Genomic DNA, 69442 nt, shown 5'->3' on the forward strand with positions numbered 1-69442 from the left:
CTTCTTAAGGACCAGCAATGCAAATCCTGCTGGTTTGGGGCAGTTACCTGGTGGGGTAGTTACAAAAAACTTGGTTTAACTGATGTGTCCATTTTGGACCCTCTAGGCAGCAGTACCACAGATGACTTCCATAGGAAGGGAAGGAAGAGGAATGAATGCTGCTCTTTTTTCTTGAGGATCAAATTGTGCCATATTGATTGAGTCACTTTAACCTGAAATCTCCTTACAGCATTTTCTTTGGGAGCTTCTTCATGGCACAAGGGAATTGAACAGTAGCAGCTCCCCTCCCAGCACGTCCTCCAGAGCAGAGGTGCACGCACAGAGGAGACCCTCATTTCACCTGGGATCTCGTGACAGCTCGATGGACTGCAAAAGGGAAGAGGAGTGGAGGCCAAGCAGAGCAGCTGAAGTACCGACAGCACGGCCCTGGCAGAGCGAGGGAGTGCTGGGGGCTGGAAACGTCAAGCCAAGCAGCTGGCAGCCCTCCTTTGGCTCCTCGTAGACTCAGGAATCAGATTTTCATAAGCAATCACCTGTTTCTCTTTCAGGAGAAGCAGGCTGGCTGGGCAGGCCGGGGAGGACACGCATCACCCTACCTGCCATGGAGGTACCTGCTGTCATCCCCATCACCTCTCAGGGCCCAGGCACCGTCTGGCCTCAGATGTAAACACTGAAGCATGCAGAACCACAGCAGACCAGGAGGCCTTCATCTATCCCACTCTCATCACAGGCATCTGTGATGCTCCAACAACCCCACAGCTCGGCGTGGGGCACGTCCCTCTCAGCTGGTGCAGTGCTCTGTTTCATATCTTCACTGATTTACACCAGCATAGATCTTTGAAATAGCTTAGGTAGACAAAGAAAAACAGAGGGCTGCTGCAGCAAATTCTTCTGCTCCTGATGTTTATATAATAGCTTCAAAAAGATTTTAATAATCATCAAAAAATGAAAATACAACTGGGCCATCGATCCCAATGTTGTTTTGCTGAGCAACAGACCTCCTGCTTGCCGCTGAGCAAAAAGGAAAAAGCAATTATAAGAGATGCCTGGATGAATCCCCTGATCTGTCGATATTTCTGATGGAGATAAATTTGGTTGGTAAAAGCAAAGTTCCAGGCCTGAGAATAAAGGAACCTATAGACATTAATAACAACAGAAATCAAGCTGCCAGACTCATTCAAGGAGTGGGGAAAGATAGGGAGAAGGAGGGGGAAGAGTAGCTCTGTGGCTCTGCAGGGAGAAAGGAAAGGAAAGGAAAGGAAAGGAAAGGAAAGGAAAGGAAAGGAAAGGAAAGGAAAGGAAAGGAAAGGAAAGGAAAGGAAAGGAAAGGAAAGGAAAGGAAAGGAAAGGAAAGGAAAGGAAAGGAAAGGAAAGGAAAGGAAAGGAAAGGAAAGGAAAGGAAAGGAAAGGAAAGGAAAGGAAAGGAAAGGAAAGGAAAGGAAAGGAAAGGAAAGGAAAGGAAAGGAAAGGAAAGGAAAGGAAAGGAAGAAACTGAGCTGGAGGATTTAGTAGGACATTGATCTGGGATTCATCCCCTCATCAGGCACCTGGAAAGGGACTGAGTTAATGAAGAGCAGCTGCAGAGTTTGAAAGTTGGCTCTTCTTTTGGCCCGTAATTTGCATGTAAATGCTAAGTCTTTCCTAATAGCTCCAGGCCAGGTATCTGCCAGTGCAGCAGCATGGGACCAGACTAGAAATCTTCCTGCCCTCTGGGAGAGACAGCAGATAAAGCCAAGTTTTGCAGTCTTGATTCATTCCTAATTTTGTGCAGATCACAACAGCAAGCATGGGAGTTGCCTTCAGGTCTGACTCCTCCGCTATGTCACACCATTGATCTTATGGTGTGATTCCCCGGTCTGAGGATGTTTTGATCTTGTTCTGGGGAATTTTGCCAATTAATACCAAGTGAAAACCTGTCCCATGGCACTCTGTCCTTGTTTATCACAGCTTCTTGGGACATGCCAGAGAGGAACAGGGTTAAACTGTAACAAGAAAGTACTGTTGGGCATTAACAAACATCCTGGTGGTGGGGACAGGGATGTGTTGGTACTGACTGCCTGGGCAGGGTGAAGTCTCCTCGGGGCAGGCTCTGAGACTTACAAAGTTCCTTCGGAAATATGCTGGATCACACCCTGCAAAGGCCACCCCCGCAGCCTGTCCCTGTCCTCTCCTAGCTGCCAGGACAGCAGCTCCTGCCTTGCTGCAGGTGCGCGGACCCTGCGGGGTGCCCGGTGCCACCGTCACTCCCAGCTCAGGTGGTGCAGCAGGACAGGGGGCTTTGCTCTGCTTTCAACTTCTGCAGCTGACGGGGATCCACCTGGATGGCTTCTTTCCGAAGGCTCTTGATAAGAGCTAGGTATCTCTTGGAGATGACCTACGCTGGAGATATCCCCGTGTCTCTGCCCTAGATTTACTCTGTAAAGGCACGAAAGGACACCCAACCCTCCCTGGTTTCCCCGACACATTCTCATGTTTTAGCCTGCAGAGCTGGTGAGGTTTCCTCTGGTCTCTTGACGGTGGGATGGCATCCATGAAGGCTTTTAGAAGAACTGGGCTTTGGCAGGCTATATGCATGGTGCATGCTGCAAACACGCCAAAGATGCTCAATGATTTCACAGCATAAATTGCAAGGAGTTTGTGGAAAGCAGTGGGAGACTGCAGCAAACTTGGGCAAGTTGTGCTTGAAGCTGGGCTGAAGGCTGCATGTACAGGCTGCTTACTGAGGAGCAGCTGAGATGGTTTCCCAGATCTTTTTACCAAGAAGAAGGGGATCCCTTTGCTCTTCTCTCTTTTCCTCCCTCTAGCTCTGCATCCTACCTTGTGAGGCTGACGCTGGATGCAGGCTGGGATGGACACCAGTGCTGCAGCCTCCAAAAGCTGCGTGTGTGATTCAGAAAGAACACATTTATTTTTTTTTTATCTAATATAAAATTAAGGTCAGATCCACTATGAATATTTTTTCTTCCTACACACAGAATACAAGTTGGGAGAGGAAGGCTGATTGCGTATTTTCATGGGAATTAAACTATATCACATTTTTTTAATGAAATAGTATCTGAATTTAACACTGAAACCTCATTTTTAAATGTAACATTGAAAAATTTTACACTGAAAAATGTTAAAATGTAGCAATTTGGCTTAAAAAGAAAAAAAAATGCAGATTTCAATAAATTGTTTTGTTTGACCTAAATTTGACATTTCAAACAACACTGAATTAAAAAAAAAAAAAAATCATGCCTGGTTCTAATTAGCAATGAGTGTTACCATTGGTCAGGTGAAATAATCATGGTTTTGAGCTTCAAGATGATTGCAAAATGCTTCAAGTGAAATAAATGCTGACGCAAACAACTTTAAACAGCCCAGCAGAAGTCTCCTTGCCAGGACAGCTTCATTAATTCTCCACCAGTCTACGCATTTCCCGAGTAAAGGAGAAGGCTGCAACAGAGAGGGAGAACAGGAATTTTTTAAGGCCCCTTCAGACCTGATAAAGAAGCAAGAGGTGACACAATTTCTGGGAGTGTGCTTTTAGCATCTGTGAAAGTGCAGATGGGAGTGGGAAGCCATCGCTGGGCTTTATCGGGGTTATCCAGGAGCAGGGTGCAGGCGGCACGAGGCGCGGAGCCCCAGGCCACCCAGCTCTGCAGTGCTCAGCTGAATGAAGCAGCCACAGCAGCTGGCCTGGATGCTCCCTGCTGCAATTTAATCAGCCTTATGCTGCTTTAGTTTAAGTAAATTAAATTAAACCTCAGCTAAACCCAAGTAAGCCACATGTCTGTTCAAAACGGGGGGAACTCGCTCCACTGCAGCAGCTGGGAATGTCACCGCTGCCAGCCCTGGGGCTGTGGATTTGTTCACAGAGTCTGTAAAGGTGGCTGTGGGGGTTGGTGGAAAAGCTCATGGACAGAAAACAAATGCAAGTTCAGCAGGGACAGGCAGAGTGGGGCATCAAGAGCAAGCAGTATCAGATCCTGGGAGATATCCTATACTGGTCATCCCATGCAGGGCAAGCCCAGGAAGGTCCCGAAGGGCAGGGAGACATCCTCACCAAAGTCGTCCTCTCCAGTGTCCATTTTATTGGGTGCAGATTCATTACGGTAGCCACGCAGGGCTATTATTTCCCATACTTCTTTGCACTGCTGTATCCTGTGCTTGCTCCTGGCTTATAAGAGATGAAGTTATTTTGATCAGACCTGTGCAAGCCCCAAAAGTCCCTCTGTGTTTCTCCCAAGCCATTGCCAAGCCCTCCCATAAGTTGCTCAAAACAAGAAAGAAAGAGGAGCCCCTCCAGTCTCTCCAGGAGGTAGAGTAGATGCAGAGCCAAAGCCAGATCCTTATCGCCAGGATGTCTGGGAACATTTAGGCACTGAACCAGTTTGGATTTCCTCTTGGAAAGTGCCCTAAGGATGGCAGGGAATGAAGGGGGTGAATCGCACACAGCCCTCGAAGCACTTCACTTTCATTCATCAGAAAATCGTTCAGTATTTCATTCTTTGGATGCCAGCAAATGCACGAACCCATCCCATCCACGTTGCCAAGTGCTGAGCTGGTATGTGCAGGCATGAGGAATGAGTTCAGGTGAAATATGCCTGAAATATTGAAATATTGAAATATTGCTCTCAGAGGGTTCTGCTCGCACTGCAGGCACCAGGGCAGCTGCTTGTTGAGGCGCTGTGCTGAGCAGGACACGGTGCCACCCCAGGAAACCCCCAGTGCCCCATGCCAAGCATTGGGAAACAGAGGGGAGCCCAGAGGCTTTTGGTGTTTGCCTCAACTGCCCTTTGGAGAGCTGGGATTTAATTTATTTATTTATAATATAAATATGCAGTATCATGCTTTAGAGGCGGAGGAGGACCTCAGCTAGCTGCTACCTGCTTGTACAAGAATAACTCCTTGGTATTGATAATCAAATTTCCCATGTCATTATCAGCAGTGGTCTTGACAATTGTTGCAGTAAACCAGCATGACAGCAAAGTGGGCAAACACCTTGCACGAACTCTCTTTAAAAAGTATATATATATTTTTCTTTTAATGATCCATTATTTGCTGAGCTGTCCAGTGCCAAAATAATAATAATAATAATAATAATAATAATAATAATAATAATAATAATAATAATAATAATAATAACTGCTGGGGGGGGGGGGAAAAAGAAGTATTTCTGGTTAGATGATCAAAAGAGTCTGGCTCACCACCCTATTCAGACAGTGAAATAAAAGTGTACAAGGAAACCTATGAGCACAGAGCCCAGGCACACCAAATGATGCTGCCAAATGCCTGAGATGCTGAGACCCTGAGAAGATCCACTCCACACCTTGTTCTTGTCCAACCTGGCAAATTAAGCCACCGAGCCTAAAAGTGAAAGACGGCACCCACACTTGTTTCTGTGGGTGAGGAGCGAAAACAAAGCCGTTAACCCTGCCCACCACACAGTGGCTGTAGGAGCTGGCACCGCAGCACCTGCTGCCGTGCGAGAAATGCCCACGTCCTCACCGCAGAGCGAGAAACCGCGGTGCAGAGACCTCGCCGGGCTTCCTGCCGCCACCTCATTCACTGCTGGGGATGGCAGGAGGTGGTGGGACGTGGCCAGGGCCAGGGCTATGAGAAGAAAACTCTGCTCTGTTACCAGAAGAGATGAGAGGATGAAAGCACTGAAAAACCATCTTCAGAAAGGCCAGCAGGACGCTGAAGGGTTGGTGACAGAAAGAGATCCAGTCCCAAAGACCTTCGCTCTGCACAGCACCAGGAGAAACCGTAAGGACTGCAGGGGTATTTTTGTTGTCATTTCTCTGGGGGGCTTTATGGAAGCAGAGCTGGCTCAGCTTTCTATTGTCAAGAACCGAGGCTGGTTTTACACCACTTCATAGCTTCTGGAAGGAACCCATCTGTGCAAAACAAGCATGAGATGGCACCAAATCAGGGCTTCCCACTTCCACTGGTGCAAGTGCTTTGCACACATTTCCCACAGGTTCATGGCAGATGAGCAAAGCACTGAAGTCAGGCTTAGTTTTCCTCCTGGGATCAATAAGTCACCTCTAATAAATTTATTTAATCTCAGCTAGACTGTTCCCATCCGACACTTGCTATTTGTGGGGAGTGGGTGGCTGTGTGAGCTGGTGCTTCTGCTCCCTGGAGGAACGATTGACACCATGTAAAAGAGCTGCACTGAAATAGATGAGAGAAGAGTTGTTTGGGTTGATATTTGTGAAGTATTTCCAATTTGCAAGCACAGTCGGGAGCGGTGCTGCAGGAATCCCTGTGCTTGTAACCAGAAACTGGTGTCACTGCGGGTCAGGCAGGTGCAGGTTGTGCAGGCGGGCAGCTCATCTTCATCTCATGGTCTTTCCAAGCATCAAAAGCAGGCTGGTGCACGGCCTGAGAGATTCTCTGCATGTTCTGATGTGCAGGAAAGTGAATTTCCAGGGAAGATGTTAGCAAACCTTCTTCCCCCACTCCTGTCCTACAGCTTGAGGTTAGCAAAGTGTTAGCTCTTCAGTGTAACTACTTGAAGAGATTGTCTTTGCTTCAGGAAATTGGAAGACGTTTTTATGTGTTCTGGAGAGGCAGAGCACCTAGCAAGTGGAAACAAATACAGCTGTCGTTCCTTTGCAATATAACCCAGTAAGTGGAAACAATAGCCAGGAGCTTTGTGAAAGCAGGGCAACGCAGCCTTGGGCTTAGTAGTTGTATGCTTTGCTTGCACTTCACATTACATTTCCAAATCAATTTCCTCTCAATAGCAAAGATCTCATCTACCCATCTGAGATATTTGGGCCCATTAGGGTTCAGCCTCGATGACTTCCCCCACAGCAGCTGCAGAGGAGGCTCAGCTGGCGCCTGCCACAGTTCCCACAGGAGACATCAGTGAGCACACCAGCATGCATGGAAGCTCTGCCAGTGGCACTAAAAAGAGAAGGAAAAAAAAAAAATTAATGCAGCAGAGAGCAACACCAGCACCATGTGGCTCCCACCATGATCGGGCTGTCCCCATCGCCACAGGACCACAGATGACAGCAGCAAATGGCCTTGGTCTTGTTCTCTGGGCTGGGATCGGCTTCAGCCTCAGCACCTTCTGCCCAGCCTATGCAGAGCTCGGGTAGCAGTGGGGCTTGCAGAAGATAGAGAAGCAGAAATGGTTAAAAAATGGAAAGAAAAAGCAGGTAGGGCTGGTTGGCTGAAGCCAGCAGCACAAAGCTTTATTACTGAAGGGGCAGAGGAGGATGAGAACACCCAAAGTTCAGAGTAATGGAGCCGCATGTTGGGCTGGCAGCTTTGCCCCAGCACAGCCCCGGGTCCCTCTCAGGTGGCCACCACAAAGCACAGGAAGATAAGTGGTGACTTTGGAGATGGAGAGCAAGAAAACAGTGTCATGCCCTGGAGAAGGTCCCTAGTGCATGCAGGAGGGTGCCCCAGGACAGCCTGGCACAGAGGGCAGAGGAGGCTGCTTCTCCTGCAGAGGGGTAGCTGGAGGAGCCTGTGTGTGATGTGGGGAACAAGAGAATCACGGGTTTGAGGCTGATTCCATTGGGATTGGAGTAAATCAGGAGCAGGCCATGGTTCAAGAACAGCAGAAAAGGAACAAGCTCTGAGTCATGGGGAAAATCTCAAAATCAAAATTAAAACAAAATTGAGAACTTGGTAAAAAGTTTTGAGACTCACGAGGATGGGCCTTTTTCTTTGCATCCTACCACGTGGAACCACCAGGGTCGTCACAGCCAAAGAGGCAACTGCTGCCAGATCTATTGCAAACCACCGAAGTCAGCAGAAGACCAAAGCAGTCTTGCTGCAACCTACAAGCAACATCCCTAAAACCCAGCTGACGTTTCACTGCCTACAGCCTCGGGGCACCTCAGCTCCAAAATTAAACCTTCCTTACCGGGTGCTTGCAAAGCAGGGCATGGCGCCTTGGATTAAGAGAGTGCTGAGATAAGTGAATGGTGGGTATGTCTCAAAATGGAAAGGATATTTCTCTAATTGAGAGTGTTTCCTGGCTCTGATGTAACCAGGAGAATTATTTCTCAATGTGTCATCTTTACTGTCGAGCTGCAGCCACGTGCTCAGTATGGGCTCAAAATTGTCTTGCTTGCGCCATCAGCATGGCAGTTATTTATAGGTGGCATTTACACGCCGCTGCTCTGAGCACACCTGTGACCATCCCAATTTGAGGGCACTCCTGTGCACTGGGCTCCATCAGGGACAAAACTGAGGGATGGAAGGACACAGAGGCTCTGTGGCTTCCATGCCAGCCAGCCAAGTCCCAGACTGGTGCCTCGGCCTTTCTTCTCTGCTTGCTGTGGCTCAGGGTGGGCAGAGGTGATGGGAAACCAAGGAGAGGTGCAAAGCTTGGGGCACTCTGCATATTTACCTGAGCTGCAGAATCATCCTGAGTTTGCAAAACAGAGACAGAAATTGCTCAGTGGCAAAATATCTATTGCTTTCTGCTTCCAGTCAGGCTAAAAATAAAATAAAACTTTGTGCCAGGCTTGTTGTTGCTGCAACCACATTCAGCCTCAGCACAGCAAGACAGGGGTGAGCATGGGCTGATACAATGCTGTTTTTTGGCAGCGCAACTCCCAGCCCCAGCCAGAACAAGGAAGGGAAGCTGGGGGTGAGCAGCCAGCCCAGAACCAATTCTCTGCAGCTCTCCATGTCCCCAGTCTCCGTCTCCTCCTCCAAGGTTTCTGCAAACAGCACCCAGCAATGTGTATCTGAAAGGCTGGAGACAAAATCTGCTGCAATCCTGCTCCTGCAACGTCCTGGCTTTGTGTTGGGGCAGGAGATGGTTGCACCCTGGGGTTTCTTCAAGCTGCCTTGTTTTTGCCAGGCTCTGTCACACAGTCTTGCCTTTCCCTGTAAAGGCAAAACTGGTGTTTTACCTTGGTTCTGATTATTCGGAGATGATTGACTTGGAAGTGCCACACAGCATGTGCTGAGATGGGGAGGAAATTGTTGTTTCACCGAGGGTGAAAGCCCACATTAGGGACCTGCCAGACAAATTGCTGGTGTGACAGGGCTGATGTGGCTCAAGGGATGCCTGACTACTGTCTGTGCAGAGCCGTGAGAATTGTGACTGGGGAACAGCAGCCAAACATGGGGTGGCTGGATGCCCTACAGCAGGTTTTCCTCCACCCTGGCACAATCAGCTCCCCAGGGTGACATTTTCTGCTCCCGAGCTGCACACCCCAGCAGAGTTGGAGCAGGGGGGGAAGGACCAAGCCTTTTTGCTGCAGCAGGTCCCACAGACGGCGATGGGAAGGAAACATTCCAGTCTGGCAGTTTCTGCTGGGTTCTGCTGGGAGCCAAACAGGAGCAGCACAAGGCAGGCCTGGCTCTGGGTGGAGGCTGCGTGCATTGCAGTATGTCATGATAAAGGGGAAAAGGGAATAGTGGAGGAAAGGAGCAAGCCAAATACTTTAGAGGAACTGCTCGGGTATGGCAGTGAGCCAGGGCATGACTCCTGCTTCTGAGCACTATGTGAACTCCTTCCTACCTCTGTGCTGCCCCCCTGTCCTCTGGGGACACATCCACACAGATAGCAGAGTGCCACACTCAAACACACACGTACAGACGCACAAAACCTTAGAGAGTCACTTCAAAACAGACCTTGTGAAACCCTCACATTCTTACTGCAGGCAGTAGAAGATGCTCCCGTGGCAAAGCCACTCCTCTCCAGCATGGCAGGAGACGCTCAGCACACCTCCACAGCCCACCGCCACACTGCCAGCCAGGTCTCTGAGCACTGCAAAAGGGAAATCCCTGCCAGCATCGTGCCTCTCTGGGCTGTTTTACACCCAGTCCCCTCCATCCACTGGCTTAGCACAGGAACTTTTTAAAGTAAGGTAAAATCTCTAATATTTTGGTATTGCAGCTCAGAGCTTGGGCCAAGAGATTTGACGGTTTATCTGGTCCCAAAGCCACAGCCAAGCTCAGAAATAAGAGCAGTCCCACCAGACGGTGCGTACCCTGCTTTCTGGTTTGGGTCTGGACTTTCTGCTCCAAGTTCAGAATGAATGAGAGACATGCACCTACCCAGGGCTGGACTCAGTTTGCTGAGCCAGGAGGTTATTGTTCTGCACCGCATGATGGGGGTGAGAACTGAATCAACTAAGCAACTAACAAATTTCGACTAAATAAATGGGGACTCATCTATGCAGGCTGTGTTGTCAGCGCACTGGAAGGAGATAAGGCTCAGCTTCCACTGCAGAGATTTCACGAAAATTGATCATTTTAAACCCTTGCAATATCTAGCAGAAGTAATTATATTTCACACCTCAGATAAACAGAAAACATCCTCCAACACCTCCTGCTATCTCTGGCAGGGTGAGTATGGAGCTGCAGTTTCCACTGGGAAAGGATGTGTGGGTCAGGGGTAGAGAAAGCACCGGATATGGTCAAAGTAACATGCAGATGCTGAAATTACTCCAACTTCTACTCATTTTCTAATCAGTTCTGAGCTGAGAAGTAGATTAAGAAAAAAAAAAAAATCATTTGAAACAATGGGCAGGAAGGCTTCCAGAATGAAAGCTGCTCATGTCAGGCTCCTGCCTCATTTTCCTTTGACCAAGCACTTCATGCAGCCTGGTGGAGCACCCAGCCCCACGGGAAGTGCCTCCGATGGGGGGCTGGCAGCTAGGCCAGGGTCTCCATCCTGGCCTCCCCCAGCCACAGGGCCCTGAGGGCAAGGCTTCAGAGGTGGAACTGGGGTGTTAGTGCAAGGACATGTACTGCACGTGGCCGAAGAGCTAGTGGAGGGACCTTGGAGATGCAGGAGAGTCGCCTAACTGTACGGTTTCCGAGGCTGACGCCTCTTACCCATTTACCGCAAACTACTTCAGCAGCCATTCGTTAAATCATTTCAGAAAAACACATGGAAATATTAAGCAACCAAAAAAAAAATCCACCCCATCTTTCCATTCAGTCAGATATATGTATATAAACATATTTTTGAGCGGATAAAAGCAAACAACAAGGAGTTGAAGTGTCATTTGTACCTTTGCGGTCCCGGTAAAAGTTTCCCGTCCCTTCTCCGGTTGCAGGTTCACAGAGAACAGGTACAGGGGCCAAAGCTGAATCAGGAAATAATAGGTAGAGGGGAAATTCAACAACGCGTGTGCGATGGTGGCTCTGAGGTTAGGCTCATCACCGAGCCTTGGGACTGCTTCCCAGCACCTCATGCCATTGTGACCTTCAAGATAACCGCATGAGAGAGGGCTCGTCGGTGCTCTGAATCCTGAAATGACTGACTGCTTACTCAGGCAACATCCTTCTGGGCAAATTAGTCACTTTTTGTCACTCGTTCTGGTTTCTTTGCTTTCGTATTGGCTCTGTGACGTGGCACTGGCCGGCCCTGCCGTATCTTCATCACCATCTGGTCGCTCTGCTCAAAGGGCACCTTCATCACTCGGGTTAAGCCCAAGGCTCTGCTAGGCAGTTTTGTGCATCCTGGGCTGTGTTTGCTCATAGGGGGATTTCTCCAAAGACACTTTATGTTCCTGGCTGTCCCTTGCGGCTCTTAGCATTCATGCTTTCCCAGAAACCTGCCTGATTGGAGAAACAGCCACACACCTTGCAATAACTGCAAATAAATTTGCCTTTTCCACACCTCTGCAAAGTATGAATCTCACATCACTGACCATGATTACTGCAATAAATGATTCTTATTCCTTCAAAACTGACAGGCCTTAACCTTTTACTTAGGTTTGTGTTTTTCCTTTTTTGTCACTGCTCTGCCAGGAGTGAGCCTTTGGCTGAAAGTGTTTCAGGAAGGCTGGGCTGTGGTTTTGAAGATGCAACCAAAAAGTTTTCTTCTGGCTTCCCACTGGTGACCCACGGTCACCTCTTGGCAAAGTCATGTATAGTCCCTTAATCAATTTCTGCCATCCTTGAGTCGGGCCTTGCAGCTCTCAATTTCCCTCTCAGTCCGTTTTTAAACTCTTAAATGTCCAAATTCAGTGCTGAGCCCAACAGAGACATGTTGCCCCTAGAAAAGCACCCCTGGGAGATGTGTCCCCTGATGAGCCCTGCAGCACCTTCACCAGCCCTCCCTGCCTGCATGGGCCTGCCTGGAGGTGGCCTTGGCCCCCCAGTGGTGGAGGGGGACTTTCTGTGGATTTATATTGTCCTAACAGCTAGTTCCAGGCAATCTCTACTCCACATTCTCAACACGTTGGCAACTTGTGCTTTCTTCCCTCTTTTACAGTAATACAGTTTTGCAAGCAGAAAGGGCTCGTCAGGATGATCTAGTTGACTTACTTCATTAGCCACAAGGCTTTCCTAATTTTGCTGAGATTAGGAACTACCCAAACGGGAGCCAATATTTTCCTTTTCCGTTTGACTCTAGGTGCCAGCTCAGATTCTCCATCAATCACCTACTTTAACGTGAGCCAGAGGTGTCTGAAGGCCTGCACATGAGGTACATGAAAGGCTGGCACACAAATAACTGCTGATCTCAGCTGCAAGCCATAAATCACATGTGTGCTGTGTTACTGCGGAGTGGCAGCTCTATTCCTCAGAAGAACAGTTATGCTAACAAGTCTCATAAATAACTTTCCTCTTTATTGTCACTTGATATTGGTGTGAACGCAGCTTGCCTCACATGCTAATATGCAAGACCATTCACCAGGCATGAATTTGGGCAGAGCTTTTAAATCCGTTTTTTATGCTTTACCTGCTGCAAATGAGGGATAATTCCACAAAATAAAATTTAACTCTTTTTTTTTTTTTTTTTTTCCCATTCATTTACCTTTCATCTGTTGTAATTTTTGAGAAACTTCATGACAACACTTCCTTTCCAGGCCATTCTGGTCTTCTGCCCATCCCCAAATGCTGCCATGCCGTGCGGGGCGCATGGGTGTTAGCCCAGACACCACCTATTTGCCTCTGGGAAACACCGCGTCTGTATCTGGCTGTAGGCCAGGACTGGATTCTGCTTTCGTCACCAATTTCCTCCACGAGCATCAGCCAGTGACTCGTGCTTTGGATGTCTCACTTTACGCAGAGATGTGAAAGGGCAATGATGACATGTTCTTCTTGCTCGTGTGACTCACGTGTGATGAAACCTCTTGGAACAGGGCCCTGCACTTGGGACGGGGCCCCCAGACTCATCCAGCCAACCCCGAGACCTGCGTGGCCATGGCTGGGAGCTCGGCCTTCCCTCAGTCCCTCCCAGCTCCCAGGGGTGGACTCGCCACCTCAGGGCCTTCATGGTGGGGACACAAACAGCCTAAAAGACCTGGAGATGTGGCAGCACCTCCAGGCAAAAAGCCAGTCCTGACCCCAGCAGCTGTGCCTAAGCAACAAGAAGCAACTGCTCTGTTCCCTGGACACCCCCCACTCCCTGTCCTCTCCCAGGGAGGATGATTTTTGTCACCCCTCACTCCAGATGAGGGCTATGGACCTGCACAGTGACAGGATCTTCCCTTTGCCGGCCTCCTGACGGTGCAGCCTTATCGGCACAGCCTCACAGCCGCGCTGGGCCGTGCAGCACACCCGGGCATAGACACATCAGCATTGCTCAGCGCAGGAACGATAAGCCTAATGACAGAGACACCTCACGGGCTAACCACACAGGGATGCATTTATCACCATTTCTTGCAGATAAGGACCTGAACCACAAATAAACCTGGTGCATACTGAATGTCCTGTGTACGTCCAGCCCTGTGCACGTGGCTCGTTCTGCTTGCGCAGCAACTCCTCATGGCAGCTTTTTTTTTTTTTTTTTTTTTTTTTTTAATTTTTTCCTTTTAAAGCATCAGTATTTCTTACAAAAACCATCCCTGAGCATTACACCCAGCAAAGCATCACTGGGCCGTGGAGGTAATTTTCTTTACCGGTTATCCCCCAAGATCAAGTCTTCAGGCCTGAAGAAAAGCCTGTTAAAAAGACTGGCTTCGCACCCTTGGCACCTCGAAATATGGGCTCATGTCAGCTGCAGGGCACACAGCTGGCTGGAGTCCAGAAAATAGGAAAACAAACCTCTGACTGCCATCAGAGCCACACCAGAGGCTCAGCCCCTGCGGCATGTTCTTCTGACACCTCTGCTTGAACAAAGGGGTGCAGGGTGGAGGGAGAAATCTCATCCAAGCAGCCTGCCAGCAACAAGCTGCTACCTGGCCTCTCACCCTGCATACGTGAGCAGCACCGGAGGAACCCTCTGCACCCCTGCACCCTTGTTTTGCCTAAGCCCTGCCTCTGGCTGTGTTGTTAACCTGGGATTTCTGCTAAAGCACTAAGGCTATGTGAAACCCAGCTTGTTTGCTTCTGAACTCAACAATAAACCTCATTTCCCAGACTGCCGTTTTGACTGGCCAAATGGACGCTGCTATTTGAACAGTAAGGTGCTTGTTTGAATACACAAAGCGATTGGCTAAGCTACTCCAGAGTGACGAGCTCAGATCCGATAGCCTGGCTTATTTTTAAGTCTTTGCTTTGTTTATTTCAGCTAAACTCTCAGGCTCGTCCAGGAACTGGATGCTGTATCCAGGACACGAGTGGAAGCGCGTCCAGCAGGCTGTGCAGACAAACTGGCCCAAGCTTCCAGCTCCCCGCCCGCAGCCCCTGAGCCTGGCACCCACACAAGAAGCCGGCCAGGAGGAGGTACCCAACCAGCAGGGAGAAAGGGTGACGGGAGAAGCTGAGATCCGAAAGCTAATGCAAAGCACGGGGAGGGAAACATTTTACAAGCACGGGACTGATGCTGAACTTCATCAGCTTCCCAAAAGGCCCAGCTGTTTCAGCACATGTGGCTGCTCGGAGGAGTTGTTTCCCTTTTCCAAACAGAGTTAACAAGGATGCTGCCAGCTGGCAGGGAGGGAAAGGTCTCCGTGAAGAGACATCCACTCAGCAGCATCCTCCAGAAAGCCATTTGATGTGTGCAGCATGGTCAGCCACCGCATTGCACATGCTTCTGGCACGTCTCACCAGCAGCCACCAAGCACACGCTTTCCCTGAGCTCACAGCCTGCCCTGCAAAGCTGCTTTCAGTGGGTTTGCGTCAGCATTTGGTTGTTCCTTGGTCACATCCTCATGCTACGTCAGGCTTCGGGGGATGACAGCAGCTCTGCTCCCTGTACGCAGCCTCCACTGTTGTTTTTACTCCTTTTGGAACAAACTGCTCGCACCTCGCCAGGACCAGCCCATCCCTGTTCCTTCTCTGAACCAGCATCTCGCAACCCAGCCAAGACCAGCATTTGGCAAGGGGCTACACAGAGAAATGGACAAAAAGTAGGGTCACTGCTTTAGCGGGTTTGCAAGTGGCACGTAGGGGAAGTAGGGGGGGCAGCATGCATGCTCCCTATTTAGAAATAGCAAGCAGAGAAGAAGAAATCACAGTGGCGTTTGCAGAAAAGTTTCATTCCCGTAATCACCATGGGCAGAAAACCAAAGCTACTGGGTCCTAGAGAGGCCCAGAAACACAGGGTGGGCTTCAGAGCACTTGATCCCAGTCACAGAAAAGGCAGAAAGAGACGCAGGATGGAGCTGGCACTGTCCAAGCCCCCTTAGCCACAGGACTCTGCACCCCAACCCCAGCAGCCTCAGAGCTCCAGAGGAAAACCACGCTGACGAGTTTTCTTTGCCTCTCCAGCACGTTGCAGAAGCAAAAGTGTTTTGTAACACAGGTCTTAAATGCTGCCTAGAAGTTAACACAACACTTCCTCTACTGCCAATGGACACATTGCAGCGGAGCTGTTGGAAGGGATTGTGTACAGAGCTTTTGACCAACAGAAATATAGATGAATACAAATTGGGAAGAAAAAAAATGCCAACACTTCTATACTCTTATGAAAGAATATGAACAATAATTATGTATGGTAGACAAGGGAAAATATGAGCTGGTTGGGCTTATTTCTGTGAACAGCAATAGAAATGAGCTTGAACACACTGTGGCAGTAGATGAGGCTGTAATTCTTAATAGGTATATATTTAATAATCCAAAGGCTGAAAGGAGATGATTAATTGCCTTTATACAGCATGCCTCATTAAGATTTATGCCAAGGAGGAAACAGCATTTTCCTGGGATCAATGCAACTTCACCAGTAATGTTAAAATAAATAAATAGATAAGAATGTGATCCGTAACTTTTTGAGCCCTTTCTTTTTACAAAACCTGTACAGCCCAAGCCACGTCAGCTGCTTTAACCCCCCGGTGCTGCTTCTGCCCTGCCCCTTGCTAACACTGGGAGTGGGGCAGGGGCTCGCAGCCAATGTCTCGCACAGCCACACAAGCACAAGTGGAGAGGTGCTGTGGCTTTTATCTCTCCATTTTCCTCCACTGGCAGGGCTTTGGCCAAGCAAAACAAACAGCAACACATACCCAGAAAAACAGCCAGGCTAATCGAACACAAAGGAAAGGGAGAACTGAGGCAGCTTGCTTTGGGAAGCGCAGGGAAAGCAGAGTTGGGAGCAGAGCCAGCATCTTCTCCCCTTCCCCACTGACCCCACCACTGTGCCCCTTCAGGAACCCTCCCGTGGGCTTTGTCACATCCTCTGCTCCCAGCTCTTGTCACACTAAAGGGGACAGTGAGGTAAGGCAACAGGGCTGGCCCCAGTGGGTGCCTCGTGGCAGCGGATGCAGGAGCTGAGCGCGGCAGGCACCAAGGCCCCAGGCTACCTGCCGTGCACTGATCCTGCTCCAACTTGTGCAGGGAGCAGCGGAAGGATGTCTGTAGCCCATGCCAGGTGACAGAGCCTTCTGGCATTTCATCACCTGCTGGAAAACACCAGGAGACGTCACCGGTCCCTTCCACGACTCCTGAAGCTCTTTTAGCCCTGACCCCCTCTTTCCTGTCCAGGGAAGCTGATTCTGGGGAAATCATCTTTGAAATGGGAATTAGTGGGAAAAGGCTGGGCTAAAGGCTTCGCTTTGGACACTGAGGAGGCTGGATGCACATACAGCAAGAGGAATTATCCCCTGGTGACAAGAAAAAGACTCAATAGTTATCAATCCATTTTTCCTAGGAACTCTTTAAAACAGGACACTGGGAATGGACCTCAGGATCGAGTGCTGTGCCCTGAAAAAGCCACTTTTCCTGCCGTATGGCTTGGAGAGCAGCAGGAGGCTTGAGCTAGCTCCCACACCAACAGTTTAAGCTCAGCAGCTGCTCCTCGTGGATCTGCAGCACAGCACCGTGCTGCCTGCTCTTGTAACCAAGCATGATGTGTGCATGCCTTGGGCCCCCCTACTCCCGATTTCCAACCCTGGCTCAGATAAGCAGAGCACAACACTCGCTCACCGTGCTTTTCCCATGTAGCAACAAGAGGCTGTGTTTTCTCAGGCACTGGGGCCAACCTCAAACCACAAATCTCCAGCCGAGAGCAGCACCACCACAAGCCATTTTGATCACCCCTTTAAGACCCATCATCACCTCCGCGCACAGCACCGTGCTCAGACACCGTCTGCACAGGGGCAAGTGACAGCGGCAAGCATCAGGTCTCATCCCCGTTAGTGCTCATCGGGGGTCCATCAGAAATCTCTGCAAAGCTTCCAAGTTCTTTAGTTCTTTGGGGAATTCTCAGCACTTCCTGATTCCAGTCAGGCAACGCTTCTTACAAGAAGCAGCCTGTTGATTTGGGGCACCATGGGCTCCCCGGAGCCCCTCTGTGCTGGAGCCTGTGCCCGCTTGACTCCGGGAGCCACCTCCTGCTGTCACGTCCCCTGGGGAAAGGGCTGCTGATGTAGCCAACCTGATTTAGAAACTGCTTTAATCAGCACAATCCCTTTGTGCTGGGTCCTGTGAGTCACTTGGAGGCCACTGGCCATAGTGGGGTCATTGAGGCCCTTGTCTGGGATTTTCAAAACCTCGCAGCCCGCAGCACCAGTCCCACTGGACGTCTGTGAGGGGTTCTGAAAATCCATCTCGCCACCTGATCTGGGCTCTCTGTGTCACAGCTTTGGCTGGCTTTGCTCTTGGCAGAAATATCAAATTTGGCCTCTAACACGCACAGAAAACTTGCACCTACACTTACAATGCTGTAAATTCAGGCTAAATGTATTAAAGTTAAGGGAGGTGATCTTGGAGGCTTAAAGCTGTCATGGGGAAAAGTCGCATCAGGCCTGTGGAGTCAACAGCCTGGCCTGCTGCCACCCTGGGCTCATTTGTAAAGTAGCCCAGAGGGATTTTTTTATGAATGTCCCATTAATGTTAACAGCTAAATCCCTGCCCTGCTCTAAAAACCTCACTCCTGTCTGTTAGATGCAACATCTTTGTTTAATTTGCTCCCAGAGCTCACCAGCCATATCTTCTGATCATCTTGAAAACCATCCAGCTCCAAACCCCCTGCCGTGGGCCGGGACACCTTCCACCAGGATGTGTCTCGCAATCATCACCCCTTTAAGCATAAATTGTTGGCATGTTGGAGGAATCTTAAGAAAAAAGGCAGTTTTCCAAATGTCTCGTTCATTTTTCAGGGTCCCTCAGCCCTCCACTTAATGCCCTATCAGTGGCTACAGGAGAGGACTGGAAACACCAGGTTAGTGACTATATTTCTCTGAGAGCCTCCTGTTAAGCTCAGCTCAGGAAAAAGCTCTGCCTGTCCAGAACTCGCAGGCACAGTTAGCACCACCTGAACCCCTTTGCAATGTGCTGTTTGCAGCCCAGTTGGTGCTCGTCCCCCCTGTGTCCTAAGGCAAACAAAACAACCCAGGAGCTTGAAATGCTCAGAGCACAGCCACTCATCCATGCTGTCACCGATGGCTCCTGATGCAACTTTCAGATTATTTCAGCCTGAAAAGGAAAAAATAAAAAAATCTGTGGTCCAACCACATAACAACATGCAGCGTTATCAGGGGAGATACTTCCCTTTCCTTGCTGCTGTGGTCTCTCTCTTGTTACTGGAAGCTCTGCTGTGCCTTACGAGCCACAGCTCATCACTGACAACGAATCTGGGTTACACCAAAACCGAGTCAGAATACTTGGAGGCATGAGCCAAGTGTCCTCAGCTCGCTTGGCTGACCTACGGGGCTGCAGCATGACTTAACCGCGGATGGGATTCCTTCCTAATAAATGCACCACAGGCAGCCTATTGCACACAGCGCAGCGGCAGCCAAGAACTGAGGAGGAATACTTTCTGCGTGAGTATTTAAGGAATCCTGATACTACTTTTGGTTTCAGTCGAAAACTATTTCCTCTCATGAAGTCAGGAGTTCTCACTCGTGGCTGTGCGTGAAACCGGATGCCAGCAGGGAGGGAAGAGCAGCATTTGCATCACTGCGCTCCAGGCAGTGCTGCCACCCGGGTGGTGAAGGGTCGGGGACTCCATCTCTTGCCCATCTTGTGTTAAATCCCTGCTTGCAGCGTGGCTGCCGATGCCCAAGCAGAATGAAAAGCACAACCCCAGCTCTTAATGAGAATGCAGATTCATATTTGTAAGCCATTTCAGGTCATGAACTGTCAGCTTTAGTTCATATCAAGAATGTGCTGAGAATCTGAAACTGGAAAGTAATCAAAGAGAAGCAGAAGAGTGGGCAGCTAGTAAAAGACTAATAACGGCACAGCAGCAACCCTCCTCCTGCAGAAAAACAGAAAGTGTTGTGAAGAACCGGCACAGCTGCAGCAAGAAGTCTTTCAGAAAGCCAGAATGAGTGACACAGCTCCCGGAAAGGGGGACACGGCTGAACGTTGCACAGGACAGCAGCACACGTATTTAGTCACAAACTCAAATGCTGAGCTGTAGCAGATATAGAAAGGAAGGGTTAGGAGGAACAGCAAAAAAAAGTTTTCTGCATTCAGCAGAACTAAGAGAAGAAAGGGAGGCCTGCAGGGGTGTTAGTGTGGGGTTACTTTAGAGCTGCCCTACACCAGAGCAGGCTCAAGACAACACATTCAAGTGCTCACAGCTCTGACTTGCATATGATTGCTTATTTATGTGTGTCCACAGAAGACACAGGGAGCAAGGAGCTTTATCCCATGCTCCATGGGCAAATTATCACAAAATGCTGTTCCGCTGGAGGTTGCAGCAATTGCTAGAAACACCCAGCAAAGAATGGTAACTGGAACAGGGCCAGGCGATGGCTCCCCTGCCACTGAGATGAGCAGCAAGCAGCAGGAGATGCCACGCACCCGAGGGACATCCTGTGCCGGCGCTGCTGCCTCTGCTTGCTCCAAGTGTCTGGGGACGAGCCCAGCCAGGCTGGCATCCCTGCCGCTGTGTGAGGTGCTCCACAGGGGTCAACCAACACCACCACCGTCCGGGGGCACCTGCAGCCCTCACCTCCTGGAAGCCTTCCCACCACAGCTGGGCACCTTCCACATCACAGACACGGATTTCTGTGTCCCTCTTCCCTCTCAGCAAGGATGTCACCCTGCCATGGACCGGGAAAGGAGCAGCCAAACAATTATCCGGGTTGTGCCATGCAAGATTTGTGGTCACCTTCTCTGCTTCACTTGCAGGTGCCAGGACCAGTTCTCCAGAAACCTGATGTGTTTTGTTTTGTGTCCCCCAATTCCCCCCTTTTTTTTAAATATGTAGGGTTTTTTTTTGTTTGTTTGTTTGTTTTTGGTTTTTTGGTTTTTTTTTTTGCAATTGCTCTATCCATGCTGGAGTAAAAGAGCTCAGCGGGGCCGGTGACCCTGGCCTGCCTGCAGAATTGAGCACTGTGCTGTGACAAAGAGGTCACCAAGGTTCCAAGAGCCTGTCCCACCTGAGGAATGTTTGATTCAACAGGAATTCCCCACCATTGATGCCAAGAACATAGCATGTGGAAAAACACTTCGCCAACTTTGGCTCCAAAAATACTTCCCGTCTCGTTATCCGTAGAGGCCAATAACTGCTATCTCAAAGAGCCTCTCTGACACACCGAGCCAGCCAGAGCTGGCTCTGACTCACCGAGACCATGCTGGCCCCTCATGGTAACTGGAGCAGGGCCAGGTGATGGCTCCCCTGCCCCTGCGATGAGCAGCAAGCAGCAGGAGATGCCATGCACCCGAGGGACATCCTGTGCTGGCGCTGCTGCCTCTGCTTGCTCCAAGTGGGAAGGAAAGCTTTGTTTGGAGTAGCTGACATTTCGCTTACGTTTCCATTCCTCATGACGACAGTGAGGTTTTTCCGACATGGTGCATGCTCTACCCCTGGCTCATGCTCAGGGCTGAAATAAACAGCAGCAGCCCCGTGCTTGCAGAAGCCTTGCCTCCTCACTGCTGCACGGTGCCCGGCTGGCTTGCTGCAACCCCAGCCCAGGAGCTGAGCACCACCCCCCTACAAAAAGGACCAGAACCCTAAATCCCACTTATCCAGCTTATTTCCTCCAAAGCACACAGGTGTTCATAGAAAGGGGAGGCTAACTGAGCTGCCCCACTTGTTCTGGGAGAAGTGCAGGCATAGCAGCACTGGGGGTAAAACCCACCACTAAACTTGGGAAAAGAGTAGGCATTTAGCCCGTGCTAGTAAGGGCACAGTGCTCCTTGTCAAACTCACTCCTTCTAGCTAGAGATGTCTCCAGGTGTGCCAGCACAGCCCGCAGGGCTGCACAGCAGCGATGCCACGCTTCCAGCTGGAGATGCCATCCCTTGGATGGCTGCTTTGACATCAACCTGCTGCGGGCACGGGCAATGGCAGAGGTTCCGAGGGATGGCTGGGTGCCCGCAGCCCGTGGATTAGTGCGAGGGATGTTTCTCAGAGGTGTTCGCACTTCTGGAGAAGAAAAGATGAGAGAAGGAGGAATCTCTTCTTCAGAAGGGCTCAGGTCTCACGTCAGCACTCGTAGCTGCCTTGTGTTTCCCAAGAGCTCAGAGGCTGGGTGCTGAATTGTACAGCGAGCATTGCAGTTTATGTCGGGATACTCAAGGCAAAGTGCTAAGCCCTTATGACTATAATTTGCTGCTTACAAAGGGGTTGAGCTGTTCTGAAAGCCCAGCCCAGATTATGGGTGTCAAATGCTTGAAAATCTGTCCCAGAACTCTTAATCCCATTTCTGGGCTCTTCATGAATGGAGCCAAGCCATTCTCAGAAGGAAAACTTGGCAAAAGCAGCCCTCCTACACTGTATGAGTAGAAACTGCACTCACAGCTGATACCAGCAGATGCCAGCTGATACCAGCAGAGCAATTAAAGCCTGTGGCAGCCTCTCTCTGCTTGGGGGGAGTGGTGATAAGGGGGCAGCAGCCAGACACAACAGGTCCCACACTGAGACACGCTTCCCTGGCTGCTCACACCTGGGTGGGGAGCTGACTGCTCCCCGGCTCCACTTGAACCAAGCTTGCACGTGCCACAGAGCACGTTCCACGGCTGTCCCGAAAGCTGCAAATCATGCATGGGCAGGATCAGTGTGCACAAACACCTTCACCTCTGCAGAACAGGGAGCTCAGCCCTCCTCTCCCAGCAGCAGGACATCAGCACACTGCTAGCGAGGCTGTTCAATAGGGTTGGTCTTTCCCTGTTTGTACTTGCAAGAACAATACCGGCCTGCATGTAGCTTGCTTTTTTATTTTCTTTTTTTTTTAATAGTGTCTTCTAACAGCCCTCTTTCAACAGCATACATACTGCCCATCCAAAATAAAGTCTGTTCAGCTGCTGACCCAAAAGACTTCCCCTGCACGGCTAATCCCCAAGGTCCTTTGCTCATCTCTGAAGGCCAGGCTGTATGCTCCTGACTGGCCTACCCCAGTAAATTATTGGAAAAATAGCAGGCATATTTAGCCCATGCTCTTATGACCATGCTGCTTCTTGTAACAATGAGTTTCCTTCATGCTAGGGATATCTTCAGGTCTATCTGCAAGGGAAAATTATTTTCTCATATATTATCTATGCTTAAATTTGACAAAGAGTCTGGCTGATGATGCATGAGATGGAGGAGGATTGAGCTGTTATAGTCTTAGCTGTGTTGCTCAGTAAAACTGGTTGAAGTGGCTAAGAGCTAAGATGGATCTTTGCCATTAACAATCAACTTATCTGATTTACTGCTTGGATAGCAGCAGATGAACTGATTAGAAACATGCTGCACTTGTGGCGTCTCACACATCAGTAAGTGAAATATGAAGTGACAGAAGGGCCTGAGAAGTGTTTGCTGCAGGTAGACACAGCGAGTGCTGCAGCAGAGGACTGGTGCGAGTGTACGGGCACGGTGCTGGGAGCACGCAGGGAGCTGCCAAATTCTCCCAGCCCAGGAGACCTCAGCAGCACCAGGTGTGCAGAGGCGTGCGCTGCAGGACAACCTCTGCTCCAAGGCCACCGCCTTTTCTCTTTAGCTTAGCACCATCTAGAGGGATGCCTCTGCAAAGTCGAGGTGCCGGGACGCACCAGCTGATGGCACACGTTGGGCAAATAATGCCCATCTGACCACGCTGCTTTGGGGGCAGGAGAAACAGCTGGAAAGCAAAGCCACAGAAGGGCAGCTCCCTCCTCCAGCTGTCCTTCCCGTCGGGACAAACACGGGGCCATGCTGCAGCCATCCCCCTCATCCTGGGGAGCTCTTCTGTGAATGGGCAAATGTCCTCCAGAGAGGGGTGGAGGCTGTGGGTTTGGGGCAGGATTTGGGGGGGGTTGGCAGGAGGAGGATGCTGGGGGGTATTTTTTTTTTCCCTTTTTTTGACTTTATTTTTTAATTATAAACCACCTACAGATCTTGCATCACCTATTCCTGCAGGCTGCAACTAATCTGGTGACGCAACGGGAGCCTTCTAGGCTTGAGAGCCGGCATCTTCCCTCCTGTCCATTCAAGCCCTCTTCTTTCTTCTTTTTCACAAGCACTGCACAGGAGCACATCGGGATGCCTGCTGAGGTAAAGGTGTCTGTGCAGAATTTCAGTTTGCAGCCCCATGCATCAGAGCTTACTGAAAACTCCTGGCATGAAACACCGGAAACAGACCAAAGGCGAGGTGCAGTGACGTTATCTCCTGTCTATCTCACACCATGATCTTGCACTTTCTTCTGCAGCAGCCCAGGGTGCCGGCTTGCAGCACCTTGACACGCAATACCTGCTCGTCATCAGCCCCATCTCTGACCTTACACAATCCCAAGGCAACGTCATCAAGATCAAAGTCCAGCCAGCCTGATGCTACGAGGAGTGGTTAGTGGGAGATAGGAAGCACATTACCCTGCTCAAAGGGCAAAGCACAGCCTAACAGAACTCACCTGACTTTTGGATTAAGGAAAAAAGTACCGAGAAAGACTAACAGCAAGGTTTGGCTAAGGATGCACAAAACTTGTGTTCCTTTATTAACTGGCTGCAGTGACCCTGGGGACACAGATCACTGCCCTTCCTCCTCGGCAGTGCTTAGGAGGTGTTTGGATGTGGGAAGGATCCCAGAGACACCAAGACCAAGCTGCTGCCTGCATCTGGTCTGCTAGGGATCGCCCTCACCTTCCCTGTGCACAGCGGGGCATGTGCAAAGGGGCTTGGGGAGGAAGGACACTCACATGCCAAGAAGTGCCTGCAGTGCTCAGACAGCAGCAGGAAAGAAACATCCCTTAACCAGATGATCTTTACAGCCCCTTCCAACCCAAACCTTCCTTTGCTGCTGCTCAGTACAACCCAAGCGCACACTGCAGCAATCCTCTGTGGCTCAGCTGGGAGGCTGAAGTACAGGACTGACTTCTCCTGCCTCCAACCCATCTCTGCCAGCCCCCAAGCACCAGCAGCTGCTCCTCCTGCCGGCACCAAGCCCGGTCCGCTCAGCCGATGCTCCCAGAGCTTCCTGCTCCCCTGCCCACGCCCCGCTGCACCCACAGGAGCGCGTCACAGAGCAACAGCCCCATTGCCAGCCTGGCAGCAGGAGGAAGGAGGAAGCCGGGCTGCAGAGACACAAAACCACAGCAGAACTGGCTGCGAGAGTGCCAGACAGGCTGACTGGAAAGCTGACTGACGGCTTTGCTGAGCCCGAGAGAAAATGGTTTGAGTAATTATTAACGGTAAGGAAACCTTTCATTTGAGGCGAGAGGGCTTAAGAGGGATTTCTGCATGGTAATACTCTGCATACTTGGTGCTTATGGGAGGAGAAAGGCTGGTGACTGTGTGGTTTGAAGCACAGCCCAGACACAACCAACTCCCTTCCAGCCTGCTGGATCCACTCCCCCTATTTCCAATCTTACTTTTGGCTGCAACCCATCAGGGGCACACACAACCCCCAGCAGATCCTCCTCAGCAGGACTCCTGTCTCTCTGGGCTCTGGGCTGTCTGGGGGGGCTTTCAGCATAACCTGAGCTTCACACTGCTGCTGTTTGCTGACAGTTGTCCTCCCCTCCCCAGCCTGCCGCTATGTGGCTAGGAAGATGGGGACCCTGTGCTGCCAGCAGCCCCAGGAGCCACCACCCAGCCCGAAGCAGGCAGCCCCACGGACAGGCCACCAAAGTAAGTTATTTTGGGGTTAAAAGCTGGGGTGTGTGGCCACATCCTGATGGAGCACAGTTGTCCCAGAGCAATGTCTCTCTGGGGTGATCTTTGTGGCCTCGAATCACCAGACACCAAAACACACGAGCTGGCAGCCAGAGCTCCCCTTCCATGCTGCCAGCCTTCCCCAGCCCCTCCCTGGCCCATTTCAGCCCCCAAAATCCCAGCGGATCAGCAGATCACTCACACAATGCCCCACAAGCAGCCACACACACCCCCCAGCTGCCCCTGATCCACCACCAGGGCTGCTCCCACATCACCCAGCCACACTGCTCCGGAGTTAAAGCTCACGTTGAAAATGAAATGCTCCCTGAACAGCAGACATAAGAACCTCAGAGCTCACCGGCACCATTTCAGTGGTCCAGCTGAATCATGCCCAGGTCTCCCTTGGGCAAACAAGCCCAGAGCTGCACCCAGGGGTGACCGCCAGGAGCTGAGGCCTGCAGGAGGCCAGGCTCTTCACCCTGCTGCTCCCACACTGCTGCCTAGGGGGCTATAAACCCTCCAGATGTCACCTTGCAGTACCACAACATGCAGATCCTTAAGGGAGGAGGAGGGACATCTCTCACCACTAATGCTTTAATTAAGTGCAAATGAAGGAAAAGCACGACATCAGCCATCTGGCCTGCAGCGGGGACCAGAGCATGGCAGGTGCTTGGGTGTGTTAGTAAGAAGAATCAAACTCCTCCTTTGAGTGTGGTTAAGCTCGTTCCCTGCTGTTAATTGCTGGGTGTTTGTTGCAATCAGGGGAGCTGTGCCAATTAGCACTAACAGAGAGCCCACAGCATCCCCCCCCCCAGGTGCTGTGGATGAGGGAGGCTGTGGATGAGGGAGGCTGCGTCCCTCCCTTGGGGACACTATATCCTTGAGGACACAGCTTACACAGGGGAGATGCTCGGTCAGGGCTTGGCTCAGCTCCATCCACTGAGGCAAGGCCCTTGCTGGGGAATGTTGAAGGCAGAGCACTGCCATTCAATGGGGTGATGTTTTTGTGGTGCTTCCATGCTGACCAAAGCTGTGGGCTTCCCACGTACTGTGAGCAGTACCTCCAGTTGGCTCTGTGCTGCCAGCACAAGCCGTGTGCTTGGTCTGTGCCTCCCGAGCAAGGAGCTCTGCAGTGTCCCAGAGCTGCCAGGATACAGCAAGGAACTCACAGATCCCACCAGCTTCTGGTGGGACACAGGGATGATGCAGGGGCACGAGCAGTGTCTAGGACACAGCATGGAAGCTGCTGAGCTTCGTCCTGGGGCCCTGCTGGAGAGCTCTGTGCTAAAACCTGGCCTGACTCCCTGCACTAACCTAGCATGGGTCAGGGCTGCCACCAGCAGGTTTTCCAAGCAGCAGTTCACATCACAGCCATGTCCCTTCGGGAATGATTTTTGTCCATGGCTAATCCTGACCCCCCTCTCCTTTTCCCTGATGCTTGTGCATTTGCAGATGTAAACGCAGTGGTATCAGCACCCCCCCAAGCCACAACCTCACTTTCCATGAACAACGATGTGGCCCAAGACCAGCCCTGCAGGTCCTGAGGGTAACGGCCCTCGTGGTCCTCTCCTGAAGGCCACGAGCTGCCTCCCCACCTGCCTCCTGGGGGAATCTGTGTGCTGGCAATCCTGCAGCTCTGGGATTGGGAAACATCAGAAAAGATCCCTCCTGTACCTGCTCTCGGCACAGAAGCACAACGACAGAGAACATCCCCATGGGTCTCCCCACCAGAAATGTCAAGATGGCAGAAAAGACCAACGTGTACCAGGTGCTCCTGGCACTTCTGGGCCCTGGGGAAGAGCATGAGCCATTGCATTCCACCAGAAAATCAGATTTTTATGCTGTGAAACCAAGCTGTGCTCCCAATGACATCACTCTACCTTCAGACCCCTTCCAAGAAAGTAAAATCAGCTTGGGAGCTGGAATGTGGAGTCCGAGAGCCTGGCCCTGCGGAAATCCCATGATGTTTTGCACACCCTGTGCCCAACAAGCCGGTGACCCAGCACGATGAGCAGCACATGCAGAGCAGAGGGGCTGCAGAGACCACCGCCACATCCCCCCCCCCCCCCAGCAAACCCTGCGCTGTCACAGAGCAATGAAGGCAGAATTGCAAAGCCCACCCCTGTGGGGGCGATTCTGCCTGACCCCCTCCTGTGACAGCCCCAGCTGAGCCAGAAATAAAGATGGATGGAAGGAGGCTGACAGGGAGTGTGGTGGCTTTTTCTGCAGGAGGGAGTTTGCTGTCATTACGGTGTTTGCACAGAGCGATGCCTGGGGCTACAGTGGGGGTGTGATGCTGAGGCTCCCAGGGAAGACGTGCCTTATCTCTCCATTCCTCCTGATGGAGCGATGTGGGACCAGGAGGAGGGAGCGGAGTCATCCCACACCTCAGGGCAGAGCACCTGGCTCCAGGTCCCCAGCCCCCTGCCTCTTGCTGCCACCGTAGCCCATGGCTCGGCCTTCAGTGCTATAGAATTCCCTGCTACGGTGCCACACGAGGAGATGATGGCATGGGGGGGTGGCCGTGACTGAGGGACGCGCATGCCTCATTCCCCTGATTTTAAAGCCTTTCCTCACTTTGTGTGCACCAGGAGCACCACGTGGAGCTGTGCTCCAGCAATGCAGGAGATGGGATGGGGGGCAACATGCCTGCCCGGCTGCAGTAAGGCTGGAAACCACAGCCCTAAGGACCTTTTATTCTGATCAGTGCCACGTCCCATGACCATGCTGTGGTCCAAGCTGTGTGGTGAGGTGGCCAGGTGCACACAGTCACAAGAAGCTCTGCGGACAGAGGACACCAGCAACCCTGGCCCATACAGCTCTGCATTCATGGGCTCACCTAAGCACATAACTCCTCGCAGGCTTACAGCCCCTCATTTCATTCCCCATTCCCTCCCATACTCCAAGTGCTGAGGTCTCCTGCTCACCACTGCCTCCTCTCACAGACTGTGTGAAAGCACAGTGGGGGAAAATGAGGAAAGGAAAACCAAAAGGACTCAACCCGTCCCAAAGTGCAGCAGAAAAGGGAGTCTAACAAGAGCCATGCCCCAGGCTGCCCTACAGAGGGCCTTTTTTAAGGCCTAATCCCATGGATTGTCGAACGTCCGGCACCTTATCCCTGAGGAGCTTGCAGAGGTGGCAGTCACTGGGCACTGCCCCAAGCTGGCCCCTGAATGGCAACTTGGACGAGGTCTCAGCCACTGACTTGGCAGCACCTGGCACAGGACAGAGCTCCCTGTCACCAACAATTCATGCCACAATCCAAATCCGGAGCAGACGCCACATTTGTAATGCACAGGTATTCCCTGTCCTTCTTCCAAAGAGCCCATGAACTGCACCACACCAGTGTGGGGCTGCTGTCTCCAGCTGTTCCCTGCTGCTCTCCCAGACCCCTGGGTCACAGCAGGGACCACCCAAGGGTGCTTTGAGCTGCTGCATGATTGTTCCTGGCACCCAAAGCAGCTCCTCCAGGCAGAGTTTGGGGCCAGGCCAGCAGGTTTCTAAGGCAGCAGCTTTCTGATTACACGTTTATTAGAGTTCCACTCGTTCACCCCGCTAAGTCCAGGATGGGGCTTACAGCCCTCTCCTCTGCTTCTCCTCGCTGCTGTGCGTGGGCAGCCTGTGTTTCGGCTTCCTGCAGCCCCCAGGGGTCACCTGCCCGGGAGGCAGCACTGCTGCGTGCTGAGCGCGGCGCTCTGGATGAACTGGCACAGGCAGGGCACGCTGCTGGGCTCCACGTGCCCGGCTGCTGTGGTCGGGGGGAGCCGGCCGCTGACCAGGAGCCGGACATAGCAGCCGCTGAAGATGACCAGGAGCTGCTGGGCCATCACCTGGAACGAGGAGGAGAGGCGTCAGTGTCTACCTGCGTGGGGAGCACACGGGACATTGAACACCATTTGTGCCCTCGTTCAAACACCGTCCTTGTCCGAAAGAAGCAGGGCAAGAGCCAATGACAGATATGTAACTGCCCCAGATCCCCTTCTGGTCAGCAGTGCTGGCACGCTGTCCCCATGGGACGGTGACGTGAAACGAGCCGCTGCCAACCACCTGGCCCAGCACCACGCTCGGTGCCAGCAGTGAGGCCAGCTCAGGGGCAGGGGGCTGCAGGGATGGGGTGGTCAGGGCACCAGGCTGCTCAGGGACCCTCCTGCTCTGTCACCAACTCCTGTTGATTTTTTTTATTATTTTTTTTTTTTGGCCTGTAGACAGCTGGAGAGCTTCAACCTGCAGGGATGTCACCTGCACCAAATCCACTTAGTAACAGCGAGCAGAAAACTGCAAAATAAATCAAAATCATCTCTTTTGAAGCTTCTTGCTGAGCGGGAATGAGGACACATTTGTCACTCAGCAGGGCACAAGTCTTTGAGGGCACAGACTGTGGAGATGATGAAGGCTCAGCATGGCCAGGCCCAGCCCCAGCCCGGACATGGGCACCAGGTCCCTGCGCAGACCCCGGGGAGAGGTCGGATTCCAAATGGGGACCAGGAGGAAATGTCTGGCCTATAAAAGAGACAGCATCAAGGCCTTAAACATTGACCACCCAGCACTGCCAGCCCTGGAGGAGGTGTGGGTGGACCTCCAGGTCTGCAGGCATTTCTACCAGGGCAAAAGGAGGTGTCCCCATGGCGGTGTCTGCTGGGACGAGGTTTGGAGGTGAGGTGCCCAGGGAGGCGTTCAGCCCATCGAGGAGGGATATTTCTCCTTACCTCTGGTGGGCCCTCAGGAATGAGGCGGAGCAGCTGGTTGCACATCATGGGCTCCTTCTTGAAGTTCACCCCATTGGATAGGAGAGGGGACTCCTCGCACGAAGCCTCCTCCGCTGCCGGCTCGGGCTGAACCGCCGCCTCCATCACCACGCAGAGCTGGTCCAGGCTGTGCCGCAAGCCCGACTGGGGGAGAGGGAGATTTTGGGGCAGCAGCAGTGTCCTCAGGACACCACTCAAAGCACCTCATTTGTATCAAAACTATCCTCCCAGGAGTTAAAAAAAAAAAAAAAAAAAAAACATACAGGATTGGCTAAGAGAAGTTGCCAGCACTGGGAGCTGAGAGCCTTCATCCCACAAGGAAAGGTTGGACATGTGTAACATCAGCCCCTTTGTGCAGTGGTTCATTATGGTCAGCCCTCAGCCCGTGCCTGTCGGTTCATTCAGGGAGGTGAGTGGCCATGGGATCTGGGGGTTTGCACCCCCTCACCTCCCTTCCCGTGGCTGTTGCCAGCCAGCAGCGTGTGGATATCCATGCAGCCACAAGGAGGAAGAGACTTTGAGGGACAAGAGGACAAAAACCCCATACAGCTAGCCCAGTGCAGTGTTTAGTTACTCCTCAGGCTATCACATTTATTTCAGGAGGACAGCTCAAGGTGTCAGCTAGTTCCAACAGCGACACATGCCGTCAGAATTCACCCCTGACTCCTGGCAACTCCTTTAACAAAAGTCACAGTTAATTATCCAGCCACACACAGCTACGCTAAATAAATTCCTACTGACCTGGGCACCAGCAGATGAAGTTTGTCCCCCTCCCAGTTCGCCCAGCTCCCAGTACACAGCAAGGGGCACCCAGAAGGCAACTCCAACATGTGCTTCTCATCACCCACCTCCACCCCACCAAAGCGGGGCCCTAGGGGTGGCCACGTGTTTGTCCCCACAGGCTGTGCCCACTGTCCTTTACCTCCCGTGTCTGCCGCAGCTCCTCGAGGTGGGCTGACAAGGACTGGAGGCAGCGCTCGGGGCTGAAGTGCACAAACCACAGCTGGGACGGGGGTGTTAAGGAAGGGACCTCTCCACAATGTCCTCCCCAGAGCCCTCACAGAGGGGGCTGGTGCCCAGGGACTGCTCGGGAAGCGGTCAGCAGCCAACTGCCATGTCACAGCACTGATTCTAAGCCTGGTCTGGGCTAAGGCAAAACCTCCAGGACTGGCAAATGGGCAGCAGAGCAATGGCAGGGAAGGGGGATGTTTCCCCTCGGCCCAGACCTCCTCACATACCTTCTGCACCATGGCAGGGACAATTGGGGTGACCCCCGGCCACTGCTCGTCACTCAGCTCAGTGGCATCATGTCTGAACAAGCCGGAGGGTCAGGTGAATTAGCCCCCCTAAACTCCTTCCTGCTTCCCTCTGTTTCTGGAGACCCATTCCATTTATTTGTATGAGATTTGCTGTGCTCATTGTACGACAGAGGCACTGCTTGCCAAGAGTCTGCCATGGGGATGCGAGTCCTGCTTCAAGAGCAGCAGGCCCCCGAAGGCAGCCACGTGCTGTCAGCCAAGGGATGCAAGCCCAGCGAGGAAGCCAGAGGGCCGACACAGACCTGGCACACAGCAGGCAGAGGAAGCCTAAACCCGTGGGTCCTTTCTGCTCTCAGGCAGTTCTGGGACATGTGAAGGCTGCGATAGTCCTCACTTACTCAGGTGTGAAACTAAGCTGGGCTGAACAAACATGTAATTCAGGTTCTTCAGCGCTTCCTGCTCATGCTGCACGACCTCACAGCTGCCACTGCTGTTCCTGTGCTCCTCGCTGCTCCTCTCTGACCCCATGCTTTGCCTCGTTCCCTCTCCATTTGTATTTCATGCTTCTCAGTACCTTGGGGGTGGTGCGAGATCCACCAGTGAATCTGGGACAGCATCTCCCACACCTTCCTTTTACACCTTCATGCTGCCTTAAAACACACTTCTTTCTTCTAAACCTTTGTCTGGTCCAGAGAAGGCGTCTAAAGAACAGCAAAAGAAGATCCCTCACCCCTGGCTTCTTCAACCTGCACTTCTGTAAGGTGATGATCAGAAGTGCCTGGCAGCTGAGACCTGGCTGCCAGGTGCTCACTGCATAGATTAGATTCTCTCATGCCTGAAGGAGGGAGCCTGGGGCTACAAACGACTCTTGAGAGCACTTGGATGCTGTTGGCTGAGCTCCTCTCTGCAAGGCACAGCACAAGCTCCCAGGGAGGGGATTTCTCTGTTGTGTTGTTTTGCCATAGGCACATTGCTGTCACTCTGCTGTTAGTAAGAATCGTCATTGTCATGTAAACACAGTACACTTGCAGGAATAATTGTCTGCCCCAAGGACTAATTTCACTTCCCTGTTTTAAACTCTTTATTTCCAGTGGCCTTTGGGTATATCTCAATCCCTACAGACAGGAGAAGAAAAATACCCCACTTCCTATGCCATCCAATAGGAGGAAAAAAAAAATCCTAGAAATGCCACCCTCTGGAAATCCTCCCTGATCACCAAATCAATAAATACCCTCCCCATCATTAGCTACCCAGCAGGAATATGAGCGATTCACCACAGAAAGGATACTTGTAGGATGCTGTGCGGCCCGTCCAGGACATCTGTAATCCCCAGAATTAAACTGTGTTTGATAAAGAATTCATTGACAGCGGCCAGCCTCACATCTGTATTCATATTTATCTATTAAAGAACATAGGAAAAATTAACATGCTCTGTGACAAAACCTGGGCCAGCCTACAGCTGCAGATGATCCTGCAGGCTGCTGGATGACCCCAAACACTGTGTCTCTGAAGGGAAGGCAGTGACAGCTGTAGCCAGGGCAGGATTGTCACCAGCCATCAGCATGGCCTTGCCACCCCCGGCTGATGTCTGTGCAGCCAGAGATCTCAGTAAGGGTTACGTGTGTTATGGACAAGATGTGTGAAGTGGATGGGCTTCCAGCATTGTCTCCTCTCTCCCTTCCCCCAGCTATTCCTAAGTGAAGGACAATTCCACGGGTTAGGAGCTGCCTTTTTGTGCTGCACCTGGGGCAAGGTGGGTGCAGAAGCAGGGCAGGAGAAGAGCCCTGCTCTGCTGGTGCTCGCACGGGGCTCCCCACCAGCCGGGGGAGCACAAACCATGCAATGGTTGCTTTTTCTCCTGCAACAGCAGGCACTTCGAGCCAGCTTTCACCTACTTTGTAGGCGTTACGACACCTAACTCTATAATACCCTTGCCTGAACCAGATCTCTGCGCCTGTCTAAAAATAATCCTACCACCCCCGATAGCCATGTTCTCCATCTGCATCTAGGAGGTGAGCCAGGTCCCAGCACGCTGGTGGGAGGGAACCCTGCTCCCCGCGCTGTGTCCGCACACGAGTCACCTCCTCTCACCTTCCTCTGGCGCCGGTCAAGGACCAGTATCACGACCACGGTGATGGCCACAGCAGCCAGGGTCACCAGCACGCTGGCCTCCCAGTAGCGCCCAAAGGAGCACAGCTGGACTGTGGAGTAAATGTTTGTCCAGAGAGACATGTAGAAGATCTGTGAAAGCCCAGAGAGATAGATGATGTTCAGAAAACTGTGGAAGGGATAAAAGTCAAGGGGAGAAGAAACCCTGCCATAAATTAATTAAGTCACCTGGGATTTTTCGGAGGGTGAAAAAGGACAGGAGTTCTTTCCAATAACAAATGGAGGAGAAAAGGGTCTAGAAGGACTGAGTGAGCACTAGTTGATGATAAAAAACTACCAATCATTAAAGACAGAGACTGAACTCTTAATGATGATTCATACCTAGGAAGGATTTCAATCCACTTCTTCCATTTAGATAAGAAATGCACTTGCTGAAGCATATTGATAATACTTGTAATAATCCCTCTATTTAGAGAGCTCCTATGTCAGAGCGCTCAAGGTGGTGCAGAGGCTGCTCAATTACAGCAATGCTCAAATGATGGACGGTGACACTGGGCTCAAGGACTATGCTAAAGACTAGCAAATGTGTCCTTTGCATAAAAAACAGCAAAACCGAATTTGGCCTTCAATTCAGGTGTCAGGCACTGGGCAGAAGATTGCCTAGAAGCAAGTAGGGTACATGCAGCGCATCTTGTCACAGCATCCCCTTGCAGTGACACAACCCATTCCTCCCCCTGGCAGTGCCCAAGGCCAGGCTGGACGGGGCTTTGAGCAACCTGGTCTGGTGGGAGGTGTCCCTGCCCATGGCAGGGGGTGGAATTAGATGATCTTTAAGGTCTCTTCCAACCCAAACCACTCTAAGATTTACACTAAACAGGCACCAAAGCCCTCAAAACACCAAGCACAAACTCCTGCGATATTAGTGAAAGGAGAACATGTATATAATGACTACCAAAAAAAAAAAAAAAAGCATCTAAAATGAAGGAGTCAGTTTTTACCACACCTTCAGCATGCTGGAAAGTAACCTTAAGGTAGCTGCTAGTGGCTGGGGTCTTTGGAGGAGCTTGTTTTGCCAGAAGCAGCAAAGCAAGACTAGACAAACCACCTGGTAGCCTGCATTGCTTGGCCACTGGTCTGAATGAGCATCAGGACCAGGTCATCTTCATGTGTTTAAAATCAAATTAAAAAGAGCGTGATGGGGTACTACTAGCTCAGCAAATGCTGGTTACCAGCCCACTCCGAGGGGACTACCGGCAAGAGGCTGGGGAAGGTGTCTCGCCCTGTTTTTGGAAACACATCTACGGCAAGCCTGGGAGAAGCCCTTACCACAGCGATGGCAATCTGGAACGCCCTGGAGTTGTAGAACATGTACCGCCTCACTTCGGGCTTCAGGATGGCCTCCTGGATTAACCTCCTCCACTCGTCTGCTGCCACCTGCTCGGGGAACAACCTCAGGTCACCGGCGTGGGGCTCGGAGCCACCAGAACAGGCCTGGTGGGGCCAGGCCCCAGCAAAGCAAAGCGGGCCCTGGGGCACCTTCCCGCGCAGTGTACCAGGCTCCATTCCCACCTGTACAGCTGTCACGGGCCAAAAACCTGTGTCCTTGCCTCATTTGCAGTGAGTGATATCTCCCTGGAAAGCGCAGGGAAAGTCAGAAGAGAAAAGTGTGGTTTTATGACAAAGGACAAGGCGAGACAGATTGTCCCGGGGTGTTCCAGCACACCAGAGTGCTCTCAAGCAATTCGGCTGAACCTATGCTGAATGGGTTTCTTCACGGAGGTTTAAGCCAAGATCATTACACTTGACTTGAAGTCAGTGAGGAATAGATTGAAATTAAACTGAAACAAGTCACTCTTAAACCAAAAAAAGAATAAAAATAAGAAGTGCCTGTGGTCTGGGTGCAGGTGCAAATGGTGCCAGTCCTGTACCCACCCCTACAGGGCCCCAGGGGAGTGCGGAGCTTACCTGAACCCCAAGGGACTTCAGCTTCTCTGCACAAAGCTCCATGTCGAAGGAGGTGGCCGAGCAGTTATTGTCCATACTGAGCACCATGAGCACCTGCCCGTTGGGGGGGTCTGCAAGAGGAACACAGGGCACCCCGACGTGCGTTAACTGGCTGCAGAACCCCCTTGGATATTTCCAAGAGCATCACGAAGAGCTCCGAAAGCAGCCCAGGGGCCTGCTGTCCCCTGTAAGGAAGGCACCTACGACAAGGGAGGAAACCCAAAGCACATTCCAGGGGCGAGCAGTCACAGATAACGTGATGCTCTGACCCTCAGTGGGATAACGCCTTGTCTCACTGATCCTTAACTGGGAGGACAATGGACTCGAGCTGCTCGGTACTGGTAACTCTCCCTCAGAGATTCTCCGTTCCTACCCACCCCACCCACTGGGAGGAAACACTCCAGCAAACAAACCAAGGCGTTTTCCAACAACCACATTGTCTAGGATGTGCCTGGGCTGTCCCTAAAGCATGATCCATACAAGCCTCTGGCAACCAGGTCCCTGCTCTAGCATTGGCAGCGCGGCTCTGCTCAGGGCTCCCTGTGATTCCTGGCTTCAGCTAGGGTTAGGATCAGAAATGTAATCTATGGACCCAAGCTGCAGGCAGGAGCCCAGGAAGCGTGAGGACAGCCTGCCCTAGATTTGAGGAGCCGGCAGCTCGGAGCTGAGGCAGAGCAGCCTTGGAGCTGCAGAGCAGAGCTGTGATCTGGCATCCCATCTGGCAACTACCTAGAGTTTACACAAGCTGAGCTACGCCAAGAGGAAGAGATTGAATCCAAAGAAGTGGCGTGTTCAGATGAGATCATGTTTCATCGACATGTTTCACACAATTTTCCTGCCCCTCTGCAGCTCCAGGGCCAGCCAAGCATCCCTTGGGTTGCTCCCTGACAACACCTGCTCAGTGCTCTCCACTCAGCTGTGCTGGCTGAAAGGCAGCGCACACTCACCCTTCCCTTCTCTCCTGCTTTCGTCTTCCATCTTCATCATCTCTTCACTGCTCGGGAATGGGAGATGCCAAATAAAATGAGGCAATTGCATTACGAAAGGGCGTGACAGCATCGGCTCCAGAAGGGAAGAGAAGATGCATCTGAAACCTCCAGGATAACAACGTCCTGTTTGTTTGCCGAGCTTAATCTCCTCCAGACACTGAGCCACGGAGGCGGTGAGGATGAAGCAAGAGTGAAAACAAATGGGCTGGGCTCTCCTGTTCCCCACGGCTTTGGTCAAGCTGATTGGCACAAAGCCTATTGGGTGCCAAGCTCAGATACCCCAAACCTGCAGAGGGGCTCAGCTCCTTGACCTCTGCTGGGGTAACAAGCGCTGCTTCACCCACCCAAAAGCTGAGTGCTAAGGAAGTGCTGTGAATTGAGCAAGCAAGAACCTGCTGAGCACAGCACGCAGGTCTCGCTGCAATGGGGCACCCATGGCACTACCTTCTGCCTCCACACAGCGCTGAACCACAGCTGCAGAGAGGGAGCAAATTGGTGCCGGGGAAAAGAGTCCCTTGGAAAGAAAAGCACAGGTCGAGTTTCCCAAAGATTGATTGACTTTTGAAAGCTGAGAAAAGAGGACTTCAAAGGACCTGGGTTTCAATAGTTAGACGGTCATTCACTCCTAAATATCAGGCTTTCCAAAAAAGTAAAGTGTATCCACCCCCTTCCCCAAACACCGAAACATCCATAAGATTTGCTTACTTTTGCAAATGAGGTGCTGTCAGTGAGCATCGCTGAAAAACCTGCCAATTTAAGGGCACTGCGCTCTGCTCTGCATCTCTCAGCAAGTCCCCAGAGTCACAGAGCAGCCCAGGTTGGAAGAGGACCACAAGAGACCACCCGGTCCAGCCTTGCTCACTTACCTTTCGCCCACTGCAGGGATCTTTCCTTTAAATCGCTCTTGCAGTAGAAGATGGATGAAAGGGACCCGTTTTTCTCAATTCCACCAGCTTGGCTTTTATAGGCCATGCTGATAACCTCTCCTTCGGCGACTCTGCGTCGTGTTGTCAGAAGTTCAGCACTTCATCTCCCTCCCTTATCTTTGGTGGCTCAGAAACACCCAGGCAGCAGGCAGCCAGCTTGCTCTTCCTGTTGGGGACCAGGTTGTGAAATCTTCACTCACACTCCCACTGGAGGCTTCCTCGAGATTCTGCTTTCCATGAGCAAGGAGGCATTTTCTAGCCCTGTAAAGAGGAAGGAAAAATGCTCATATCTTGCAGAGAGAGCAATTAAAGGGTAAGAGCACAGAGCCCTTGGGTGCACCCTGCTCTTTGGAGCCTGTGCCCTGTGGATGTTACCACTGGGCGGGTGGTGGCCAGCCATGAGCGCAGCACGCACAGGCTCTCCTTTTGCTTGAAATACTTCTTTTTTTGCTGCCACTAGGTGAAAAAGGTATCTCCAGGTATTCCTTAAATTATTCCAACGTCCTTAAATATTCACACTTTGCAAAGAATCAGCCACGCAATAGAAAGGGCTTCTCTTTGTGAGGGCAGAGTGGGGAATTCCCCGGCAGTCAGCGCAGGAAACACGCACGCACCTGCGCAGGGACGAGCAGCCCTGCTCAGCCAACAGCAGCTCTTTGGCACCCTCTGCTCGTCTCTGCCACCCTCCTCTGCTCCCCGCCGTGCCTACGGGTTTTTGGTGTGAATGCTGCTGACGTGGGGCTGCAGCCGCCAGGAGCTGCGGGTGGCTGTTCAAACCCAGGGCGTGCAACTCCAAAGTTTAATCACCTTCCTTTCAGGCAGATCATCTGCATCCCTGCTGGCTCTCCAGAGCTCTTGTTTTGTTTTAACCTCAGCTCCTGCGTTGCTTTTGCACTGGGAGCCTGGTTTGAAGGTCCCTCGTGGATCTCAACAGCTCTCCTTTGAAAGGGATCGCTTCGCTTTCTTTACCGGTGGCTGTTGCTGCAATCACCCCCTTGCACAAAGCCAGGAGAGTCACCAGTGAAGGACTGACAGACAGGAAACTGAGGCAAGGGGAGCCGCACAAAAGGTTCAGATGGTTGCAGAAAACCTGCAAAGGGCTGGAAACTCAGCACACAAAGTAGCCAAGCCCTGGTGCAGGAGGTGCGTATTGTGCCCGTGTGCCTGGGATGGCCGCGGCACCTGCTCTGAGCGCTGGCTGCTCCCATGTTTTTACAGTTTTACTCCAGAATGAGTCTGCTGCACGTCCCATCCCTGTGCAACAGCCCCTGGTGAGGCACCTACAGTGGATCACACTGCTCTGCAGCGCGCTTTCCTCACAGAGCACAGGCAGGTATGTTACCCTGCACATCCCCAAGCACTGAAAGTGAACTCACTTCCTTCCCCTTGGCCTTCAATCCCTTCAGTTCAGTGTCAAACAGAAGGGAAAATGAAAAACAAGACAAAATAAAAAATAAAAAAAAAAAAATGAGAGAGCGAGAAAACAGGAGACAAAAAGAAACCCTAATTAAAACCTGCCACCTTGCTCTCGTTGTGTTACGTTAGTGATGAAGCAAGGCTCTGTGCCTCGGACACCTCGGGAGCACCAAGTCCCACAGCAGCCCCCAGGAGCTGCCAGCGACTGGTGCCACAGGGCCAGGGCAGCTCACTCCAGGGCCCGCTGAGCCTTCCCCAGCACGGGCAAGCCCCAAAACAACAGAAGCTTTGTTTTACACCAGTTGTGCACTATAGACCTCGTTTGGCTCCATTGCCTTTCACTGCAGAATGACTGCCTCTGCGGGGAAGGTTGGTCCCCCCACGTCTTCCCCTGTGCTAACCTGAGGGGTATCCTTACCTCCTGCACTCTTATTTTCTATGCAAAGCCATTCCCTTTGCCTCCTTCATCCTAAGGACCTTCCCGGACACCTCCAAGCCCCAGCTATCTCAGCAAGTCCTGCTGCTGCGTTTTTGGAGAGGCTTCCAGAGGCTTACCTCGCCCGGCTCACCTCCTGGTCCTGGGGTGCCGGCTCAGCTCCCTCACCTCCTCCTCCTCCTCCTCCCTGTCCTTCACCCGGCACCACTGGGCTCCCACAGCAGGACAGAAAGGTCCCAGACTGAGCAGGGGACACGGCTGAGACCTTCCCTGCCTCTCCCTGGAGGACGAGCGATGAGGCACCGCGAGCTGAAGGCGAGATGCCTGCGCCCCCGCACTCCCTGCTCTCATTACCCCAAGCTGCAAGCACCGACTTGCAAAATCTCCCTGGTGCATGTGACTTTTCCCCAGGCTCGCTTCAGAGCCGTGGTTTTAACCCTCTGCAGTTCCTCAGAAATGCTTCCCCATCTGGCGCGGCCATGGGAGACTCAGCAGCAGGAGCTGGAGTCACCTTTTGAAGGGTGGGGGTCCGGACCGGGACCCCGGAGGGCTTCTTCAGAGGGGGCACGAGCTGAGCAGTGGCACCGTCAGAAGGCTCTCCTCCTCCTCCTCCTCCACCAGCTGGGCAGGATTCACCAAATACAAATCCCAAAGTTGCATCAGACGAGTCGCTGTGAAGACATTAGTCAGAGCCAAGCATCAGCAGCAGGGCTGGAGAGATCAGGAGAGATGAGCAAAGACCTCAAGGCTGAGAACGCGCTGCTGCTGAATTAGCACAGGGTCACAGCAAAGCACAGGGGAGCAGAAGTAATGGGGAGGGACCCGCAGCCCTCCTCAAAACAGGAGGCTGTGCTGATAGGGAGGGCGGGTGGGGTTTCCTCTCCATTATGTGCTCCAAAAAGCAAAGAAGGGTCAGGCACATGGCCAGACAGAGACAGCCCCCCCATCCCCTCCCCCCCCTCAAAAAAAAAAATAATAAATTCAACAAACATTTCATGTGCTGGGGGCAGTGCCCTGCCTTCAGGCCAAGAGGTAGCGCTGGGGATCACAGCATCAGAGCCCACCAAAAGCTAGAGGATCCCCAGAGGCTAAGAACGGAGTCAATCAAATTTCACAGTGCCTGCAAGTGAACAGTTAAAAAAAATAAATAAAATGCTTCATTGCCCTGTCAGAGAACACTTCCTGGAGAAAAGGCTGCTCTGCTCTCTGAGGGCTCGATTTCTGCAACCCTGTTGGCTCCAGACTTTGCTGAGCAATGTGTTCATTAAATCACATGGCTGCACGGGGAAGAGAATTGTCTCCAAAACCACTTACCACATGGGATCTTGTTACACTGGGAGCTGGCAACTCACAGAGGAACATCACCCAGGTACTGAGAAAATCACATCAATCTCGCCGCTGTCGCTTGCTGAGGCCTGGCTCACATCCCCACCCAAGGCAGGCGAAGCGTTGGGCTCGTTTGCAAATGCTCATCAGATCTGGCTTCGTTTCCTCCTCTCCTTGCCCACGCAAGGATCCTGACAGAGGCAGAAGACGGCGACCAAAGTGCTTAGAAAGAGCATTGTCAGCTCACTGCGGAAAAGCGCCCAAGGCACTGTAGGGACAAGAAGCCTGAAAGCAATTCCCCTAATTACCTGCAGCACGTACACCCTACACCTCGTTTAGCAAGAAGCTCGTGGGTGCACTGATCTTGGCATCGACGCCTTGTGCTATCAACACCAGCAAACCCTGCCAATGAAAGAGGGGTGTTGCAAAGATCAGAGAAATAAAAGAAGCAATTCCAAGTTTAAAGGGCTCTGATGCAGCCAAAAGGCTTTAAACCATTCAAAATCCAGGCTCCTAACCAAGGCTGAGAGATGGTCGCAATGTGCCAGAACAAATGCACGCTGAGGCTGGAGAAAGCCTGCTGAGAGCAGGACCTAGCAGCTCTCCAGATGCCAGTGCCGAGCAGACCCACCTGGCAGGGGGCTCCTTCCAAGCACACACCCTCTCCACCTCGCTGCATGTTTGAGTTGGGCTCCTTGGTGGTGTGGTGAAATTGTCACCTGCTGGGCTTTCCCTCTGCAGGTTTTCAAAGCACCTGGTTCGTGCCTACCCGAGGAACCAGGGAGGAAGCCCCACAGCACCTCACACCAATCTAAACCAAACGCAAGGCTTTCCAGCTGCTTTCTGAGAGTTTTCCGGCCACCCACCCCCCTGCACTTGCTAATCCCAGGATCGCACCATGCAGGTGCAGGCCCAAAGGAGCTGGTGGAGCTGCAGGTCAGCTGTATGGAGCCCAGGCCTCCCAGCCCAGCTCGTCCCGACTCCAGCAGTCATCAAACGCTCAGAAACCTCTGCCAGGTGTCAGTTTTCTGAGCACCTTATTCAGGGCGTAATTTCGGTGCTTTTGTTAGTCAGATGAGAGTTTACCTGGTATCTTCTCCATGCAAGCAGACACCCTGTAGCCACAGGGAACAGATTAATCACTGAATGTCTTACAGGCTATTTCAATAAACAGCACATGTATGTTAGATTCTAGCCTGCCAACAAGCTAGGCTTTGCACAGATGCCTTTTTAGCCAGGCTCCTGAAGCACAAAGCTGTGTCTGTAATGTTCCTGTCCCACCTAGTAACAGTCCCACCAAAACTTGAGCATTAAGCAGCCGGAGAACAGAAATTCAAGCCTCTTAAACCAGCAGGGAGTACTGCAGATACAAAGCCAAACAGTAAACTAGAAGGGAAATTGGAAGGTCAGGCAAAAGCTCACCAGAAAGAAGGAACTTTCTGCCTAAAACAGAAAGAGGACACTGGCAAGATCCCAAACAGACGCGAGGTTCTGCGGCTGCACGGCGCCCAGCTGACACCCTGGCCTTGGTTGAAAAGCCGGGCAGAAGCAAAGAGGCTGTGCCCTGCGAGTGGAGGTCTTCCAAATGTCCCCATGTTGGGCACTCGAAAGCTGAAATGGGAATGAGTGAAATTAAAACTGAACGAAAACGCAGACTTTTCTACTCCAGAAAGCAACGCGTTGGCTGAATGCTCGGCTTGCACAGGCTGGCAGGGGAGCTGGTTCTGTGTAAATCAGAATTAAGGCAGCCCGAGGGTTCTCTTAAGCTTCCCTCTTTGGTGTTTGAAGAAGCAAGTCCTGACTCATGTTAACCCAAGGCAGAGCCTCCCTCTCCCACTTCACTTGCTCTCACCTGCCGGTCCCAGAGGCACCGCAGCCTGCAGCAGGCTCGCTCGCCCTGCTGGGCAGCACCCCCAGGCTAAATCGTTCCTGGTGCAAATTAAACCGATGACTTCTAGCCTCAATGAACCTGGTGTACAATTAACACCTGCCCTCTCTGAAACAACTCCTGGCTTATTTCAGGTCTCCTTCATTCTGTCACAGGGCCTCAAAGCTCCGCATCCAAACAGGGGGCAGAGGCCTCACCCCATGCACAAGCACAAGCATTTCTAACTCCTCCATCTGTCACGGGACACTTGTATTAACGTGCTGCAGCACAGCGGCATCTCTTCAAAACCAAGACATTTGCCAGCTGAGTCTGGGGGAAGTTTAATTGTCACAGTTTCTGCAGCGCTGTGCAGCTGGTTATTGGTTGGGTTTGTGTATTTGATCTCACCTTTCTTAGCTCAGTTTTGGACTTCTCTTTGGGGAGTTTCATGCTATCAGTTTCAGATCATTTCTCCCATTTATCAAGATCATTTTAAATTGTAATTCAGTTCTCCGTACTGTTTGTATCTCTTCCCAGCTTGGTGCCCTGGACATACATTATAACTGTACTCTCTATTCCATCGCTCTGCATTAATGAATAAATTACAGGGAACCTGATTCCGGGAAAAAAACACTGCCATCTGAAATGCTTCCCCAGCCCGACAGCAACCAGTTAGCCCTGCCCTCTGGGGTAACCTCATCCTCTGTCCTCTTCTTAATGCCACTTCTGAGATCCTGCCACTTATTTCAAGTCCCCCTGCTTTAAAGACTGAGGCACATACAGTCTCTTTTTTTTATTTTCTTCTGACCCCCAAGACCATATTCTCAATTAATTACGTGGTTTTACAAAAATATTTTTTCTGCAATATCTGAAACCAGCCAAAGCTGATGGCACATCACTGTTCTCTCTGCCCTGTCTGCAGTGGTCTGCATGCAGCTGCAGGCTCTCCCTTCGCGGGTCTTGTTTGCAGCTGTGCCTGCTGCAGCAGCGAGCAGCAGCCAACACAGGCAGATCTCATTTCTTTGGATGAATCTGCACTTTCAGCAGAAGTTGAAGATAACTTTCATCAGTTTGTTGTTTTTTTCCAGTGAGCCTTAATGAGGAGAACAAAGTTGTCGAAAGCCTCATCTTGCCCTTCCCCTCTTCCAGCACACAGTCTTCTTTTACAGACGGCTTTTTTTTTGTCAAACAGCTCCACAAAGCTGACAGATTGACAGTCATTAAATACAAAAACTTCATTTCACAATATTCCTAAAATACATGTTTCAAATGAAAAATGACACTTGCTTAAAGCATAAAGTGCGGTTCTTTTTCTTCCCTATTTCTGCCTTTTTTCCTATGAAGACGTAAAATATTATGCTTTTTATTATGGTAATGCAAAAGCCTCTTTCTTGCACCTCAAATTAAAAAGAGGACACTTGCTATGTGCCTTGGATAATGATTTGGCTATTGATTCAGCTGGTGCTTTATTAGATTATTTTGAGACAGCCTAATATAATTTCATACCTATTTATTTTCTATTTCTATGCCAGTCCAAGATACAATCTTTTCTGCAAGAAATTAATACTTTCTCCTTTCAACCTCAAAGAAAGATTAAACTAACCTTCTTACTTGGATTATTTTGGGGAACTGTCTTTCAGCGAAACATTTATCTTGAGGGTTTTTGATAGTCTTTTTACTAATGCTTTGAAGCCAAAACCTCCGTTGTGAACAGTCAGTTCTAGGCTTTTCTTTCTTATTTTGCACTAATGCAAGAACTACTGGTGTCACATAAGAGAAAAAGATTCCAGATGAGGAAGGAAACAAAGGAAAGGAAAAACAACCAGCTTTCATGTAGGCAAAGAGAGAGGAAGGTAAGAGGAATGGCATTGTTCTTGCATGGTTATCTGCAACCAGCTGGTCCTGCTTGCTGTGTCTGATGGGCACGGGTGCAGGGAAAACAGCAGGAGCCCGGAGCTGTGGGCAGCAGGAAGGCAAGGACTGCCAGCAGCCTGATGGGCTTATTCCTAGCCTTAAAAGCTCCAGGCTTTTTAAAGATCATCAGGAATTGCGTAGGGGTCTTGCAAAAGCAGGAGGAATTTAAGGTTGGCCAGTTTGGATTTACACTCTGGAACACGCTCAATGATTCCTGCAAGGCAAATCCTCCGTGTGAGCACCCAGCCTGGCGGGACAGCAAATGGCTCCAGTCAAAACCAGCTGCAGCCACGGCACTGGGAAGACTCAGGGTCCTCTCTCATGGTTCTGCACTGTCCAAGTCAAGCTGCCCAGGGACTTTCTGATAAAGCACCAGCAGCCGAAATTGCTCCTCTCTCAATGAAAATGTTCCCAAATTTCTGGGTTCTACATACGTGGCTGGGGATGATCTGGCTGTTTTGTTTCACTGCTTGGACCCTGGGAATGGAGCCAGAGGGGAAAAGGAAGCAGGGGTGATCTTAAATCAGAAAATTACTTGCCCTGAAACTAAAATCACATGCTAAATTTCAAACAAAATGTTCCCATAAAAATAATTCACTGATTCTTGTTCCTATTTCACAGGAAGCCCCATCAGCACAGCTTTGCCACGTGCCTGCTTTCTGGGGAGCCTCCTGTGATCACACAGGCTGTGAAGGACCAGGGAGAGTCACCCCTGCCACCCCTGCCACCCCCCTGTCCGCTGCTAGGCCCTTCTCCTACTTAGATTCTGTATTTAGCTGCAAGAACCGTACAAGGGATGAAGCCCAGGACATACTGAGTCTGAAATGACAAAAAAAAAAAAAAAAAAAAAAAAAAAAAGAGCATCATCAGACAGAGCAGAGGTGTTGAGGGGCTTTGATTTCATCCCTCCCTTCCAGAGGGGGTGCTGAGCATAAGATCAAATTGTCCCTTTTATCCTTTTTGTCTCTTTGGTCACAGCCAGCACACCAGCTCCCTCCTGCAACAGGCACTTCGTTCTGTATTCACACTGCCTAATGAGGCTGCAACCACCCATCTAGATGGTCTGTGTGGGATACTGATGTTGAAACTGCCCTGAGGTACCAAGCACATTTGCACTCAGCTTGCCCAGAAATGCCAGCAGCCAGCCCGTCCTCAGCATCACCTCCAGCAAGGACTCGAGCAGCCTGCCCGTGCCAGGCAGCAGGAGCTTTATCTGGAGCTCCTTCTGAGGCAGCAGCAAGGAGATGCTGACCTTCAGAGCAAACACCACAAGCTGAGCAGGGAGCAAGCTCTGTGAGCACAGGCAAGCCCTCAAAAATTGAGCTCGGGCTTCAAGCAGCACAAATGTGTCCTAATTGTGCCTTGTACTGCATGTTAAGCCATCCAGATGACGCACATATTTTGGTGTTAATAAGCCATTTGTCCATCTGGTGCTCTCCCCGTGGTGCAGAGGACAAGACTTCTCCATGGTATTTTAAAAATGAAAAGCATCAACTGTAAAGTACACATAATGTCTGAAAAGAAATACCCCAAAGACCAACTCCAAACCATCGCTGATGAACGCAGATGTAACAGTGCCAAATGGTGCTGTGTAAGTCCTGTACTGTGCCCATGTGGATCCCAGGAAACTGCTCAGCTGCACGCAGCTTTATCCAGAACACAGCCACAGCTACTCGCTGGACACTGCACAAACAAAACCAAGTCAGTGCTGAACACTTTTTACCTCCATACAGCACCAGGACTGACTGGGCTGGCAATCTGTCCATATTTCCAGGGGCCAGAGCTCAAAGTAAAAGAATTGGTGCTACAGATGCTTAAAGCAGCTTCTGATCCCTTTCTGGAGTATGAGAGCAAGTTACATTGCATCTACAGGGGTCACATCTGCCAGGGACAATGCAGACAGAGCAGCAGCAGGGAGACTTCAGGGACAGATTTGTACTAGCAGCTGGGGCTGGTTTTATTAACCAAACCTGCTGCAGAACAAGTGGAGGTCTAGATCTGATGCAAGAAGCTGTATGTCTAACTCCGTACCTCTGTGCTTCTAATTCCTTACGTCTGCCAGTAGGAAACTGCTCCCTGCAGAGTATTTGTCAGGAGCCTGGCTTCAGCACACAGACAGCAGGCCTCCTGTTCTCAGAACACCTCATTGTAAGATTAAAGAATCTCAGTTTAAACCAACACATCTACGCTGTAAACAAAGCCAGCCTTCCTGGCGAGCAGTAATTGGAAATGCTTCTGTGCAAAGTATGCAGTCAGGTAATCCTCACCAGTTAAATCTCAGGGAAACATTACAGAAAATCGATGTTCTTGCAAGCACTGGAACTTTTGCATGTTCTGAAGAGTAAGCCTTCACATCCTCTTTTGCCAGAAAGGAAATCATCAGGGGAGTTTTACTTCTTTTTTCCTTTGTCTCTCCCTATTCCAGGATACCAGGGTAAGAAGTGCTCATGTAACAAAGGGATACGACAAATCAGTAGGAGAACGTGGGGACACGCACTGTATTTTTTCTGGACAAAGAGCCTCCTTTTACTGATAAACAAACTGGGTGAAACTAATTATTGCCTGGGGCTAGGAGGACTTTTTTGAGGAGTATCATGCTGGAATCTGAGCACCTGTTCTCAACAGGAGGAAAAGTTTCATCTCCAAAGGACAGACCAGAATTAGCATGGTTACAACCTTTTATGAGGCCGTATCACTTCTCCAGCCATTAGACCAGACTGATTAAAAATGCTTTGGTCCTGTTCTCCTTGTACCAACCTGGCTTTTTCCCAGCTTGACACATTTCACTTCACAGGAGGTTTTTGTTTCAATTTTACAACCCATTTAATAGCCTCAACTCCTAAAGGGATGCTTTCAGAACTACAGTACAGTAGCATTAAAATATTACCACAGGAGACACCACAGCAGTCTGCTCTTTCATCGCCCTGCGTGACTGCTGGCAGATACCCATTTCTTTAAGGCTCCCATCTACCCTGCTTTCTTCCCTCCCTCCCAAACTCTACAGGTCCGAGAGGCTTTTCAACGCTGCACTGAAGTTCTGCAGAAATACCCGGGGTTTTGCCTGAGGAAGAGCATCAAGGTTTCTTCCAACTGCATGAACTGAAGGTTGGATCAGCTACGTGCTGATTGAGGTCTCCTTTTTGCAAAAAGCTTCAAACTAAACTCAGAAAAATCAAAGTTACATTTAATATCCTGCTGGGGGAGGGTGGGGTGGAATAAACTGCTAAAACATGAAAGTTCTTGATGTACCTGTGTGTATTATTAACTAAAGAGTGAGACAATTGTTTCATACCGTTCTTGAGCGCAGCAGGATGCTACAGGATAAAGCATGACCTTGGTATAAACAAGCAGTGCCTAGGACTTGACTAAAGGAGGGATAATTACTGCACAGTCCCTGGCTATCCAACTATACTAGTGAACTGGCAACGTTTTATTTCCCCTAATAGTCACAAGGACATTTGTTCCTGAAGCTTTTCAGAACGATCTGGCTGGCAGAGCATCAGACTGGAGCCAAGAGGAGGAGCTCTCTAACAGTTTTTAAACTTACCTGCTGTGACCTTCAGACATTTGTTTTCTCTTACTTTTATCAATATTTTATATTCATTCTTCAGTCCAGACTCTTCATGCAACACACTGAGAGTACTGACAGGATTCAGAACAAGTTAGCAGGCACAAGACTGACTAAAGAGACTTTGGAGTTCACTGAGTGTTTTTACTTTCAAGTGTCATGGTGCCAGACTTGTAACTCAAGCTAACAGCAGAATATACAGAGGATATTCAATACAGAGAAACTCAAGCACCTGAAGATTATCAGCTAGCACTGTACAGCCAGAGAATTCTTCTGATGAGGTTTAACCCTGTATGAAGGCTTACAACACACTAAAAATGCATTTTGGTCAACAATACAGTTACGCAGGTCTAAATTACTGGCTCAAGGCCAGCATCCCTCTCCCCTTTCTAGTTCTCAGAGGAAAGGCTCTCACTGAGTACTATCCCGAAATAAGGGAGCTTTAATGTGCCAGCCTGAACACATTTAATAACTTAGCACAGATTTGAGACACGGTCACGTAAAGTTTAAGCTCTAAATCTATGGCAATGAAGAAACCAACAGAAGTCCGACAAGATGCTGATAGCCTACAACTCACTGAAATAATTTAACACCTTCACAAAACAGGTAAGGTATGGCTGAGAGCTGTACATTCCACCTGAAGCTCAAATGCTGCTACCAGCATTTCCTGTACACTTCTTCCTTCTTCCACCACTACCCATTGATGCGGTAATTCACGTGGATTTCAGGTTTGATGTCACACACCAGTGACAGCAGCTGGGAGAGGACCACCTCACGATTCTTCTGGAAGTTCTGCTGGATTACACTCATCTTTTCCTGGGTCTCCTTCTCAACCTCAGTGGTGCAGCTGCCATGAGATCCAAGTGCCTACAATAGCAAAGGAAAGAGGAAGCTGACATGCAAGTTGTTTCACAGAGAGAACATTATGATTAGCTCTGTATTTTGTCCTTCTGTACTGCCTCAGTGCACCTCAACTAGTCTTTGCCGGGGAATAACTGTTCTGAAAGGACAGAGGAGTACACTTCGATTGTCCTCTCAGATTTCCCCCAAAACTTGCCCTAGTTTATCACCCACAGCCCATGTGCTTTTATCTTCTCAGCCATTAGCTACCAGTTTAGAGCAGAAGCTTCAGAAGAATTCCAGAAGTCAATGTCCTACTGTACCAGCAACTGGAACTGTGAATCCCTGTGCACTGCTGTAGCTGATGGTATAAGGAAATAAGTACTTGTGATTTAGTTTAAGCCCAGTCTTCACATCACCCCATTGCTAGAAGAATCTTTATAAAAATCCCTGGCTTGTTACCAGGATTGCGGGATGCGTGATATGCACACCAAGGAGTTTCTCATGGATTACAGCATCTCCCTTGCTCCATAAGCAAAGGCAGAGAGAGCAAGTTCCCATTTTAAGTGGGGAAAACAGAGGAATGGAAAAGTACGCTGAGACAGAGAGTACCCTGGGACTCAAATTCAAAGAGGTTCTCTCTTTGTAGAAGGGTAAGTTAAGCAGAACCAACTGCCATGCAGTAAAGTCTACTTGTTAGTCTGGAATTACCTGGTATTACCAAACTAAAATGGGATTTTAACAAATTCATTTTGACCAACTGGCAGGAAGGCTGTTGTACAGAAAAGAGGGGGCATTTCTGTGCTAACCAAAACCTGGCCAGATGGAGAGCTGCCAGATCGTTTCCAGAAGATTTCAAAAGAAATGGCAGGGACACACAGCAAGCAAAACCACCCAACCTGTGCTACAGCCCTCCGTGAGAAAGGGGCCTCAGTTCTGCACCTCTGGGCTCTAACTCCTCTTGCTCAGAGCGAGAGGAGGACGCACACCCCAGCACACAGCCAGGCTGAGCAGGGCACAGGCCTCACAGCTTTCTCAGCAAAAGAGCGCCGTCCACCAGGCAAGTGGTTTCTACCAAGTTAGCACCAGGGAACCCAGCTGGCCATAGGAGCAATGAGCTCTGTCTTCTCTGATGCTGCTACCCAGGGCACCAAGGGGTACACGAGCTTACCACGCTAATTCACTGCCCTGAGTAGCTCTGGCTCTCAGGGCACAACATACCACGCTGATTCACTTCCACCAGTGTCTCCACGACACGTGGCTGTGCATCAGAGGAAGGCAGTTGGGGAAGTAGACCTCTGGTAATGTGTTCCACCCTGAGGGTGATTCTCAGAGCAAGTACTCGCAGTTTTATGGCTAAGGGACTGGATAGGTAACAGGGAGTGCTCTAGCAAACCAACCGCTGCTTCCTTGGCCTTGAATTCCTTCTCCCTCTGCAGGCGGTACTGCTCGATCTCTGCCTGGGCTTCTTCTTTGGCCTGCTTCAGCCTCCGATTCTTTCCTGTTTCCAAAGAACACAGCATGTGAAATACAGAAGCGAAAGTACTCAGAGCATGTTGCCCCCCACCCCTCCAGCGCCCTGATGCAAAACCATTACTGTGACATTTGCTACGACAGCACCACACAAACTGCACACCCGCCTGGCTTCACAGTGTCAGCCTCAGGAGCACCAGGCTGCCCCAAGTAACGCCAAACCACTGCCCGGCTCACCGAGCACCCAGCTTCCAGCAGCCACAGCTGGAGCAGTTCTCACATCCAGCAGATACACGAGGCAAGCTGCAGGCCCGGCTTTGCTCATGTGAGCATCTCAGAGTGACCTCAAACATCACGGGAGGAGGAACACAAAGTTTCAGCTTTGCTTCAGTTCAGTTGTACAAGCAAGAGAGAGAACTGGGTACTGCATGACTTCCCCCCCGGGCTTCCCAAAAAACTCTTCACTCAGGGTTATCCTCAGAGGGCGTTACAACAAGCTGCTCCTTGCAACGCCATCAGTGGGTACAAATCATAGAATCACAGAATCATTAAAATGGGAAAAGACCTTCAAGATCATCTGGTCCAACCACTGGTACCACCAATGTCACCCACTAAATCCTCTCCCCAAGCACCACGTCCAACCTCTCCTTGAACAACCCCAGGGACGGTGACCCCACCACCTCCCTGGGCAACCCGTCCTAGTGCCTGACTGCTCTTCCTGAGCAGAAATGTCTCCTCATTTCCAACCTGAACCTCCCCTGGCACAACTTGAGGCCAACCCCCCTGGTCCTAACAGAGGTAGAGAGCAATGAGGTCTCCCCTGAGCCTCCTCTGTTTCAGACCAAACACCCCCAGCTCCCTCAGCCGCTCCTCACATGACTTGTGCTCATGGCCCTTCACCAGCTTTGTTACCCTTCTCTGGACACGCTCCGGGGCCTCGATGTCCTTCTTGCAGTGAGGGGCCCAGAACTGACCCCAGCACTCGAGGTGCGGCCTCACCAGAGCCGAGCACAGGGGGACGATCACCTCCCTGGCCCTGCCGGCCGCACTACCCTGACGCAATCCAGGCTCGTGAAGGGCAGCACCCCTCGGGGCCAGGCTTAATGCGGGGGGGCTCCGAGCAGCCTGCCGCCAGCCGGGGGCTCCCCCCCGAGGGGCCGCCCAGCGCCGGGCCCAGCACCCAGCACCGCGCCGGGCCCAGCCGCGGCTCAGAGCGGCCCCGTCCCCTCGCCGCCCGCCCCGCGCCGCACTCACGCTTGCGGGCCTCGGCCACCTTCTCTGCCGCGCGCTTCTCGGCCTGCAGCAGCTGCTGGATGCCCTGCGACTGGCTCGCCATGGCCGCGCCCCTCCTCCTGCTGCTGCTGCTCTGCCGGCAGCGTCTGCGTAATGCGTCACCGCGCCGCTGCGTGCTGCGTCACGCCGTCCGGCCACGCCTCCTCCCGCGGGCCGCGCGCTCGGGCACGCCCCCTTCACCCGGGCACGCCCCTCGAGCCCCCCCCAGCTTGTTCGCCCATCTCGAGGATGGGATTTGTGGGGGGTTTTTTTAATTAAAAAAATAAATAAGTTATAAAATATACATTTTAGACGTTATAAACTTAATAAATTTACATTTAATACATTTAATGCGTTTAAATTAATTTTAAGTTAATACATTAATACAATATACATTTAATACATTTAATGAAATTAACAAAATTAACATTAACGAAATTAACAAAATTAACATTAACAAAATTGATTAAAAAAAGGTTTCTAATATATTTATTAAATAAATAAAATTTTGAAAGTTACTTTTATAAATTCTAAAATTCTAAAATTAGTAGAAGTAATAAAAATAAAGGGTTTCATCTTCTATTAAATAAATAAATTATAATATAATAATAAATTATAATAGTAAATTATAATAAACTATAAGATATAATTTTTTAAATTCTAAAGTTAATAAATTAATGAGATAGTAAAAATTAATAAAATAATGGTATTAGTTGAAGTAATGGGTGCATTTTTAATAAAATGTAAATTATTGTTACTGATTATGAGTTGATTTTATCGATTTATAAATTAGAAATAAAAAAACATCATGGGTTTTAATGGTTGTAATCATCGTGGCAACCCAGGAAACCCGTGGCGTGCCACTGATGGCAGTGCTAGCATTAATGCTAGTGCTGATGGGGATGCTGGTAGCGGTAATGGTGGCGTGAATGTTGATGTCCCTAATGCTAGCGGTGACGCTAACGGCAGTGCTAATGTTAACACTGCTGTTAATGCCGATGTTAACGTTAATGCTGCGGGGCCACCTGGGCTGGGGAAGGGAGGGCTCCGGGGAGACCCCACAGCGGGCTGCCAGGGCCTGAAGGGGCTGCAGGACAGCTGGGGAGGGTCTTGTTGTCAGTGATAGGACAAGGGGTAATGGCTTTAAACTCAAAGAGGGTAGGTTTAGATGAGGTATAAGGAGGAAATTCTTGACTCAGAGGGTGTTGAGGCCCTGTCCCAGGCTGCCCCGAGGAGCTGTGGGTGCCCCATCCCTGGCAGTGCCCAAGGCCAGGCTGTTTGAGGCTGGGGGCTGGGGGCCCTGCCCATGGCAGGGGCTGGAAACAGATGGGCTTTAGGGTCCTTTCCAACCCAAACCATTCCACGATCCTAATATTGCCCCCAAGCACAGAGCCACTTGACACACAGGATTCGTGGCCACCCCAAATACCTGCACTGAGGGCACCTGGAAGACCAGCCCCATGTACAGGCACCAGCTCTACCCCACCCAGCCCTCGGCCCTCATATCCCAGTGACAATTCAGAGCCCTGACCACGATTCCCTGGTACTTTTTGGAGCATAAATCACGATTATTGCCAGGGTGGAAGTGCCGGGAGCTGAGGCAGTGACTCACATCCCCACAGGGTGGTGGCTGGCACACCGCTCCCGTTCCCCATGATGGAGGGGACACGAGATGATGAATCAAATGCTTATTTACAGAGGGGAACGGGGATGATGAGCGTGCGTCAAGGTGACCTTCAGCAGGGCCCGGAGATTAACTAAGTGGGCCTGTCAACCTAGCCTAACGCTCGCTTCAGCGAGAGGAAGATAAAGATGGGGAGGAGAGCTCTGACCATAAATCTCTGTTTCAAAGCAAGCCAGGGACAGGCAAAGTGTGTGGCCAAGGAGCAGAAGCAGCCGCTGGGTATGGATGTGGGCACGTCCCCAAGGCACTGTCAGCCTTGTGGGGACACCCAGCAGACCTGGACAAGCCAAAAAAGCTACCTAGGATCTGGTCGTGGTCAGCTGGTGCAGAACCAGGCCATTTCGAAACAGAATTGGCCCAGAAATGATTTTTTTCTCATCTTGCTCCAAGAGGAGCCCCCTGTCCTTCTCTCACCCGTGCAAAACTCTCCAAATATTAAACTTCCTCCAGCTCCCACAGCCCTCAGTTAATGGCCATTGTTCCCATTTCCATCCATCATCATCCCTGTTAGCTGCTGCCAGTCTTCAGAGATTTCGTATACTGCTAACTAAAACACTTGAGCTGAACTTACAAATTTCTTCGCAGCAGAATGCTTTGAAGGCATTGTAGCTCATCTCCAGGGGCTTGCAGAAAAGCAACAGTTACCAGGATGTTATTTTCCTCCAGGATGATCAGGCTTTTTGGACTTGCTACTCCTAAGATAATGATTCCCTTTTCTACCACCAGACATATCCTGGTTATAATTGCACAAAGCTTTCGGGCAAAAATCCCACCTAAAGTACAGCTTTGGGTTGACCAAAAACATCTGATGAGCTTTTGACAACTTCATTTTGATGCTTAACAAATAAGACAATAATAGTTTGTGTATAAGCAATGCTTCCTTTGGTTGCGCTGCTTTTCAGCTTAAGACTGCTCAAAAGCTAACCGAAGCCTCATGGTGCTGGTCACATGAAGCACATGTGAATCTCAGAGCTCTTTGATCCATTTTCCGCTTCAAATTTTGAACAAGAATTTCTCCCACTGTGAAAAATGGGTTTCCAATTCCCAGACCTGCACTGGCATGCATAAAGAGATACTTATACAGCTTTAACCCTATCAGCAAGGGGTTTATAATTGAGTAGCACAAGTACTTCTGAACTTGTCTTTTATTCCTCCAAGATTAATTGTACACAAGCTCATCACTAGCTATTACAGAGGAAGAGGCTATTGCTGCAACTGGCACTAGCACCCCATTATTTGCCTGGTGCTGATTGCTTAGACCATAAACTCAACTCACCCTAAATTTCACATACCCCACATTCAGTGGAAGACTGTAGAAAGAATATCTTTAGAAGACAAAGGCTATTCCCACCCTCTGCCATGGGAAAACAAGTTGTTAAAAATCTCCTGACACAAACCAATTCCCCTGGGCTGCCCTGCAAGGGCTGACCCACCTGAGCCTGGCTCTGCCTGTGCGTGCACTGAGATAGGTAGCAGCAGAAAAAGTTCAGTATTTCAGAAACACTGCCTCGGTGTCAGGAAAAGCTTGGGTTTTCTTTCTTGCAAGCCTTAAAGACCAATTTTTATTTTGGAGAGGTGTCTGTTGCCTTTCTGCTTTTGTTCTATGCTGGCTCAGGACTCCAGGCACATGCTAAACTGGTTTCAGAATTGATCAATAAATCAGACCTTTCTAGAACCAGGAAGAAAGAAAAAAAAAAAAAAAAAAAAAAAAAAAGGAACAGTTTTCCTTCATCTTTGTTTTTCTTTCAGTTTCTAAGCACAGAAAACATGCACAATGTTTTTTGAACCTGAAGTCATTACGGATTCCAAGACATTTCATAAAGATCAAGATTTTAACCGTTATGTTTGGCTTCTTTCCAAATCAGGTAATCACATTTCCCCTCTCTAAATTCCCCTGCACCTTCAGTTGGATGCGTTATGCTCCATTCCCTGACTTATGTTCTGCTGTGCAATTGTCTGCTCTTTCAAAAAGGTTTTGTGTTGAATGCCTGGGAACTGAGCTGGTTTCTCTCTTCTGAGGTTTAATTCATTAACACAAATCACTGCGGCATTGAGATGATGCAACTGTTGGTTGTGGATAAATGATCGCTGGTTGATAGTTTAAAAACTACCAATGAATAATTGACTAGAATTCATAGTTCAGGGAATATTTTACATTTATGAGCTGAGTAATAGAAATCCAAGCACAGCATAGCAGTAGAATTTAAAATTGAAGAATCAAACCTCCACCTATACAAGTTGGTACTGCTTGACTGTACCCAATCTACACCAAGAATTTGGCCCAAAATACCCAGAATGAAAGAAAACATTTCATTTTTCGCTTGGAGTCTGCGATCAAGGGCAATTTAAAGCCTGCAATAACCCAATTGCAGTGACAGAATTACACCAGCAGAATGGACTTATGTTTGTATTATAAAGAATTGACTTTTTTTTTTTTAACAGTTCAAGAAACCATATTTCTAGTGCCAGCTCTCATTACCTTTCTCTGGGACAAGCATGCAACCTTGGGATGCTGCGAGGGAAGCCGTGCAGGCTTGCCTCAGTGGGTAGCAAGGCAGTTCAGGGGCTCCCTTGGGTTCCTCCTGCCCACCAGCATGTCCCCATCTCCCCAAGCCATGCTGCAGCCTCTCTGTGGTCCAGGTGACATAAAATAATTGTCCCCAAGCCCGATGCTTGCAACGCCATCAGTGTCCCAGTGTTAGGGAGCAAGACTGGCAGTCAACCACATCCATACAGCACTGCCTGGAACGGGGTTTTAGATGTGATGATGACAAAACAAGGCAGGTCCTGTTATAGCCTGGTAAGTGGTTTCTCCTCTAACATGTAGCACCAAAGCTCTGACTGCTGAAGGCAACTATCAATTCTTCATCAGCTTCTGCAAGAACACGGTATTGCTCCTGTTCCACCTGCAGGAAGCCTCCTGCTCAGTGCTGCTTCCCCTACTGTTTAACCTCTCTCTGGGGTTTTCATCTTGGCTTTGTCTGCCCCAAACCACTGCTTTCTGGTGACTGCATTTCAGTGATGGATGAAATGAACCCCGCTTATGTAGATTGCTTGGTGCTTTGAGAGATGTTTGAATAAATGACAGATTGCAGTAGAAGTCTCATTCATTATCAATATTGCTCAGAAATATCAAGTGTCTGAGGCCTCAATTTTATTTGGATGCTCATTACAGACTCTGGGGAAATGGAGAAAAATATGCTATGAGACACCAAAACCGAGCAGCACAGGGATGCCAGCCAGCATCGAGCAGTGGGAGAGAGCTCTTTTTGCTACTAGACCACAAGAGAAGATGTGGGTGCTGGGAGATGCTTCTCCACCACGTGCTCCTCCAAAGGGACAGCACCTGGGGCACTAGCCAGGGCCTCTGGGCTCAAGGAGATGCACAGCAGTTCCCCGCGGGCAGGCTCCTCACAGCACTGCTCACACCAGCCAGCCGCAGGCCGCCTGCCTGCTAAATGAGGCAGAGTTTCTCCACAAGCAGCAGCGAGAAGCTTCCCTGCCAAATTTCAGCCAAATGCTCTGGGTGGCCCTGGGAAGGGGGACGCCATCCGCTCCCGGCCTAGCTGGGGTTGGAGCCTGTGGTCTGCCCTCGGAGCTGGGTTAGCCCCTGCGCACAGCTCCCTGCTGGAACCGAAACGTTTACAGCATTCATGGAAAAATCCTAATGACTAGCCTCTGTTTTTAGGCTGTTAAACACCTGGGGAAGCCTGGGCTCTGCACCCCCATGCTTACTGGCCCCGTGCCCTGACACAGAGCTGTGGAAAGAGGCCCGAAACAGGCCGGCAGCCAGCACAACCCTCTCATGCTCCTGATGTTCCTGACAAACAAGCCCCCAAAATTGCTCTGCTTTGGCACTGCTCAGCACCTATTAGACCCCCAGTTACTAACACTGGGGAATTAAATCCACCTAGCTTACCCAACTTACCCCCTTGTTCTCCTCTTGCTCTTCCCTCACCAGACCAAAACCCAGCTCCATCCCTCCCACTTCAATTGGGGTTTGCCAGACAGCACTGAGCTGCAGGAAAAAAAATAAAAAAATAAGAGTGCTTTCCCCACCACCTCATCCATCAGCTTCACGGCTCTCTCTTCTGCTGCCAAGAAGGGTTCTTCAGCAGCTGGTCGCAGCGGAGCCAGCCCAGGGCCATTGGGTTTGCTGTGTTACGGAGGCTGCAATCATCATTTGCTTAATTGTGTAACGGGCAGGGGCATGGGAGCAGAGCTGGGTGCCATGTAATGAGATTGCAGTTCAGGAGGTTTCAGGACATTAACAGTGTGATTAACCTGAAACAGCCATGGTAACAAATTGGTTATCAAGAACAATAAATTGTCATCTTACATAGGTGGCCTGGGGTTTTCCTTGCTGGGCTGTTTTGTGCCTCAGAAAGCCATGAGTCTGTCTACGAGAATATAACAAATTCAGCACGGAGCAATACCCGGGAAAAGACCAAAAGCACTTGATTAAACTCTATTTTGGGAATGCAGAGGACAAAGAAAGGGAAGGCTGCTGGCTTTTAGGTCTTTAAGATGAGGACACAAGTAATGCAACAGCTGTCATCCCAATTCCCTTCCCCAATCTACAGGACAGTCCTTTTGGGGAAGACTTTGGGACTGACATTGCAGGGCCTGGAGCCAGGACAGGACATGGCTGCTCCAGGCATGAAGGGCAGGGGCAGGACATCCTCCAGCACTGAGCTTTCAGAGCCTCAGGATGTGCTGAGCTGCTTGGTGGTGGGCTGAGGACCCCCTGCATCTCAAGGCCTGAGCAATCCAGGGTGGTTCCTGCAGAGTTTTCTCTACACAACCACTGAATGCAGACTCCAGGACATTGCCAAAGTTTCCAGCTGCCTTTCCACCACCTGCCTGCAGGGAGTCAGCAGCAGGGCTGGGGCAGGGCTTATTCTGCTGCCAGCCGTCTCCTGGGTGCTCTCAAGTGTGCTTCATCTGAAGCAGCCCTGCAGGAGGGTGCTGGGGGTGCAGCCCCTTCCCAGGTGCCCTCCAGCAGCCAAACCACACCAGCAAGCGGCCAGTGGCAGCCCCAAGCTCCCTGGTGTGTGAGGAGCACAGAGCAGCTGCTCCTGGTACAAGGCTAAGCGTTGAGCTGGAGTCTGCACGTAGACAGATGGGACAAGCAGCACCAACTGCTGCTGTCAGCAAGGCACACAAAGCAGCTTTGGCAGTCCAGCTCAGATTCAGGGCCACAGCTCTCCGTGTTAATTTGGGGCAAATTTACAGCTCGTGTCAGAAATTAGATCCAAGCCAAGGAGAGCCCTGAGACATCCAGGGACTGAGCCAGGGCAAGTGTGTACCATGCTGTCTATTGACCTGTGTTAATTTTGGCATTGGAGGGAAGGCAGCCTGTGACCCATTTGGGCTTTCAGGCCTGTTGGGAAATGCAGGAAGGCTGCCCTTGCACCCCATTCACTGCCCCCTTCTTCAGGAGACTCTTGCAGAGGTCTCTGGGCCAGGAGGAATCCAGATGGAGATGGGCAGATAGGGCATCCCAAAGCCTGCTGCACACTGCAGTGCTGGAGGAGTGGGCACCAGGGAAGACCAAGAGGGCAGGTGGGAGAAGTTGCCCTCTTCCAGCCTTGGCAGCCCTGCTTGCAGAGGTGAGGCTCCCCTCTGGGAGGAAAACTCCATCCCCTAGCATCTTCCTGCAGAACAGCTTCCAGCACCTTAATTTAGCTCTGCTGCCATCCCCAGAGCCACCCAGTCACTGCAGCACTCTTCTCCCATGGAGGAGCCTGCAGGCTAAATGGACAAAATGCCTTGCTGCTCCTTAAAAGCCCCAAATCCAAATGCCACAGGACAATAGACACAGGACTCGACGGATTTCCCCAAACTCCTTGCGATTCCTTCCCAGCAGGGCTCAGCTCGCTGCTACAAACTGATGGTGGAGGTGGAGAAGAGCAATCCATTCCCTCAGCCTGCTGGTGACGAGACACGGGATCCCAAGAGAGACGTTACAAATCCGTCTCACAGATAACAGCATGATTTAGGAACCCAGGCCGTTACTTTGAGGAGGACACGGTCTGTCAGAGCATCGCCGGCCCCTCGGCACCACGAACAGGATCACCGTGGCTGTGTTGGAGCTCTGCGTTCACCCTTGGCCTCACCTGAGCTCTGACAGCATGGATCAACACAACCTATTGATTTCAGCAGGATTTTGATGGCAATCCTAATGCTCAAGGCAGAACAATGCTCCTGCAAGGACTTCTCTGCTTACTTAAGGCTTTACATTGTCAATTGGGTTTTGCCAGTGTGTGTGAGCTTGCTCTTTCCCCACATCAGGTGTTCTGTCGGATTGATCCTTTCGTTACCTTTTGCAATCAATGTGTCTGGGCTTAGAAAGACGATAGGCATGGAGGTCAGCAGCCAGCCTGGATGGCAGTGCTGCAGCACCGTTATCTGGGTTGTATCCACCTCCCCTTAAAGCACAGATGCCGAGGGGCTGCATGCCTGGGGCTTTCAGTGGCTTTGAGAGGGTTTCCCACTGAGACGAAAGGGCTCAGTAGTAGCAGGTGCCTTTGATAATCACACCTTATCTTCACAGACAGGTGCTGAAACATTTGAACAATGCAAGGCCAGGCTTTTAAAACCATTTGGGCATTTACAGATGACACTAAAGGCCACTTAGCAAGAAAGCCTCTTCTGGGATTCTCAGAATAAAGTCCCTAAATCCTCCTCACAAAGATGACAGCCTAAAACCCTTAGGTCTTGCCTGTACACCAGAGCACAGACTTAATCACATGCAAACTAACACCCACTCTTACTACCATGAATGCAAATACAACTAAGATCATTTATTCTGCTCCAGCTGCTGCCAGAGAAGGGAATCGCTCTGCCAGTGGAAGCGTCTTTATACAAGTGAACCTGCCTTCACCTGCAGAGATGTACCTTGCACCAGCATCACTACACAGACAGGTGATGGACACACGGAGAGAAGTGAACCCCGAGGAACAGACTGGAGCAACGAGCCTACAAAGGAGGCAGCCGTGCCTGCACATCCAGAGGCAGGCATGAGAAAGCCTGAGGGAAGTGCAGCTGATTCATCCAGGGATAAATTTGCCACTCCCAGTGCACGGATCCATCATTTTTAGGCTCACAGTACTCCTGCCCATATATTTGCAGCATTTTCAGGTGTGGACAGCTTAGTTTGCCACATGTGAATCCATTGTCTGAATGACATCTGTATTCAAATAGAGTCTGAAAAAGCTCAGCTTTGTACCTGGCAAGAAGTCCAACTTCACTGCCTTCACTTACATGGTCAGTAACCTTCATGGTCCAGCCACGATCCTGGTGATGCCAGCTCAATGAGACAGAGGTCTCAGCGTGGTGAGGCTGCTCCAATTCTTGTACTAAAGGACGAATGGTCGAGTTATCCACAGCTGTTTTACTGGGAGCTTCTGGCTGATTTACATGACAAAGTGGTACAATCAAGTGGAGGTCAAGCATACACAAAAATAGAAGCTCTTCTCAGGTTCTTCACAAGAAGCATTAAATAAGGACTGCCCCTCGACTAGGGACTTTGGGTGTTGCTAGTTTCAACAGGCAGAGTTCTTCACTTCTGGTACTTGGCAGCAACTTTTGCATATTAATTCTGATAAGTGTTCCAGGGGTCCTTGCTGTATGGAAATAAGATGTTCATTAGCATGTAGCATGGGTAGACGTGCCACCCTTCCAGGTGGAACTGTGCAGGCAGAGCACGCAGCTTTCCTTCCCCCTCCTGCAGGGCTCTACATGCCCGTCCAACCTACACTGCTGCTGCCCGTTTGTCCTCACTCTGCAGATCCCTGCAGAACAGCAGACCTTAGATAAAAGCAGAAGAAACCTCTCTTCCTCAGACCACACACCTAACCCAGCAGCTCACCGGGCAGTATTAGCATATTAGCAGGGGCTCCATGAGCCTGGGTTTGGAGTGGAAGCCAGGATCCCCTGGCAGAGCCCAGAGGTGCCGGTGCCATACAGGCTCTTTACATCCAAACTGCGCTGATTTCATGACCCGTTGCTGATGGAGCCCCCATGGAGCAGTACACGTTAAGTCTACCTGGCTCCAGCAGCACAGCCCCAGCTGGGCTCCTTGCCACGCTTGTTCTGCCCAACATAAAATACAAGAAAGTGAATTCGCAATAAAAAGGAAAAAAACATGAAATTTCTCTTTGCAATCTCATTCTGCTCTGGGGCAGGACTCTGGCAGAGTCCGAGCTCCAGCTCTGTTTCAGCCAGCCCAGCGAGGAGGATTAGATCAAAGTTTTGCTCATTCCTACCACAGGCAGGGTGTCCATAGCTCTAGGAAACACGGTCTGGCTGCTGTTACTGATACTGAAAAACAGCTATGATGGGTAAAACTGTCATTTTTTTTTTTTTCAGATCAAGCCCAAGTTTACTGGTTCACGATACCTAAGCTCTGGCATTTTGTTTAAAAGGAAAGGTTTGTCTGTCTACAGAATCAGATCCAGAAGATCAGATTCAGGATAACAGTGTGCAGACACCTGCTATGTCCACACCTGGAATTGTGTTTAATAGCAGGCAATTTAACCCCCTGACGTTCCTCATTTTGTACGGAAACTGTGCTGGGATAGAAGGGGAGTTGGCTCCAACTGTGCTCGGTTGCTATGTAATTTCCTTCTTTTTTTTTTTTTTTTAATAAAAAGATGTCTGTTATCAACTCCAAACATTTAATACATACAAAAAGTATACATACACAGACAGCCCTCCACGCCCCTTCTCCTCCCATTTTGGGCTGATGCCCAAATGATGCCAATGAACGAACTGCATCCAGCTGAGTGGAACACCCCGCACAAAGTCAGCCACGGAGTTCATTACAAAATGCTCAGGCCTCCCCGTTTGCATCCCTTTCCCATGCATGATGACTGGTGTTTAAATAAGTACATAGCATTTTCTACAGCATTTCACTCACTTTAATTAAAAGCTAATATTTATAGAGCCAGGCAGATGTGCTACACACCAAGAGAAAAGAGGTCTCCCCCCTGCCTCGCCAGTGCCTTTCTGCAATAACAACCATGTAATCGCTGCTAAACTGGAGTAAGCACTATTGATTGGTGCCTCTAATAGGGCATATTATTTTAAAGAACTTGCAGGAATGGACTGTTCAAGCTCCTTTTATTTATTGAGACTATGAAGGCTGTAATCACAGGAGAGAACACCTGATTATTTGTCACGCACTGGTCATTCAGGAGGTGTATCCGACACCACGGCCACCTAAGTGAAGTGAAACAAGCACAGCCTCTGCTGTAGAAGGATTTTGTCATCATCCCATGGCACAAACCAGGCTGTGGCAGCCCACGGGCTGCTCCTGGCATCACACCAGCTTCTGACCTCCTCTGTGAGCACCGGAGGCCAGCAAAGAAGGACCCCGTGCCCCATGCAGCACCTCACTGACCATCAGTGTCTGCAGACACGTGGCAAAGGCACCAGCTTCAGCTAATGGATGCTGCTAACATTGCACCCCCCCAGCAAAACCCCAGTGTTTCTGCTTCAAAGAGGACAACACTGGAAATAGGGACACTCCACAGGGCAATTGTGCATCCAGGATTGAGATGGAAACCAGCTCATGGAGCAACACTTCATTTAAGTGCTCTTAATTTGCCGCTTTTTGCCTAGTAACTAGCACTGTTACTCCAGAGCTGTCTGCATTACAGCATCATTTGTTGGTAATTACGCATTATCTTCCTTCGGCACATCCCATCACACAGATGCCAGCCACAGCACCTCAGCTCCCCAGAGAGCTGGGCTCATGCTGTGGCTCTGGGAGCAAACACCAGCAGCAAGGGACGGCTCTGCAAGGGCACAGAGCAAAGGGCAGGAGGACAGTGACACCCTACCTGGGCGAGAAAAGCTCTGCTGATAACAGCCAGTGACCTCCACACATCCCTGGGCACAAGAAGCAACACACCACACAAGTTGGCTCCTGTGCTGAGCAGAAATACCTCTCCTGAGCCAAGGGGGGAAGCCCCAGCTGGGCTGCCCAGGGCAAGCAGAGCCAGCTGGAGCCCAGGGAGGGCACTTCACCTGCACGATTCTGCCCTTCCAGCAGGATAATTCAAGAGCTATTAAGCAAAATCAGCCCTTAGAGGAGCTCCATCCCTGCTCTCCTGGCAAGCACAGCCCCCCTTGTCAGGGCCACTGCCATCCCTCTCCTTTCACCAGCTCCTCTCCCTGCTTTTCTCCTTGTCTCTGCTTCACCTTCACTAAGAATTTCCCACTGCAGCATAATCACAGGTGCTTCACCAAAAAGCACCAACATGATTTAATGCCTATTAAATTCAGGATCCTAGGAACGAAGTCCTAAATTAGTCCTGCATGTTCCTTGTCAGAGCATTAGCCATTTTGACTTTTAGGCTATTTTCCACTTAAATCTGGGCTTTAAGTGTTTTCTCTCAAATTTGTTCTAACGCATGGCATGTTATACATCAAATAAAAGGTCCTGTTTGCTGTCCTTGCTCTAGCCATAGTGCTGAGGGTTTTGTCGAGACAGCTTAGAGGTGAGCTCCTGTCTGTGTGCAAACACCCGGCGTACAGCAGTGCTGGGCTTCCTTCCCCTTCGGGGGGAAGGGGTGATGGAGGCTGGTGCTTGGAGACAGATCTGTGGTGTGCAAGGTCGGTAACTGAGTGTACAGCCCTACAGACAACCCTCCTTTTGGAGGCTACAGTCCTGATCTATCTGTCCTGAAACAGGGAATTGATTTTGTTCTTGGAAGTTCAGTGGTGGTAGCAGTGATGTTTTTTACAAGAATAACCCTCTGCAGCTTTCTGCTGGTCAGGGCGCAGCCACCTGTGTTAGAACAAGAGAAAGGCAACTCTGATATCCTGAAAGATTTCTTCTCGTGTTTCTGTCCGTAGCATTTTGTTCAATGCTCCTTGCAAAGTCTCCTGTCTGCAGTGAAACAAATGGCCATCCAGAATTGCAGCAGTTAACAGCTCTAGGAGCCTCCTCGCCTCTCTCTGAATTATTCTATGCATCCCAAGTATCTAATTTACCGCTTAAATGCTCTATTTTGTCCCCAAAAGGAACGCAGCCTACACCAAACACCAGGCGACAGGAGCGCTGTGGAGCTCACTATGGAAGCTGCAACTTCACCTTCAGTCCTGGTTGATCTGAGACAAATTAATCTAAATAGTACCTACTTGTGCCAGACTCAGTAAACCCGGTGCTGTTGGGAAGCCCACTGTGTGGGGAGCACCCAGACCCCCTTCCCCAGGGAAGGAAGAGCAGGTCCCGTGCCTACCAGGCTGTGGGCACCATGAGAATAAATCAGGAGGAGGGAATGCACGGTGGTGTTGGACACTTGATGTTTCTCTGTCCTAAAACACAGAAAAAGGCTTGCAAGCTGTGGGTGGAAACCCCCCTGAGATGCCCCTGCAGCTCTGGATGCTCCTGAGCTAACTCCCTACAAAGGTACCAGGGCAGCTTCTGCTTCTAGCTCACAGAAGCTTCTGCTCCTGCACTGGCTGTTTATTTCAATATGATGGTTAGTTCAGGAGTCAGCAGTGCCCTGGGCATCCCAGAACAAGGGAAGAGCTCGGGTGGTGGAAGACTCCAGCCCCGATGAGCATTTATTGGCAGGAGGAGGCTGTAGGAGGGCAGGAGCCCCTGGCAAAGCTCAGAAGGAGCGGGGTGGCTGCAGCTGCCTCGTGCCTTGCTGGCAAAGAGCTGGGGCTTTCTGGGGGAGCTCTGGTGTAGGCTCAGTGTCTTTTCAAGGCAGTGGAAAAAACACACTTGGAGAAAATGTGCTGATGAGCCCCCAGCCTTGCTGGTCTCCTCCCTGGACTGGCCAGCCATACGTGTGGTGCTGGGGAAGAGAGCTCCTGCAGAGTCCAAAAGGTGAGCTGGGACTCGGGTGGGTGCACCAGGAGAGCAGAAAGCAGCTGTTAATGCTGACCCTGCACGGCTGGGGGAGCTGAATTCGGTTCTGAGGGCTTCCCTGTGTAACCCCTGCCCTGTGCACGAGGGAGAGGAGGGGGCGTTAGGCACTGGCTGTCCCTGCCCACCCGTTCCTTGGCTGCTCTCCTCCTTTATCATCCCTGGAAGCTTTATTGCCAAGTTTTTATGCAAAGTAGAAAAAGGCTCATTAGATGATGTCTGAAGTGCTCCTCTGTTGCTGTTAAAATGCAGCAACCGTGTAACTGAACAAAATGTTCTGGTTGGGTTAATGCTGTGTGCAGGTACAGAACGACTGAGCTGCAGAGCAGCGAGAAGCCTGCAGAGGAAGGGGAACGGCCGGGGTCTGCACGCGTGGCAGGCTTAAAGTGCGGGGAGAAGCCCGGACACCCTCACATCAAGCTTAGTACCACATATGCTAAAGGTCTCTGACCTCCCTCACAGAGCTCCAGAGAGCAAATCTGGAAGAGGACGGATGCATCCCGGGTTCTCTCTGGTCTCTCACCCTTTTTTGCAGGTCAGGGACATGCAGAGATCAGATTTGTGAGGCTCTCAGGGCCGCACTGTTTAGGCTCTGGTCCTCAGCTGGTGCCAGCTGGGCAGCGCTGTCACAGTTCATACAGGTGAGGTAAGTCCCTGTGTCCATCGCCTCCAGGAGCTCCTGATCCACAAACACCAGCCCAGAGCAAATCCCGGTGGAAGAAGGCTAGGAGCCTTCAGGAGGGCAGCGCCTTGGGACGTGTCAGCAGCTCTCCTGCAGCTCTAGGTGAGAGCTGTCCAGCTGGGCAGCCACAGGGAGCAAGAGCCAGCTGGAAGTGCTGGTGGCCTCTGAATTCTGCTCCTTCAGCTTGAGCTCTTAGAAAAACATGCTGAGAGGGGAAACACAAGCTAGAGATAAGGAAAGTTTTGGGCCTTGCAATAGTGTTTTGTTTTGTTTTTTAAAAAGATGCAATATTGCTGTGTGCAGGGACCTCTGGGTCCTGCTACTAAAAGCCACGACTGCTTCATGCTTCTTTGCCTGGGGGCAAATCCTCCCATGCTGGTGCCTGATTGAATCCCCAATTGCTTCCAAGCAGCAAAAAGGGGTTGGACAAGGATTATATCTTTACCTTCAACTGTCTTTATCTTTATATCTTTTGCATTTCCTTTATTCTGAAGGTCTCCAAAGGTTACAGAAGTGGCACCTGTGCAGCTGAATCTTGCAGTGGGAGCAAGGTTTTGATTGCTTCTCTTTTGCTTATGCTATGTAAAAATTGTTTTCGTCTGCCTGCTGATGGGCTGCAGGGAAAGCGGAGCACAGGATGTAGAACTACAGAATTTATCAGATAACCAGTGCTTAAAATATCCTTCCTCGCTGCATCCCATTACATCTCTTCTCCCCGTTCCTGGTCTCGTTCAGGATACTATTAACTCAATGGCTTCGGTCCTGGCTCTGCTTACAGCACAGCATTAAGTCAAAATTGAGCATCAGCTGCTTGAGCTGCAGCAAAATTCGTCTCAGTCTTCTGATAGCTGTAGGCCAGGAACCCACAACCAGGAACAAGGTAACAAGTAATTCATACAGAAAAGCTAGAAAATTAAATCTGTTCTACTAAAGAGAGGAAGATTTAGACTGGAAAAGAATCCATTTACTCCCCAAGTCCCTGCTGTTGCTCCCGATTTCCAGCAAGGGCGTGATGCTGGGGGCGATGCTGGCTCGGGGGCAGCCTTCCTCCAGCTGCCCGGGTGAGCAGCCGTGCAAAACTTACTGCAAAGTCTGTCTTAATATGGCTTAGGCTGAATGAAGACATCTTTCTTCCAGGCTAAACAAGGTGTTTTAATGCCAGCCAGTAAATTATCTCGTGTAATCTAGCTGCTGCCTCCTGCTGAAGCAATGCCCGGGCTTGGGAGAGAAGGAGCCGTCTCCCTGTGAGTGAGTGTCTGCAGGGCAGCCCGGCGGTGACCTTGCTCCGAGACCTGCTGAGGAGCTGCCAGAGGCAGAAATCTCTTCCCCCCTCCAGGTAGACACCAAGATTCAGAAGAGCCCAGGCGAAGGAGCAGGGTGTTGGGCTGAGCTCTGCGGGCTCTGCCACCAGCCTGGAGAGGGATCATTGCCTCACCCGCGTAGCTTTTTTCTAGCTTGTGTCAGCTTCTGTTTAAATGGGAATCTCGTGAATAGTATTTAGGGACAGAGTGGCTGGGGCTGGTAATTCAGGTAACAGTCACCGACCGTCCTGATGGCGGAGAGCAGCTTCAGTGTGTTCAGCTCCGGCACGATAGAGGCAGAGAGGTTGCTGCACCAGGAGCAAGCCTGAGGCTGAGCCTTTTTTCCTCCCCTTCCTGCCTGGCAGCACGTCCTGCTTGGATGCATCTTAAACTGCTTTGTAGTGGAGCACATGCTTAAAATTCGGAGTCAATGGATGCAGGTTTGGAGGCTAAAGACACCAGAGACCGCTAGACTGAAGCACCAGTTCTGGCTGTGCTGTGATCCCCTGCCTGCTGCTTTGTGCTCAGCATGTTGCTCTGGGAAGACTTTACTCTGGTTGGTGCTGATTTATTGCCAATTGACTTTCTTCATAGCACGCTGCAGCCCGCGGAGCCCGTCCTGCTTATCCCGAGTGTCAGAGCTGAGGAGCTGAGGAACAGCAGGAGCAGTGCTTGCTAGGTTGTTCACCAGGTTCATGCGGTGAAGGATGGAGCCCTCCCATTCCCTTTGCTTCCCCCAAGCAAGGTGGATTTCCAGGTGGATGGAGGCTGGCTGGAAAGCTGCTGGAGAAAGACTGGGTATGCATTAGGAAGTCTGTTGTAAAGCTTGGGCAGAGCGCACCAGGACCTCCAGCATCTCGAAGGAGGCTCAGGCTGGGTTATGCAAAGAGTGTTTAGCATTCAGAGCAGCGTGCTGGCTGCTGGGCTTCCTGCACTTCATGTGTTGCTGCTGCCGGGAGCTCAGCGAGGGCCACGAAGCCAGCTCCTCAAAAAAGAATAACATCATTTGGTGTAATAAGCCCGGTGGCTTTTTACTCTTTGCATCTAAAAAGATGCAGCCAGGTGCCTTCTAGTGTAAACCCAATTGCTTAGCGCAGATGTGACTCCATCCAGGTTTCTGTTATTTCTTCCTTTCCTTGCTTTGATATGCGAGATGTAAAATCCACAACTGCTGTAACTAAAGAGATTCAGACCTTCCCTTGGGAGATCCTGCAGTAAAAAACTCACTGAATGCCTGCCGGGGCTGCCTGCAGTGCTAACAGGAGGAGAGCAAAAACCTGGGGGTCTCAGATGTGAGCACCAAATCTTCTGCAGCCTGGCTGGGGACACAGAGCAGGAGCAGGCGGGATGATGTGGATGATGCTGTGCTGCAGGGCTGGTGGCTGCCAAGGGTGCTCTGGGCTGTTCCTTGTCCTCCTGGGAGGGCATTTGGCCAGATCTCCTTCCTCTGAAGCTTCTGCAAAACAGATATGGAAATAGCTGGCTCCTAGGAGTGCTGTAGTGCCCTCTGTCCTGGGGCCTCAAAGCACAGAGATGTATCTCACATCCCTCTGCACCCTGCTGCTGGGTCCCTGGGGAGCTGCAGCCCCACCGCCACCCTGTCAGCACCAGGGAACAAGCACGGGGGGCAGAAGGCTGAAAGCACCCTCCAGGGCCCAGGAGGGTTGGTGTAAATACAGCCGGTAGCAATTAGTGAAGGGTGATAAATAAATGCTTGTTCTTTTCACTCCTGCTGCTTGGCTTACACGCAACTTTGGCTTCTTGTGCCTGCAAAGGTTTTGTGCTGGGTGGTGTTATCTGGAGGTATGAGAGCTGTGCACACACCTGCACGCCCAGCTTTAGTTTATAGCCAATAGTTTAATTCTCATCTGAAATACAAAGTCATGCTGGAAACCTGTAAGGATGGAAGTTTGCAGCAGGGAAACTCTGCTCTCCTTCGGGGGATCGGGAGGGCTGGGGTCCACACGTCGCTGCCTGTGTGGGGCTTTGCTTGGAGCACGCCTGGGTTCAGAGCCGCAGGGACGGGCGATCCTCCACCGGGGAAGGGAATTAAATGCTCCAAAATGTGATCGGTCCCTGGGGAGATGTGGCAGGATTTAGACGATGACATAACGTGCTTGTCTCGTCTCCGCTGCCTCTGCTAATGAGTCCGATTTGGGAGCATTAGAGATGTATCCGCGGGCTTTCCTGTGTGTGAGTCAGGGGATCACAGCCCTAATTAGCCTCGTCCTCTGCCAGCAGCCGAGCCACTCGGCTGTCCAGCGCAGGCAGAAGCCCCCCACGAGTGCCCTGCACGTTTGCCCAGCACAGCGCTGCCTCCATCGCGCCTTGGGGCTGCTGAGCAGGGCCTGCGCCCAGTTTTATGGGCTTCTCTCATCGTGGCTCCTAGAGAGTTCTGCGCAACCACTTCTGTTCTGGAGAGCTTCAGAAATGTGATGACAGCT

At 50.7% G+C, this 69442-nt stretch overlaps 2 protein-coding genes and 1 long non-coding RNA gene across 15 annotated transcripts; 1 reads left to right on the top strand and 2 right to left on the bottom strand.

Moving 5' to 3' along the window:
• The first annotated feature begins 24304 nt into the window (after positions 1 to 24304).
• On the top strand, positions 24305 to 27502 carry LOC311421911. The gene is made up of 3 exons (XR_014685107.1): positions 24305 to 24837; positions 25175 to 25276; positions 26753 to 27502. It is a non-coding gene; the product is annotated as an uncharacterized lncRNA (long non-coding RNA).
• Positions 27503 to 28813: 1311 nt separating this feature from the next.
• TMEM268 (transmembrane protein 268) lies at positions 28814 to 46952 on the bottom strand. Of its 12 annotated transcripts, XM_084494342.1 has the most exons (14): positions 42363 to 46952; positions 40819 to 40912; positions 40499 to 40701; positions 40175 to 40304; positions 39696 to 39855; positions 37273 to 37593; positions 36365 to 36511; positions 35379 to 35488; positions 34740 to 34847; positions 33396 to 33545; positions 32593 to 32703; positions 30968 to 31048; positions 30007 to 30189; positions 28814 to 29130 (listed from the first exon to the last, which is right to left on the bottom strand). In XM_084494342.1, exons 6-14 carry the CDS (start codon positions 37376 to 37378, stop codon positions 28951 to 28953), a joined length of 1176 nt encoding a protein of 391 aa, XP_084350468.1. In that variant the 5' UTR covers positions 37379 to 37593; positions 39696 to 39855; positions 40175 to 40304; positions 40499 to 40701; positions 40819 to 40912; positions 42363 to 46952; the 3' UTR covers positions 28814 to 28950. The 12 variants fall into 12 exon arrangements, with proteins under 12 accessions (XP_084350468.1, XP_084350478.1, XP_084350475.1 ...); XM_084494352.1 differs by lacking the exons at positions 36365 to 36511; positions 40175 to 40304; positions 42363 to 46952 and adding an exon at positions 41933 to 42343; XM_084494349.1 differs by lacking the exons at positions 39696 to 39855; positions 40175 to 40304; positions 40499 to 40701; positions 40819 to 40912; positions 42363 to 46952 and adding an exon at positions 39318 to 39617.
• A 1030-nt stretch (positions 46953 to 47982) lies between these two features.
• On the bottom strand, positions 47983 to 51647 carry ATP6V1G1 (ATPase H+ transporting V1 subunit G1). Of its 2 annotated transcripts, none has more exons than XM_084494354.1 (3): positions 51427 to 51647; positions 50100 to 50200; positions 47983 to 48726 (listed from the first exon to the last, which is right to left on the bottom strand). In XM_084494354.1, exons 1-3 carry the CDS (start codon positions 51506 to 51508, stop codon positions 48553 to 48555), a joined length of 357 nt encoding a protein of 118 aa, XP_084350480.1. In that variant the 5' UTR covers positions 51509 to 51647; the 3' UTR covers positions 47983 to 48552. The 2 variants fall into 2 exon arrangements, with proteins under 2 accessions (XP_084350480.1, XP_084350481.1); XM_084494355.1 differs by having other exon boundaries at positions 49921 to 50200; positions 51427 to 51586.
• Positions 51648 to 69442: the final 17795 nt, after the last annotated feature.

Source organism: Aythya ferina, assembly GCF_964211825.1.
Source record: "Aythya ferina genome assembly, chromosome: 20".
Taxonomy (NCBI): Eukaryota; Metazoa; Chordata; class Aves; order Anseriformes; family Anatidae; genus Aythya; species Aythya ferina.

Bases quoted from the DNA above. Each gene is read 5' to 3' on its own strand.
- ATP6V1G1 (XM_084494354.1), bottom strand. From the start codon at position 51,508: ATGGCGAGCCAGTCGCAGGGCATCCAGCAGCTGCTGCAGGCCGAGAAG. The intron at 50,201-51,426 runs GTGAGTGCGGCG...CTTTGGAAACAG, and splicing joins GGTGGCCGAGGCCCGCAAGC to GAAAGAATCGGAGGCTGAAG. The intron at 48,727-50,099 runs GTTGGTTTGCTA...TTGCTATTGTAG, and splicing joins TCAAGGCCAAGGAAGCAGCG to GCACTTGGATCTCATGGCAG.
- TMEM268 (XM_084494342.1), bottom strand. From the start codon at position 37,378: ATGGCCTATAAAAGCCAAGCTGGTGGAATTGAGAAAAACGGGTCCCTT. The intron at 36,512-37,272 runs GTAAGTGAGCAA...GTTATCCTGGAG, and splicing joins ATCCCTGCAGTGGGCGAAAG to GTTTCAGATGCATCTTCTCT. The intron at 31,049-32,592 runs GTATCCTTTCTG...CCCCCGTCCCAG, and splicing joins GGCCGCACAGCATCCTACAA to CTGTGGTTTGTGCACTTCAG.